The sequence below is a fragment of the Enhydra lutris genome, unplaced genomic scaffold (genome assembly GCF_002288905.1).
Source record: "Enhydra lutris kenyoni isolate GAN:26980312 unplaced genomic scaffold, ASM228890v2 scaffoldscaffold49, whole genome shotgun sequence".
In the NCBI taxonomy this organism is placed as follows: Eukaryota; Metazoa; Chordata; class Mammalia; order Carnivora; family Mustelidae; genus Enhydra; species Enhydra lutris.
The window spans coordinates 8,633,800-8,705,888 of NW_019154133.1; the positions used below are offsets into that span (position 1 = coordinate 8,633,800).

The 72,089-nt window shown below is 35.7% G+C and overlaps 1 protein-coding gene across 1 annotated transcript; it reads right to left on the bottom strand.

The window, feature by feature from the left end:
* Positions 1–30,995: 30,995 nt before the first annotated feature.
* LOC111156847 (peptidase inhibitor 15) lies at positions 30,996–58,404 on the bottom strand. The gene is made up of 5 exons (XM_022517947.1): positions 58,132–58,404; positions 36,378–36,496; positions 35,300–35,432; positions 35,064–35,179; positions 30,996–31,131 (listed from the first exon to the last, which is right to left on the bottom strand). Exons 1-5 carry the CDS (start codon positions 58,402–58,404, stop codon positions 30,996–30,998), a joined length of 777 nt encoding a protein of 258 aa, XP_022373655.1.
* Positions 58,405–72,089: the final 13,685 nt, after the last annotated feature.

Genomic DNA, 72,089 nt, shown 5'->3' on the forward strand with positions numbered 1-72,089 from the left:
ACATCTGGTGGATCCTGAATTTCAAGCATCCTGTATCTTATCAATGACAGCAAATAATAAAAGTATTTGGATAGACTCCAGTAACCTGACTAGCTGATTGGTTTGCCTCCAGTTGCCTAGCTAGTTGGGGACCTGAGTGAAAGCACTGCCTCCCCCATCTCCTCTCCTTTTCCACTCTGAAATTCTTTTTTTCATTCTTAGTCTATATACTTCGTTTAACAAATAAGAAAAAATGGATCTCTAGCTTATATCACAAACTATGTATCTGAGTTTATCTACCATCACGTTGCACATTCTACTATTTTTTTTCAATCATCACCAGCAACGTGTTCCTCTTTCTCCATATATTCAGGTAGTGCTTAGTGCTGTGAAAGAGAGTAAGAAAGAACATATAACCTCAATGATTTTGTAATCAGCTTCCTTCCCATCAGTCTTACACACACACACACACACACACACACACACAATTCGTACATATTCATTTCATTCCATTAATACTTATCAAGCACTTAATAGTGCCAGAGAGTACTCCAGACACTGAGAAAGCAGCAGTGAAAAAAACAAAGAAATCTTTAGGTGGTTCATTCTAGAAAGGGAGGGAAAATAGGAACAAACACAATTATATCATTTGTCTTATGACCATAAGTATGATGAAGAAAAACAAGCCTGAGAAGGTGGGGATGGTTACCATTACATGCTACACTATCACTACACTACACTGCTATTCTTTGTTTACAGGATAATTTTTTGCCTCTATTCCTCTAAAAGCTTTCATTCTGTCCAGAGATAGGACTGTAAAAGATGATACATGAGTGACTCATATTCAAATGTTTTCCTTTTATGAATGATGAAACTGTAGTTCATGATAGCAAATACGTATTTCAGTTCTATTTGAACTCAGGAATATATATATATATATATATTTTTTCTCATGTAATTAAAATGCTCAAGAGTCTTAATTTTAGTGTCCTGAGAGTCTGAAAATTGGCCTCAACACTCCTGAATTTTTTCAGCCAGGTTATGTGAGTGTTTCTATGTAAAGGAAACTCCAACTGACCCACTTGATACCCAGAGTCTCCAAGTTTCAAGGCCGGACTTTCACAAATGTTTGTGATTAAATACAGGAAGGCAGCAAGTGACAAAGGGTCAGTTGGAAGTTGTCAACTTTTCTAGGAGAAAAAAAATCTTATATTAAGGAAGAAGTTACATATATCAAATGATTAACAAAATTGCTTTTTAAATTCTAAGGACATAAATCTAACTGTAAGAAATTTTAACAAAAAATTTACAAAGATTTACCAAAGAAAGGTCCAAGAAGAATTGTATTACTAGCCAGGAGAATTTGTTCTGTAAACTTTGCAAAGTCACTCTTTGTACATGCTGTTTCTTTGGCCTGGAATGCCCTTCCCTTTAATTAATGAAACTCTTACCATTTACAATTCACTTTATGGTCTACCTCTGTTTCTCTGATAGCACGCCCATGTAGATTTCAGTGCAGTGTGTTCCTATCAAACACTAAGATTTCTTCTGTTGCTGATTTTTTCATCAGAAATGTAACAACTCAAATCTGATTCTCATTTCCATTTTTCATGGTTGGTGGAAGTTTGTCCTGAAATCTGTCTGTTTCTCAGTTAATGTGAAAAGGAGAGTCATTCAGGAGTCACTAACGTTTCCAGGCAGATTTGGAAGTTATAGGATCAGAAATTATGATTACCATTGTTGAAATGAGGTGTAGCTTGAAATAGAATATGATTTTCTTTAGGTTAAGATTACACATTGACTATAGAAGCAACGAATCAAATGGAGATTGATGAATTCGTTCATGCATGCTTCAATTGTGCATTCAAGCATGGTATTGAGTAGAATAGAGTTATTATAATTTCTTAAAAATTATCTAAACATATGATATAGGAGAGAGGAATTGCCTGCCATCAAAGATTTTGAGAATTTTGGTCAGAATTCTCATGGAAAGTCTGAGATCATTGAACTGAGATGAGACATCTACAATAAAAACATAAAATAATATTTTAATGGTTTTCTCAAGATGAAAGAGAAGATTGCTCTTCCAGGCTTCTAATAGTTTTGCTCACTGGCAGGATTTTTTACTAAGAAACTTATAAGTCAGTTTCAATACTTGCCCATAAAAAGAAAGGAATTGAAATTCTGACTTAATTTTCATCATTTCCTTCTGAGATACTTGGCTAAAGTTGAACCATATTATAAAGTATTTAGTTATTATTATTATTTTTTAATTAAGGTGGCTATCTATAAAGTATTGAGCTTTAATCAATCAGCTCTGTGACATTGGAGAATCCAACTTGTTGATTTTGCCACTTGTATTTAAGATTAAATTCCTTTTCATCCCTAACTTTGTACAATTACTAAATAAAAATTTGACTTTTTCAAAATAAACTGAAAATGTTTATAAAACATAAGTTCTTCTCTTGATAAAACATGAGCATAAATATCATTGTGAAACTCTGGATTTAAAAACTTCTGATAATAAACCTTTTGGGGGGATCTGGATTTTTTTTTCAGTCAATATTATTTTGAAATTCATCAGTATCTGTTTATCTGTTTATCATGTACAGCATATAATTTCATGTGTAAAACTCTAGTAAAATATATACAGAAAACCAGTTAGAGATGCTTGGGATCAAGGAGAGGGCTAAGGAAGCCAATACAAAAGAGCATGGGAAAGTTTGGGAGTAATGGAGACATTCTGTTCCTTATCTTATTGTGCTAATAGTTTCTTAAGTACACACATATGCCAACACTTATCCAGCTGGATAATTTAAATATGGGGAGTTTGTTGTTATGTTAATTATAGCTCAAAAGAGCTGTTTAAAAACTCATGAAAATAAGCTTTTCACATTCCTTTTTTGTAAGATAAATCACTCTGGTACTTCTTAAATTTCTAGTCTATTAAATTCATTAATTATATCATATTTTCAAAAATTTTGTCTTACAGAGTCTATGAAAAAATTTTGAAAACTTTCACTAAACAATGTATAAACATATACACGTCCAGATGATATAACCTCAGTCTGATTTTTGGCTTATTGTTAAGGACAAAAAAAGTTGAAAATCATGATTTATGCTCTTCAAAAAAAGTATAATAACTAAGTCTGAAATTCATCATTATGTGGTCAAGTTATAGCGGTTGTGATATTTGGGGCCACCTGGCTCTGTTCAAGTCCCTTCTATGAAAGCGCTAGGAAACTCAAAACTGGGAGAGACCAATGGTGAACTAAGAAGGCATCAGAATGTTCTCTGTGAATACCAGCTTTTATGAAATATCAGTTCTCAGACACCATCAAAATTAATCAATAAGTAGCTTAGTTAATCAATAATTAGCTTATAATCCAATAATAACAAAATAAACAAAATCTTAGGTTATCTTGACATGCATTGGTGTTACCATTAAAAATATATCAATTTATATATTAAATTGAAAATTTAAAATATAACTATATCGATTTTTACTAGTAACCCCAATATACTATTGGTAACACCAAGAGTATATTATTGATATTACCAATAATATATTGTGGTAATACTAATATGTCTTATTGAAAAAGTTGTTTTGTGGTCTTAACACATGCAGTTTGGGTTAGTGGATGCTTCCGGCCAGCAGACTTTCTGGATTCTCTGTTTTAAAGTGCCCCTCATCCCTTGGATGCAGCCTATCCTCTCAGCCGCAGCTCCTGCCTCTGTCTCAGGGAACCCTTGTTTCAATCTGCGTGTTGCTACATGCAGTTTCTCAAAAGTACTAGGGACTTTTCTACTTCTGTCTCTTTTCCTGTACTGTCTTCTATCTCAAGCCACAAAGTACATCTGGAAGGGGCAGTTTTCAAGCACCAGATTTAAACGTTGAGTGAAATAATTTAAGTAAAAAAAAGAAGTATCCAGCGGCTCTATGCAAAGTCAATGTGCAACAAATGGTAGTTAAGTAACATTTTTAACTGTACTTTCTCAGCTTTCAAATAGCAACAGAATTAATCATATTATATTTAGTAATGCACTTTATTCTCTTTTCAGTGTATTTAACAATCATATTAGACTCTATCTCTGTGAAGTGGAGGGACAGACAGCATCTTACCTGTATCCTTGACAGCTCATTGAATTATGCCTCCTCCTTGGACACTTAATATAAACTAGCTGAATCCAGATGCCTTGATATTTAAACAAGAGTCTGAAGGTATTCAGTGACTCCTCGGGCATATCATCTTGGTGCAATATAAAGTATTAAGTCGTCTACTCTAGCCTTTCTCTTTTGTTACAAGAAGATAATTAACCCAAGGAAAAGGGCATGAGGAAGCTGAGATGCATTTGCACGCTTGGAGAACAACATGTATGGCTTTTAGTCTGGCCCCATTAAACCCAAGATTTCCTGGTTCTGGTGCGGAATTTGCCAATTGATCATGTTTTAGACAATGCTTTAATTAAGTACATTGCAGTGTGATATCAAGGTTCAATTCAAATTCGCATATAACAAAGTTAGATTTTGGATTTCAAAATGATCAACAAGACTATAAAACACTGAATCACTGTAGGGTCATTTGCGGGGGGTGAGGAGCAGGGGAATGTTAATCTAAGGATTTTCTGAATATATGCAAATTCTCCAATTTTCCTCAAAGAAGAAAATATAACAAGGATGTTCTGTTTTGAAATTTCTTATGGCCTTATCATATTTCAACATTTATTCAATATTAATCCATATCTGCCAACAAATCTGTCATTCTATCTGTATAAAACTTGGTCTCCACCCCACTTTGCTATCCCAGGACCCTGAAATCATAACCTGAGCCCAAGACAGTTGCGTAACTGGCTGAGCTACCCAGGCACCCCTAAAGAGATACTGTTTAAATGGGGTTCTAATGATGAAAGGTAATTCATGTATAAGTCTGGGGAAGAGAGTTCTAGAGAGAGATGAAGAATAGGTCTAGAATTGAGGATGCAAAGTCCTGAAACAACTTGGTGGACTATTGTCAGCTTAGGATGCACTGTGAGATGGGCAAATCCACCCAAGAAATCATTACATTTTCTTCAAAAACAAAGAACATATGAAATAGCCAACACTTCTTGAGAGATGTCTATGGGCCAGACACTGTTTGAAGTCCTTTATATATGATTTCTTAATCATCCCAACAACCTTATGAGGTTGTTTTTACCCCTATTTTATAGAAGACAAACTGAGACACAATAAGCCTAATTTATAAAGACTCAAAGTCAGATTCAAACAAATCTTTTGTCTCCAGAGTCTATACCATTATGCTATAATGCCTCTTTTATGTTCTGTAGCTTTTAGGAAGGTAGTACGGAAATAAAATCAAGCTGGCTTGGACAGTACTGGGATGGGCCAGAAGAGAATATGGTGAGATGAAGTAAAATCTACAAAGGAATCTCTCCCCCACAGACTTGTCTTCCCTTTGCTGTCCCTTTGCTCCAGGACAGAGAGGGGCAAAAATAAATGAATAAATAAATAAAATCAGGCCTCAGGCTTAGTTCATTAGTCCAGAGAATATAAATTTGAAAGGAGATCTAAAGCAGGGATAACAATTAAAAGAGGAAAAGGCACGTGTTAGTAATTGTTTTCACATTCTGGTGCCCAAATATCATTTATGGAGCAGTGGTAGATTGAACCAAAAACTTAGGGTTTCAGGTTTAATTGTATAGGTGAGGTTTCACAGAATTTTTCTAACTGATAATAGCTATGTAATGAGAAGATCACTGGAATTGAGAGATGGAACTTTATTCAATGGGAGAATTAGAAGGACTAATCAAGAGCCCAGTCAGAAGTGAGTTCTAAAGAACTGGGATACCAAGGCCCTAGAATGACCAGTTGTATTATGGACATTAACCTATTACTTATCTAAGTTCCTTTTGGTATTCTTGCTTAGGTAGAAGGTGCCAGACCTTCAGTGCTAGTTTATGTGCTCCTGACCCAGTTTGAGAGTCACGACAATTGAAAATTGAAAAGGCATTTGAAATTGCTGGGTAACAAAGCAGAGGCTATCCAGTCCCCACATCAGTTTTGAGACTCACCTCATGCCCACCAATGGGCTACTCCCTTTGTGGCTATCTACCCAGACAAGCCCGTGGAAAGACAAAGGCACCATCAAGGTCCTTCCCCAAGCTGGATCGTTACAAATAGGAGAATTAAACACAGTAAATACTGTAATTAAAAATAAACTGAAACAATCATACAAAGTGAACTTCTGCCAATTAGATACACTTGAATGGATCAGAGCCAAAATTTTGGAAAAACAGAGCAGTAAAAGATGCAAGCAGTCTAAGAGCATTAGAGATTGCTAGGATGAGAGGATATCACAGTGTCTCACAATATCTTTCTCTTAACTCATCCCAACTCACTTTCCAGAAATCTCCAGTCCACACTTCCATTACCTTGTCCAGTCATAGGTGTTACATATACATGGGAGAATTACCAAGTCTTCAAGAACGTAGCTCTTCCCACCTGTTCTCCTGGACAAAGCAAGGGTGGCAGACTCCACCAGAAAAATGTCTCCAGTTCTCTCTTTTTTTTTTTTTTTTAAGATTTACTTATTTATTTATTTGACACAGAGAGAGAGATCACAGGTAGGCAGAGAGGCAGGCATAGAGAGGGGGGAAAGTGGACCCCCTGCTGAGCAGAGAGCCCAACACAGGATTTGATCCTAGGACCCTGAGACCATGACCTGAGCCGGAGGCAGAGGCTTAACCCACTGAGCCACCCAGGCGCCCCTCCGGCTCTCTTCTTTATCCACAACATTCAAAGCAGCTATTTTTTGTGTTGCTATGAGCGGATACTGCAGAAAGCTCCCCAAGACAGCTGTGTGTGCTTCAAGACAGAATATAAAGATAGGTGTATTCTGTAGTGTGTGGAAGACCTCATGTACTCCTTAGAAAACGGTGCCAATACTGACGATGATATCAAATGAGAAAGGGCAGATGGGATAACTAAAACAATCCTCAGTGCCTGAGCAAGGCCTCAGCTACTTGTATAAACTTAGAAATAGTGCAAATCATTTAGTCACTGAAACGCTTTTCCAATCACTGCTTCAATAAAGTAAATAGCTCCTTAAGAACGTAAGAGCTAACACAACTTTAGAGAACTGAAGCCGGCCAGTTTTCCATTCTATGTGGCGTCGAGAGCACAGAGAGGGGGGCTAGTCTATTAAAATCAGGTGAGCCCATAGACATGTCTGCACTTGGAAGGTGAAGGGCGAATCCCCAGCTGTTTAAATCCTCAAAGAAATAATGGGCTGATATCCCAAATGCAGAGATGTGTTATACGTAGGTCAAGAGAGTGTAAACTTTTTTCCCAAGGTTCCTCTGAGCCAGAAGCTGGTTTTCTACCTTTTGAAACATTATTGTGTACAAGCAGGCACTGAGATCTCTGCTGGGGAGCCAGCCAGACTGCCCGCCGTGGTTAGTAGAAATGCTTATTTGTTCTGGGAAGCAAAACTAGTGGGAGAAAAAAAGGCAACTCTTGAACAAAACTCTAAAAAGAAACAGATCTGAAGTGAAATTGAAATTTTAATCCAAGAAAGATAATAATGACTGAATGGAAAATAATCTTCATAACGCTCATATTTTCATTTCAAACCTTGGAAATTATTTTATGGTCTAGAATTGCTGCCATCACAGTGGATAATTGTTGCTTGATCTGCAGTTGCTTATTAGAGTTATTTCTTCTCTTAACCTCAGGTTAACTGATGGCAGCAAAAGAATTAGTTGGGGAAATTTCTTGAAAGGTAACTATTTCAAGTGGAAGCCCGACAACTAATCCTAGGCTCCTTTGGCTTCCATAGGAAGAGTGATCACACTGTAAACTAAGGAAGATAACTATACACAGGTGTGGTGGCTAGTTTCTAAATGGAGCAGCTGAGCTCTGCTCAACAGGGTCTCTTCCAGGCTCCCATGATCTTACTAATGAACAGATTGGCTTACATTTTAGGGGAAAGATCAGTGTAGATAACTGTCCATTCATATTTCTTGTCCCAATATCAGTGTAGATATTTGTCCATTCATGGTCCATGCCCCAAAGTGCCATGTTGTTCCCCTTCTGGCAGATGCAGGTGGGAAAAAGATGGGTATCATAAATTATTCTTTTTTTTTTTTAAAGATTTTATCTATTTATTTGAGAGAGAGAATGAGAGGAGAGAGTATGAGAGGGGAGAGGTCAGAGGGAGAAGCAGACACCCCCCCACCCCGCCGAGCAGAGAGCCCCATGTGGGACTAGATCCTGGGACTCTAGGATCATGACCTGAGCTGAAGGCAGCTGCTTAACCAACTGAACCACCCAGGTGCCCTCGGGTACCATAAATTAGAACTGGAAAAATACCCTTTCCACCTATTGCTCATATTGAGCAAGGTGCTTCCTATGTTTTTAGTTTAATGGACTCTTCTTCCCCCATTAGATATAATTTCTTGTTTATCTATTGTTAGCAGAAATTTGAATTGTTCTTTAAAGTCCTTTCAATCCAGTTCTCCATGGAAACCTCTTAATTAATTAATTAATTAAATTTAGTCTACATGAAGACTTTAAATGGGAGTGTAGTGAAAATTGTATCCACTTTTTTTTAAAGCAAATTAACTTTTTATAACAAGAACTGATAGCAATAAAGATATTTTATGTTCATTCCTTACATTATTCCTCAAATCATTTGCTCTATCAAAATGTTTGTTTGAATTATTCATCAGTATAAAGTGTGGCATCTTTGAGGCAAGTTTCAAATTCAGTTCTTTCTTCAAGTAACTGTGAACTTGAGAGAGCCAGAAGGAAAATTCTTTTTTTTTTTTTAAGATTCTATTTATTTATTTGACAAGCAGAGATTACAAGTAGGCAGAGAGGCAGGCAGAGAGAGAAGAAGCAGGCTCCCTGCTAAGCAGAGAGCCCGAGGAGGGGCTCGATCCCAGGACCTGAGTTCATGACCTGAGCAGAAGGCAGAGGCTTTAACCCACTGAGCCACCCAGGCGCCCCAGAAGAAAAATTCTATTTCATGATGAAACAAAAGAAGTCTAGAGACAATGAATCTATCTGGCAGAGCAGGAGTTAACATCAGTTTCTTGTTATCATAAAAATATTAACTTTCCATATTCTTTGACTTGAATTTAAAATGCCCAACTCTCAGTCTACCCTTTGTCCAATCCAGATATCCAGTTAGACTTTTGGAATAACAATATAGCATTTAGTCAAACATATAAAGTCACCAAATTGCATTGCACTGTGGTTAAATTACGTATTATTTCTGTTTTTATATTCATGTTGGAATCTGGTTAGTTTCAGCATCTAGAGTTCTGGATTGGGAAAATATTCCCATTCTCTTGAAATTTAGAATGGAAAAAGGTACTCAAAACAACTAAAACCAAGTTTCAGTTAAGTCCCAGAGAGATACAGAGCAAAGAGCACACGCAGGAGGAAGGGTAGAGGAAGAAGGAGAAGCAGACTCCCCACTGAGTAGGAGGTGGGAAATGAGGCTTGATCCCAGGACCCTGAGATCATGACCTGAGCCAAAGGGAGCTGTTAAACCAACTGAGCCACCCAGGCACCCCAAATGCTAAAGCTTTTTAACTATACATTAATGTGAATGTACTTTCATTATCATATTAACATATTACATATTGGAATTGTTTCTCAACCCTCTATGAGAGTTCAAATTACTGAAACATATACTCTTTCATACTTGTAGGGGAAATCTCTGTTTGTCAAGATTGTTAGAAATTTGATGAGCTTTCTAAAAGAGAGAAATTTAAATAGAATCACCTAGCAATATTTCAGAAGAGAATGCGGGCAAAGTGGTATTTTCATAAAATTAAAATTGTAAAAATGAAAGAGTTATTTTGATTTGGGAGGAAGAAAGTCAAAATGTAAAAAATGTTTTATTTTACAAATGATAAGATTACACCAGAAGTTAAATTATAGTGAGCATCATTCCTAACTTCAGGAAAGGATCAAAAACATTCATGAAGAAGTGTTTGATGATTTAGTGTCAAATAGTGGATCCAAAGACTGTATCATTTTTCTTGATGTAATTATGGGTGAACACAGCAACACATTGAGAAGCTTTTTAAGACAGGTGCCTTGTTTTGGTTTACTGCAACACCTTGCACTTCTGTAATCACTTGGGGGTTATCTCTATAACAATAGTCATGATTTATAACCAGTGATTCCCTGTTTAACTAGGGGCAATGTCACTATTCAATATTTATTAACTTTTTAATAATTCACTAGTTATTCTCTCAAGAAATTTACATATGAAATTGACTAAGGTTAAGAACACAGTCTGGAGTTTAAATTGCTTGGGGTCCAATCCTGACTCTGCCACTTACTAGCTGAAGATCCTCTTGCTTTTGTTATACAACTATCTTTCAAACCCTATTTGAAAGGCAAGGAATCCAAAGAATGTGATAACAAAAGAGGAAACAGGTGGGTAGTCTCATAGAAAATAGTCACATAAAGATGGCCTCCATCAGCATAAGACAAGATGAGAAATGAACCCACCACACAAGAGGGGACAGCTGGAAAACTTGCCTGAATGCATCTTGGCAGTAGGTGGTAAGAAAATAAAATTGTCCTTGAGAATTTTCAACCACAAGCCAGCCCTGACATGACAAATGTTTCCAGTCCAACTCGGCTCTGTCTTTGAGGTCTGAAAAATCTGAATCAAGGAACTTAACTTAAAGTAGTTCCAGATTGGTAGCATCCTTATGAGACTAACTGAAACAAAGGAAGCTCCTCTTAGAGTAACTTGGCTTTAACCCAGGCCTCAATCTGGGTCATGGGTGAGGTAGAGGATAAAATTAGCAGATATAGGATATGAAATAACTACATTTAATTTCTGCAAGAAATAAAAGAAGCCTATAAGAATATAAATGGAATAAGATGCTATAAAAAATAACCAAGAAATTTTGAGCAAAAACCTATTGTACCTTTGGAAATAAAATCAAATGTTTTGTCACTTCTTAGAATTATGTCTTTTTTATATTGATTTACTTAATAGTTCTGGATATAAAAACTTTTAGAAGTGCACTATAAACTCTTTCTCCCAGTTCATGCTTTGCCTTTTCATTTTCTTGATGTCATCTTTTGATAAACAGAAGGTCTTAATTTTAATAAAGTTCAATATATCAATCTATTCTTTTAGTTTTAATGCTTATTGTGTCCTGTTAAGAAATGTTTGTCTATCCCCAAATTATGAAGATAGTCTCTGATATGGGAAAAAGAGGCAGATGAGAAATTATTAAATTTCCTTGCTGCCCATAGCCCATTGACAAGTCCTTAAAACAGGCAGAGCGACATTGTTCTAGGGACACAACTGCCTCAATGTTAATACTTTGCTAAGGGCAAAAGCCAACCTTAGCCTGACCCTCAGGATCCTGTAAGTTTACTTTAACATATAAAAATTCCTTTAGAGGGCGCCTGCGTGGCTCAGTGGGTTAAGCCTCTGCCTTCGGCTCGGGTCATGATCTCAGGGTTCTGGGATTGAGTCCCGCATAGGGCTCTCTGCTCGGCAGGGAGCCTGCTTCCTCCTCTCTCTCTCTCTCTCTCTCTCTCTGCTTGCCACTCTGCCTACTTGTGATCTCTCTCTGTCAAATAAATTAAATCTTAAAAAAAAAAAAAAGAAAAATTCCTTTAGAAATTTCCTTTATCTCTAAAACCCCCAAGATATGTGTTGTCAATCACCCCCCAAGCATATGACCTGCAGTTATACATCCGAAGGGTCTCATGACTCATGACTCTCCTGACTTAACTACAGTAGTGAAATTAGTACTGAGATCTGGTAATGTACGTTCTCCAGTTTTACTCCTGCAACTCAAGATTGTCTGGGCTTCTCTAGGTTCTTTGCTTTCTCATGTAAATTTTAGCTTCGACTAATTTAGTTTTCATAGAAGATACAATGGAACTTTAAGAGGGTTTGCACTGAATTTGTAGATTAATTTGGAGGGTATTGGCATCTTAAAAACACTGAGTTTTTCAGGACACCTGGGTGGCTCAGTTGGTTAAGTGTCTGCCTTTCATTCAGGCCATGATTCCAGGGTCATGGAATTGATCACCACATCCAGCTCCTTGTTCATTGAGGAGCCTGCTCTCTGCCTGTTGCCCCCCATGCTTGTGCACATGCTATCTCTCTCTCTCTGTGTCTGACAAATAAAATCTTTTAAAAAAATATTACATTTTCCAATGCATGTGAAAGATACACATTTTAATTGACAAACTGTGAAAATTTCCCTCATTCTTTTTTTGTACTTTTAAAATTGAGGTATAATTATACTTACAGTGTAATAATAGTTTCAGGTGTAAAATGTAATGATTCAGTAATTCTATGCATTTTTCAGTGCTCATCATGATAAGTGTACGCTTAATCCCTTTTGTCTATTTTATCTATCCACCCAATTTTTGTATTTTTTAGTGGTAAAGGCCTTGCATATATTTCATTAAATTTGAAACTAAACATTTTGTATTTTGATACTATTGTAAATGAATTTTTTAAATTTTATTTACTCTTGTTGCTAATAAGATGAAATTCAAACAGACATTTATATATTCAGTGATTTTTAAAAATTAATTCTAGTTATTTGTAAGCTCCTTTGGATTTTCTGTGCATTGTAATCATGTCTTGCATTGATAATGTCAGTCTTAATTTTTCTTTTCTATTCTTTGTATCTTTTATTTCCTTATTATTTTACACTGGGTAAGACAAGTACAATACTGAATGGAAGTGATTGTAATGTACATCATTGTTTTATTCTTATTTCAGTAGAAAATTGTGCAATATTTAGCCAGCTTAAATATGATGGTAGCATAAGACATTTGTCAGTAGCTTTTACCAAATTAAGGCAAGTTCCCTTCTTTTCCAAAATAATGAGAGGCATTTTCATTTTTTCTAAGATAGTGTGGTAATTTTTATCAAATGATCTTTCTGCTTTTATTCAGATGATGTATGAATTTTCTCTTTTATTCTAATAATGGTAAGAATTATATTAATTGATTTCTGAGGGGTAAATAAACTTTAAGTTGCAAAACTAAATACTTATTAGTAATAGCACACATAAAAGCTGCCTTTTATATATATATTTAGATATTTTATTTGGATATTATATTATCTTTTACGTATATATTTGGATATCTATTTGGTTATTTTATTTAGGATTTTAGCATAGAGGTATTGGCTGATAGTTATTCTTTTGTGTAATGTCCTTGCCTCATTGATGTACCAAGGTTATACTGGCCACATAAAACAAACTGGTAACTATCCCTCATTTTACAACTTTTTGGAAGAGTCTTTGGAATTTTACTATTATTTCTTCCTCAACTGTTTAGCATAATTCACTTGGGAAATCATCTGGCCCTGAAGAGTTCTTTGAAATAATGTATTTAATTACAAGCTATTCAACTTTTTCATTCTGTCTTATAATAGTTTTGATTTTTTTTCAACTAATTTTCTAATTCATCAAATTTTTCAAATGCATTGGCATAAAGCCATTTAGAATATGTTTTATTATTATTTTTAATATTTGTAAGTTCTATAATCAGTTTTAGTTTTTTATTCTTGATATATCTTAAGAATGTAATACATTTATTAATCTTTCAAAAAATCTTTTTTGATTTATCTGTTTTCTATTATACATCTGATTTCTTTCATTGATTTCTTCTCTTCAATTTATTTTTTTTCCTTCTACAGTCTTTTAGTTTATTTTGCTGTTTTTGTTAGCTTCTTGTGATAGAAACTCAAGTTGTTAAATCTTAACTTTCCTTCTTTTCTGCTACATGCATTTAGAGCTATAAATATATAGTTAAATACTACTTTTGTTGCAGCACCCAAGTGTTTATGTCATTGTTTCATTATCATTCAGTTAAAAAAATCTTATTATTTCTAGGTTTCATCTTTGGCTCATTGATAAATTCCTTAATTTTTAAACATTTGGGATTGTTTTCTTTATATTTATCTTTTTTTCTAGTTTAATTCCACTGAAATCAAAGAATATACTATTTGTGGTTTGAAATTTGATAAGTCTTGCTTTCTGGCCCAGCATATGGTCCCATTTGGTAAATGGTCCATACAAAACATTATTCTGCCCTTGGATGAAATCTTCTTTATGTATCAAATAAGTCATGTTGGCTGATCAGAACTTCTATGCCTTTTTAAATTTTTGTGTGTGCTGATTCTGTCACTGACTGAGACATGTGTTAAACCCCCCTCTATGATTTTGAGTTATCTACTTTTTCTTTTAATTCTATCAATTCTTGATATTCAAGCGATGTTATTTGGTACACAAACCTTATAATTCTTTTATCTTCCTGTAGAATCAAGAATTAATGAGTCTTTAATGTAAGTAAAAACTGACATAGCTGGATTTTAAACTAACATCCAGCAATTTATCTCCCATTTGTCCACCTCTTCTTTGTTTCTTGATTCCTCCTTTCTTGACTTCTTTCAATTAATCAATTTCTTTCCATTTTTCTGCTCCATTAAGTTCTTATTCTTACAATGTTTAACTATTCCTTAAATGATTACTCTAGAGATAAAAATATGATTTCTTTCTTTCTCTTTTTAAAGATGGATTTATTTGAGAGAGAGAGTGTGAGTATGCACATACAGGGGGGAGGGGCAAAAAGGGAGGGATAAACTTCAGCAGACTTGACACTAAGTACAGATGCCAAAGTGGGGCTCTATCTCAAGACCCTGAGTACATGACCTGAGCTGAAACCAAGAGTCAGACGCTTAACCAACTGAGCCACCTAGGCACCCTCAAGTATGATTAATTAAAGCATTATTTACATTAATACTGCAACCATTTCCTCATCAATGTAACAGTTTAATTCCATTTATCCCTGAAGGGGAGCAGAATATGCCACATCCAAATATGCCATTTTGGCATATTGATTATTTTGAATTAAAGTTACTTGAGAAAAATCCAGGGCAAGACACCGTGACCCTCCTTTGTCTTCCTGAAAGCAATAAATAAATCTCCCATGTACAAGGTACATACCCTTTACTAAGAGGAAGAGAGACACCCTTATAATCAGGGATAGAGAATTTAGGGCTAAGAAAGCTGTATAAACAAAGTTTATTACTTCTTCATTAACTTATTATCCCAAACCCCTTTGTCTTCTCAATTCTTCACAACTTTATTCTTTGTCTAAAAGGTATAAAAGCTGTCTGCTTTGGTCACTTTTTTGAGTTCCATATTTTTATGGGCTTCCATATGTACAAAGTAAGTTTGTTTTTCTATTTTCAATCTGTCTTATGTCAATTTAATTATTAGACCAACCAGAGAACCTAGAATGGAAGAAAGGAAAATTTGTCTTCCCTAAACTATTTGCATTATTGCATTATTGTTACATTATTTAGATTATTGCTGCAAATGTATTATTGCATATTTATTTTATAAACTGTATGAGGCATCATTATTGTTATTTTAAACAGCTAATATTCATTTATATTTATTCCCATAGCCACCTTTCTAATGCTTTTCATTTCTTCCTATAGTTTAATTTTTCCAGGTAGGATCACTTTCTTCTATCTAGGAACTCCCATTAATATTTCTGACAACATAGGTATTTTACAATAATTCTCTCAACTTTGTTTTCTTTTAATCACAGTTATGTTGATTTCATCTTCATTTTTGAAGGATTGTTTCTATAGGTATAGAATTCTGGGTTGGGGGTTCTCTACCTCTAATACAATATTTTAAGGACATTGTTCCTTTGCATTCCATCTTCTGTTGAAAAGTCGCCCACCAGTCTTGTTATTTTATTACTGACAATGGGCTTTTACTTCCTGTTGCTTTTAAGATCTTTCATTGTCTTTGACTTTTAGCAATTTGACTATGATGTGCTTAGGGTAGTTTATATACATATGTATATATATGGTAATTGAGATTGTAGAGCTTTTTTAATCCCTTGGCAAATGTCTCATAGCTCTTGGGGAAAAGTCTCAATAAATCAGAAGAATGTAAAATTTGCATTATAATTATGTATCATAGAGAAGGGGTAGAGGGAGAGAGAACTTAGTTCAGATAGCAAGTCCTTCAGAAAGTCTTGGGAGAGCCATACCTACTCACAAACCCTAGGTTTCTCCTAGGGGTTCTCTCCTAGAACATTGCATTACAGCAAATTTAATAATATACTGTAACTGTAACTGTCTATATTTTTCCCTAGTGAAATGATCAGACCACAAATAATATGGACTCTTTGTTCTCACTATGCACAAATGTGTATGTATGCAAAACATGAAAAATAATTTTTATTAATCATAAAATCATATTAAAAATTATTTTATTATGCCATTATATGTCTTTATTTTTGTTTGTGTATTTTACTTGTTTAAAATTTAAAAAAAGGGGCACCTGGGTGGCTCAGTGGGTTAAAGCCTCTGCCTTCGGCTCAGGTCATGATCCCAGGGTCCTGAGATTGAGCCCCGCATCAGGCTCTCTGCTCCGCAGGGAGCCTGCTTCCTCCTCTCTCTCTGCCTGCCTCTCTGCCTACTTGTGATCTCTGTCAAATAAATAAATAAAATATTTAAAAAAAATAAAAATAAAATTAAAAAAAAAACAAAACTAGACAACTAAATAGGTGCTTTAAATTGTCCTGAATAGTATTTACTTCCTGGAGTCAATTAAGAACGAGTTATTGGAATTATGAAGTTAAATTTCCCCCCCAAATCAGTAGAGTTACTGAATAAGGGGATCAACTCTTAGATTGCATTTGATTTCTAAATTTTTATTAAATATAAAATACCTAGAGTAGATACACCTTTGAAAGTACTTTTAATTAAGCATAAAGTATAACACTAAAAAATTATTTAATATTTACAACCCTTTATCAATTATTCAAGCTCTTAGTCAGTGTTTCTCTTTAACTACAATCTCAGATATCTTCAAGAAAATAACCACCCACCTGTTTGTCCACCCAAAGAATGACTTACATTATTTTGTCAAAGTTTGGGGAACTTAAGATCATTTGCATATTCTTGGTATAGATTTTGTCAGCATGTATGGATTATTGTTTCTATATTTAATATGAGTAATGCAAAAGAAATACTGAATGTCCGGTGACAAAATTCTTTTAAGGCCCTGTGAGTGCTTAACAGAAGTGCTACCACAGATAGTTACAATAGTGGCATCTGTTGGTCACTCATGTATCTGAGGATATGTGGTTAAGGCACAAATAATGCGGCAGGTTGACCAAGGAATGCATTAATTACTTCACTAGATAAAGGCTGTTCTGTGCTAATACTTTGTGATACCAAGAGGACCCTAGCAAAGACCTTGTAGCATATAAAATAAGATTTTTGGAATGTTTTTGAATATGCAATCAGGGAAGCTAAGAGGCAAATGCAATAATTGAGGTGCCATTCAGTGTTAATTGGTGCTTAAAAGAAAAAGAATAAGCTTGTAACATCAAGCTAGAAGCCAAAGATTGCCCGAGGAGGTAAAATAAAGCCATAGGATGTGTGTTCTGGGGAATACACACACACACACACACACACACACACACACACACACACACACACACCACACATACACACAAGCATCCGGACAATGTAAACTACACAAGACCAGACAGAGATGTTGAGACGTTTAGGTTGGTTCATCCGTAGAAAATGTGTGTGAAGCGTAGCCAGAAAAAGCTATCAATAAAAACTCTCACTTCAGCACAGGGGAGGTTAAATATGAGGAAATGTTCCTTGCACTGATTCTGTGTGGGCAAGAAGCAAAGGAAAGTATTTGAGCAGGGAATTTACATGTCAGCGTTGGCCTCAGAGAGACTGATACAGCAATTGGGTGTTTCGCAGTCATATATATATTTTTTATTTTCACAGTCATATGTAAGAATCTATTTATTTCTCACTTGAACCACTGAAATGTCCCAGAGATAATAGACAACAAAGAGAGTACACAACCCAAGGAGAAGAATTAAAAACAAGCAAACAAAACAGAATGAAGATTGCCTTGAATGCAGCAGAAAGACTGAAGAAAATAAGAAGCACTAGTTGTGTTCAATAAATAAATCACATAGATCTTCCCAGGCAGTTTCATTTGATGAAGAACAAACATGAAGTATTTGCTTAAATTTCATCTCCTCAGTGAGACCCTTCTTGACTGCCACCGTATAAAGTAACTTTTATCCACTATCTCCTTCCCCTGTTTTATTGCTTTCATAACAATCACCTCCACTGGGCATTTTATTATGTATTTATTTGTTTCTTTGTTTCTTCCCTCTGCCAATGCAATGTAAGCTTCTGATAAGCAGGTACTTTGTCTGATTTTTGTCTTGACTACTAGCTGATGTGTAAATGTACTCAGAAATATTATGGAATAAACAGATGATTGAAAAGCATCAAAAATGAAAGGGGTAACCAGGATCTGAAATCAGTGACTAGAGGTGGCATGACTAGATGAACAGTGAGGAATTAAAAAGTGTTAAGACAGTGTACACACACAGTTCAAATGCTGCTGGTTCTCAAAGGAAAGAACAAACTGAATAGTGAGAGATTGAAAAGCAGATAAGACAATGACTCTTGTGCTATTCTGGGCTTGGAGGAAGAGTAAAAATGTAAGAGAAAGAAAGAATGATTGACAGACCAAGTCTTAATAAAGCCAGCCTCTCTGACTCTCTACAGGGAGATAGTGGCCAAAGAGATCCTTTTAAAATGTGTCAGGTCATGATGCCTGTCTGCTCAAAACTCTCAATGACTTTCCATTTCATTTAGACCCTTAAATGGTCTACCCCATGCCACCTGGTCTGGAGCCTCCCTGACCTCATTCCAACTTTGTTTTCTTCTCTCAATCCACCACAAGCCTAGTCCATAGTTCACCTCCCTTTCTTCCTCTGCCTGGAAACTTCTTCCCTAGAGGTCTACACTGTTTGTGCCTTGGTATATTTTCCACATAGCTATCTCCCTCAAATCTTTCATATCTTCACTGAAATGTTACTTTAGTTAGGCTTTTCCTGACCCTTCATGCAAAACTGAGTATACTCCCTTCCTGTACTTCCCACTTGTCATCTACCTTATTTTTACTCCATAGCATTTATCACTCTGATATATTCCATATCTCAATTTGTCCTCACCTCTGGAATATACATTCCATGAAGGTATGGATTTTTTATGTTTTGTTCACTGCATAGCTCCCAAACCTGGAATAGAGTCTGACACATAGTTAGAACTAAAAAAAAAAAAAAAAAAAAAAAAAAAAAATTAGAAAAATGAGTGCTTATGTGCATAATTATAATGAAATATAGGAATGAATAACCCATAGAGGAGTTTAATGCATTCACCAGACTAGTTTGGTTTTGATTGCTTACTCATGAATATCTCTATCAGTGGTTCTAAATCAGGGGTATTTACTGCACCCCTCCCCCTCCAGAAGGCCATTTAAAATGTATACAGGTAATTTTGATTGTCACCATTCTGTAGAAACTGAAGAAATTTCTCTAGGGATTTAACATTCAGATAAGCCAGGAATGATAAATGCCTTTCAAGGCAGGGACAGTCTGTCTCAACAAAATATTTCCCCATCCCTCATGTCAACATCATTCTTACTGAGAAACACTACTGAAAAATAATTCTTTCTTATCTATAAAAACACAAAAGGGCTGCCCAATACTGTTACGAGTCTGTTTATTAATAAATAAGAAAGTATTAAAAATAAATGGACATTATGTTTTACTTCAGGAAAGATTTATAATTTATCCAAAAACTTATTAATACAATTATAGGTTTAGATTGTTGTTCTATTATATAGTAAGACTTATCATTTTATTTTCTATCTCCAAAAAGATAGTTCATGTTCTTAGACTTCATTTTTCTTTTTTCCTACTTGAATATGTTTCTCCTTCACATTGATTTGATGGTTTCAGTTCATGAATCCAGTCAAAATAGAATTTTCACTGTCTCAGTGTTCTGGGTACCAGAACTCACTAAGTATAATGGAGAAAGACCCAGGTTGTACACATGACAATTAATTCTGTTATTTCCAGATTGTCCTACTTGATTCACATGGAATTACTGAGCAAATGCAAACCTTGACATACTTCTTTTTACTTATTTCTTCTTTCTCTTTCTCTGTGGCTTACTCACATTTTTAAGTACAAATAGTGCAGGAAAAAGCTGAAGAATTTGGTGCTGTTTTCTCAGAACTAGCATTCTTTGTCTCATTCTTTTCCATATAAGGGTGAAATCAGGGCACAACATAAAAATGTCTCTCTACGCAATCTCTGTCATAAGTTGGTCATTCAGATTACATGGACCTGTTCCCAAAGGGATACTAATTTAATTCTGATTTCAACTACAGATTAAAAAATAAAAGTAACTTAGATGAGAGATAATGGTTTTCTGGAAAAACAGGCTTGGTTTCTGTTTCTGTGGCAAATTAATTCTGTTAGCAGAAACTCTAAGGATATAGATTCCATAAATCCCTGATTATTTTTCAGAACATCATGAAAAAGTAATAGTGATTGTAAAAATTATTTATTTATTTATTTATTTATTTATTCCTTACCAAGAACTGTGTGCAAGAAATTTTTTACATCTATTACCTCATTCATTCATTTATTGATCCATCTCACAAATATTTATTGGACACCTACAAAGTTCTAGGTATATACCAAGGCCCTGAAAATAAGGTAATAAATAAGGTAAAGTGCCTGCCTTCATGAAGCTTATGTTCTTGTGGGAGAGACAGATAGTAGACCGATATATGTAATGCAATTAGCAGCATGCACACATGCAGATCTTAGCTCAGTTATCATATTGGTAGCTCTATGGAGGCAAAAATGCAAAGGAAGAGTTAGAGGGTGATGGGGTGGGCAAATTGTTAGTTGGGGGGCTGGTGGGGCAGATTGAAAGGCTTAGGAAAAATCCTGTGTGACTGTCTGGGAGGAGGATGTCCCAGTCACAATGAAGAACAAGTGAAAAAGTCCAAAGACCAGACGAATTTGCAGAAAGCGAGCATAAGTGGGCTGCCAGAGAGAAGTAGAGGAAGATGGAGAATGAGGAAGAAACCAGTCCAGCAGAAGTAAGATAGTGCACTGGGTGCACTGAGTACCTTGGAATGTCAGCAGAAGGTTTTGGGCAGCAGAGTCATTGAATGTGCTTTACTTTCCAAAAGATCAATCCAGAAGCTGTGGGGTGCTGGATTGTGAAAGAGCAAAAGTAGAAGCAGAGAAATACATAGTGAAGCTGCCAGTGTCTACACTTGTCACCTCCAGACTTTTTGGTGTGTACCCTTACTTGTAGAAAGCTCTGATCTTGCACACTCACTGTATATAATATAAATTATACCATGATGCCATTATACATTAGACATTACACCATGCACTGATGTAGTATGTGTTTATGAAATAGAAATAACAAATAAAAGATTTAGAATAAAATTTTTAAAAACCTTTACAAATGTTATTATTTTATCAGTGTTGTAAAAACATTTGCCTTTTTACCAAAATATTATTTGGTATTTCTGCTATTATTTTAATTTTAAATTTTATTAGTATTTACAATTTCTATCAGAACAATAGGACAACATAGGCTCAATGATTTTGAAAAGTCTTATTTAGTATAAAGCTTCAAGCACAATTTTCATTTATGTTGGTTTAAAAATGTTTGCTAATCATGACAGCTTCACCGTCACTAGCTAGCCTATCAAAACAAATGTCATTAATGAATATTTAAGAGCATGGTCACCATTCCAAATAGTCTTGAAGATTTTTAATTCTTCGACAGTCTGTCACACGTGATTGGATCATTGTTTTTCCTCATAATGTGGTTGACAGAAAGCTTGTTATGATAAGCACAGTAATTATGACTGTTAAAGTTCCTTACGGTTAACTTGTGCTTTCGTTACTAAATTATTTTAAATATTGAGGTTCCAATATTTGTCAAGGTCCAGTAAAAGCTGGATTTCAAAAGTAGTTAATTCTCTTACCTGAGTCACTAAAATGCACTATGTGCAAAAGCCCTAAAAGCAAACAGTCACCTGAGGAGCATAGTAAGGTCGCCTTGTACACTCACCATTCCTTCAGGACGCCCCAATTGCCTCTGGAGACACATGACCCTTACATGTGTGGATCTGGGGGAGAGGGGGCTGTCAACCCATTATCCTATACAAAATCTTAATAACTTTTCTTTTTTCTTTAGATAAAATTAAATAGAAGTAGGAGTTCTTGTGTTTTTTAAGTGCTTTTCTTAATGGTTCTTCTTGTGCATTTTCTGGAGCACAAATTCCTTGTTGGACACCATTAATTTATTTGAGAAACAATGGTGGCTTGGATTAGGCTGTTGGCAGCTGAGGAGATGTCAAGCATTACTTCTAGTGGTGAATGGTATCAGAGATAATAATCTGGGCAATAGATGCACTAATTGTTACTGGATTGCCATAGTCCCTAGGCGTTTTTTACCACTCAAAGCTAAACGTATTGATTTTCATAAAGGAGACAGCTTGAGGTAATAACTCGTATTTAATATTTCAAATTCATAGTTAATGTTTTAGTGTTACTTAACTTTTTTAGAAATTATGCTTCTTTTCTCTTACATTGAAAAACTTGGGTTCCTGAAAAGAGTACCCAAATTACTTATTCGCTTTATTTTTTCTCCTCTTTTCCCCCCTAATACTACTACAGAGAGCCAACTGAATAAAGTTGTTTCTTTGTAGCTCTGTCTTTACAATATATTCCACTAAGGTTATACATTCATTGCATTTCAAAGTTATTTGAAATATTGTTGTCCCCTCCATCCAGTTCCCTCTCTCACAGGTAATTATTTTTATTTTATTTTTATTTATTTTTTCTTAAAGATTTTACTTATTTATTTGACAGATATCACAAGTACACAGAGAGGCAGGCAGAGAGAGAGGAGGGGAGGTAGGCTCCCTGCTGAGCAGAGAGCCTGATGCAGGGCTCAATCCCAAGACCCCAGATCATGACCTGAGCTGAAGGCAGAGGCTTAACCCACTGAGCCACCCAGGTGCCCCCATTTTTATTTTTTTTTTAATTTATGATTCTATGTCTCTTTTTGCAAATAAAAACAGATATATATTATAACTGCATGTGTGTATATGTGTATTATTTCCACTAATATTTCTTACAAGGGGAACATTCTAGTTATATACTTGTGTATCATGCTTTTTCACTTAGTATCATATCCAGGGAGACCACTCCCTACCAGTGTACAGGGATTTTTCTTGTTCTGTTTTTCATCTGCATAGTATTCTCTTATGTGGACATACCATTCAGGCAATTCTCTTTGTAACTTTCAAACATGTGGATAGGGAACTGGAGGCTTGAAAGATGAGGGAGTGAAGTGAAAAGGGAAGACTAGCAGGAGAAAAAGAAGCAGTTGACAGAGAGCCACAGGGCTCCTGGAGAGAGTCTCTGAAAGGATTCAGGTTAGTGAGGCTTGAGTGAAATATGGTACATTGGTTGTGGCAGCAATTCCAGTGTGTGTGTGTGTGTGTGTGTGTGTGTGTGTGTGTGTGTGTGAGACTGAGAGAGAGAGAGAGAGGCTAGGCGACTTCCCACATATCACCAAGCAATTCTCAGACACAGACAGGGTGTCTAGGAATTTTTTTTTTAAAGATTTTTATTTATTTATTTGACAGAGATCACAAGTAGGCAGAGAGGCAGGCAGAGAGAGAGGAAGGTAAGCAGGCTCCCCGCTGAGTGGAGAGCCTGACGTGGGGCTTGATCCCATGACCCTGAGATCATGACCTGAGCCGAAGGCAGAGGCTTTCACCCACTGAGCCACCCAGGCGCCCCGGGTATCTAGGAATTTAACTCAATTCTGACACTATCTACTCAGAGATATATCAGTTCCCACAGGTCAAGATTCAGTCCTACAAGGCTGCTCTCCACCTCAGATGACAGGCACATGCCCAGGTTATTACCTATGCTTACCACCAGCTATGAATTGGGGTTCCCAGGACTTCCTCCTTGGAGTTCAGATGCCAGTCACAGGTCTAGGTTTTACCTGTACTTTGGGGCAACTGGCTATAAATCAGAGATTCCCACTACTTCCTTTGGACTCAATGAATTTGCTAGAGCAGCTCACAGAACTCAGAGAAGCATTTTACTTACTAGATTACCAGTTTATGATAAAAGGATGTATCTCAGGAACAGACAGATGGAAGAGGTGGGTAAAGCAAGGAATGTGGGAAGGACAAGAACTTCCATGCCCCTCCTGGTGCCCTCTCCCTACACTTCCTTGTGTTCACCAACCCCAAAGCTCTCAGAACTCTGTGGTTTTTCTTTATCTATGGAGGCTGCAAAAGATAGGCATGATTGATTATATCATTGATCATTGGCTGTTGATTCAACTTCCAGTCCCTCTTCCCTCCTGGGACATCAGGGGGTGGGACTGAAATTTCCAAGCCTCTAATCACGGAGTTGGTTCCATTGACAACCAGCCCACATTCTTAAGTGCTTTCCAAAAGTCACCTCATTAACATAACACACCTTTCTCACTCTCCGCCAACACTTAGGAATTCCAAGGATTTGGGAAGCTGTGAGTCAGAAATCAGAGGAAGAACAAATATGTATTTCTTATAATAAATCACAATATCACATATAATAAGGAGAATTTTAAAGTCCTAGATTCAGATACTTCTCAGCGCCCTGGCCTGTGAGATGTACATTTCGCCAGAGAGAAAGGAATTACTCTTCTATAAGGTAGAGCCACCCTAGGAATCACTATCCTTGGGCCAACCAGTAGCCTGAGGTGTGCTTCTTCCCCAGGAACATCTACGGTTTCTCTTCAGGCTCTCTATGTGGGGAAGCATAAACATATTTGCGTTCAACTATTACAATTTTCCTTAGCCAGAACTTCTTGATGAACATTGATCTTTTCCTCTTTCTCCATGGAAATGTCTTTTATATTTTTACTTCAAAATATTATTTGGAATTGAGTAGAAAAAGAAGGGAAGAAGGAAAGACGGAGGCAGGGAAGAGAAGAAAGAAAGGGGAAAAAAGGAAAACAGAAGATTATTGGTATATTTCAGTAATGCATTAAAGATAAAATCATTGTTTCTTTAGAGAAGTACCTCATCATACCTTACCAAAATTATCACACCATCTAGTTCTAAGTCTATTTGAAAAATCTTCTGAAAACAAGAAAACAATTAGATATACTTTTAAAACAAAACAATTATAGTATTTTATTGAAAGAAAGAAAATATAGCAGAGTTCAAAAAGCTACACTTGTTATGCTTTATAAGAACAGAGGTTTACACAGGTTTTATGTATGTACACATTCATGACATTATATCACAAAATCAAAGCACCTTTCACTGCCACAGTGTTAGGTAATGAATAAAACTTATCCAAATTAGTCTTTAAAAAAATTTAAACCGATATGGTATATTTTAGGATTATGTACATATTCAAAATGTTTAGATATTTAAAAAACACATTGTTTTCATATGTGCACCACAATTATCTCCAATTCCCAAACTACAATGGTACCAAAATTCTGTTTGTCAAACAACAAAACATGAGATCCTATAAGTTATCTCCAAGCACCAAAGTTAGCATTTGATTCTTCATCACACCAGAAGCTTTTAACATATGTAAAGTGAAGTGAGTATTGAAATAATTTAGTGCCTCAAATTTTTTCTTATTTTAATTACCTGATTGTTTTAGAGAAAAATAGGGGGAACTGGATGTTTTAGATCATGTTTTTCTGTTTAATGGAATCCTTGGGCTCTACGAAAAAACATTCTGCTCACTGGGGAAAGTTTGGAGTTTGAGCAGATCCATTTTGTATGTAATATATGTTAGAGTTTTATATATAATTAAGATCATAAAAAGTGTTCTTTTGCTTTAAAATAAGTTTGAAAATACTACTGTGGAAAACTGCTTCAAAATATATTTCATTCGGTTATGCTAACATAGTAGAAGAAACATTTCTGTCAGAACAGGTTCTCACAATTGTGTGATATCTACACATAATGTCAATGACATACCTCAACTGGAAGTTTACAGAAGACTTTTGTCTTCATTAGTTATATCAAGTGATATAATTCTAAGTTTTTATGTACATTTGTTAGGCTAGAAGGACTTTGAACGGAATAATACAATTTTATCATTGGCTAAATACTATGACCAAAGAACGTTATCAAATTTTAGACCAACAAGTAAAAATAGAGAGGTAATCCTTTTTTATGAAATGAATTATTTTAACATATCTCCTTTTAATCTTACATGTTAAATAAAAATAATCACTTCTGAAAATGAGACATACTTATAATTCTGTTCCCTAACTTTAACTCTAATTGTATTTATGTTGTAAACCAAGTGAAAAACATACTTTAGTAATACTTAGTTAAAAAAAAAACACTTCGATGAGCACCTTAGAACTAAAATATCATTACAAAACATTATTATTTAAGAAAGTGGATGCCAAGACATAGTCTCTCTCTTATCCTCTTCGAAAATTATATCAATACAGTCAAGCATTTTCAAATGCTGTCAGATTTAAAGAGTACCCAAGAGTTCCAATATTGAGGAACTTAAATATTTTTGAACAAAAGAAACTGCTCTTTTTGCAGCCCAACCAGCCACCAAAAATTTATTTTCACAATCACCAGAGGGCGCCAGTGTCCGCAGCACAATTGGTGTAGGTGTACTCTAACCTTCAGGTGATACTTAAATTTGGACTCTGCCAAGCTAAAAATGCCTTGAAAAAAAGGAAATTGATAACTTCTAAAAAAATATATTTACATTCTGTAACACCTAGGTAATGTTGGACTGTTAGATAAATACGAGAGTTCACTGGCCTATTTCTGGGTAACATTAATTTAACAGGATCTTATTGATATTTCTGAATCAGGAATTGAACGGATATCACTTTTAACAATGAATAAAAAGAGCATTACTAAAACTATTAACACTAACAATTCATTTAGCACCATGTATTTAGCACCAGAATCAATATCGATAGTTCACACTTAGTAAAAACTTTAACTGAAAAGAACCTCAAAATAGTAACAAGTATATGGTTGTTGTAATGCATTTTCAGCACCATTAATGAGTGAACTGTTAAACTTTCTAAACCTTTGACTGACCTCTCATAAGTCAAAATTATATCATGGCATAATTTCTAAAAATAATTTTGCATGTGCTTAAATATGTCTCTCCCCACACAAATAATGACAATATTATATATATATATATAAAATATTGTTATATATATATATAACATATATATATATAAACAGTTGTTTATATCAACGATATATATCAAATATACTGTTAGGCACTGATAGAAATCTAACTTTACTCTCCCTAAACACTTTGGTAGGTAAAAGCTTCCATTTATGTCAAAATTGCATCCTTTGATACTGAGGAACACAGGGAATGGTGTTTTACAAAGGGGAGAACACAGAGCACAGGCTGACTGTTACTTTTCCTTCCTGGACACATTCAAATTGTCTGTGTAGCTTATATATTCATTTACTAGCAGGGTATGAAGAGAAAACACTTCAGCTGGTATAAATGTATCAGATTTGCTTTTGTAGATGTTATAAGTTGATTTAACACAAGCATGTATTAATGAGAAAAATGCACACTGTTTCAGTCCAAATAGTCTGAGTAAATCGTACTGGGTCAACTTGCCTTCGTGTTTGGTCAGCTCTGTGCTAGAGCTGCACAGATCTTTTGAAATGAATGTTTCCACAAAGGTTTCAAGTGAACGGTATGGCGCTGCCAAGTGAAGCTGGTAGGGGAAACCCTGAAGGACCACAGAAATCACGACGCTTAGGCTACTGAACAGAAGCAAAAATGGTACTAATAAAAATTGTTTCCACCACATTTTAAAAGCAAACTTATCTGTCATAACCAGCAACATTAAGACTGTGCCTACACGACTTAAATACAATTCTGTAAAGAAGTCCATCGATTTAATAGTTAAAATTGTCATTTTTCCTGATGACATGGAAGCAAAAAAAAAAAAACCACCAAAAAAAAAAAAAGTCCTGCATTGTGACAGAGTGTTTTCTTTTTTACTGTATAAGGGTGATCTGAAAACTCTTTGCCATAGAGAGAGGATCTGTACTGTGGAATATGGAGAATATGGAGAATACTTTCTTTTGAGTGATATGTTTTGAAATGAAAACCTCAACATTGACTATTTAAAGCTGCTCTTGAGAAATATCCGATACCCAGACTCTTTCTGCCCCTGGGAATTACAGCGAGAAGGAGCCATCCTAGCACCATGGTTGAATGCTGTGAAAAACAGAGCACACTGTGGATATCAGCAAATTTTCATTTGCTTTTGCCTGGAAAATGAAACATTTCACATGCCTACCTTACGCTACTCACTTTAAAAAGTACACATAGCATAACAAAAATACCCGTTATATTTTCAGCTAAATTGTTAAGTTACAAATAAATGCATAGCTCTAGTTGTGATTTGGAAAGGACTGTGGTGTAAGTTATTCATGCCTAGATCCTAGGTCTTAATCTGGTATGTTTGATGACTTATCTGGATTTTTGATGCATTCAGAGCTTTATGTTTAAGACATTTTTTGTCTTAATAAAATACAGAAAGGAGGGAATCCCTTAAATTGTTGCAATTCTACACTTTTTAGTTAATTCTAAAAATATATTCATAGACACGTTTATTAAACACGTACTGCATTATAGGCACTCTATAAGAGTTGGGATGAGAATCAGACAGTTTCTGCCAAAGAGAAGCTCATAAAACTTAATTTTTTCCAATAAGTTTCACAACATTAATGATGCTTTTACTATTCATAAATTTGCTATTAATATGGTAACTTTAGTCTCATAGGAACTTCTGTGAAATATGTAGCAGATAACATTATTCTTTTTCAGAACTGAGAAAACAAGCCACACAAGCAATCCAGCAACAGGACTGGAACTGAGAACAGTCATCTTTGTTTAATAGTACTTTTGCTACTTCTAAGAAGAACTCTAGGGAAATGAAAGTTGGAAATACTTTGTAGAGAAAGCATGTAAACATCCCACTAATTAGCTTTCTCTCCAATTGCCCATAGCTAGATAAAAGTTAGACTGGGGCTTGAATCTTACTTACAACTACTTCTGCACTCCAGTTTAGCCTCCAAAAACATTTATTTTTAATACAGTCTATGTATGTGCCCACAAAAACAGAGTAGTATGATATCAAAAACTTTTGGTCACCACATTCAATTTGTAAAAAGGAATCAGACCAATTGTTTGTCATCATGCAAACCTAAAACTCCAGATGGATTTTTCCCTCGTTGACTGGATTTAATTGTCAACTTTCAGTGCCTCCGCCCTAAGAAATTGCAAATGTGTAGAGAATTTTAAACAAGTAGCTTCCTTCTGTTATTTGCACTCTGAAACTAACCCTGTTTGTCTATGCTGTAATTCTATGGAAGCATTACAGAACTTGTGAACACACACACACACACACACACCATAATATAAGATGTCTCAACCCCGATGTTGAATTTTTCTCTCTAATAGCAAATTCCTGAAGGAGGAAACATTGCATTTCCAAAACCACATGAGTGAAATTGTCACAGTGACTTTGATTTGATTTCCTCAATCCAACTTAATGGAGAAATGAAAAGTTATTCTTCTATGTGGACACGGAATTAAGCTTTGCTAAGTAGTCCTTAGCAAATCATCTGAAGAGGGCCACTTTGCCAAACCCTAACCGTGCTGTGCATGCAGGATCTTTATGATGATTGGAGGGATGCTCACCAAACAATGATGTGAAGAGACTCAAGTGTCGTTGGCATCTCACATGTCTCTGGCACCCTTCACCCTCTGCTGACAGGCCTCAGGATATACAAGACTCTCCGGATAAGCCCTTCTGAAGCTCTCACCTGTAATTTTTTTGTGCAGTGACCTGATCTCTGTGACTTTTCATACCTGTCTCCTAAATCTTAATTCTCCTGGGCTTTGTCAGGTTTTTCAGCATCTTGCCTTCTGCCTTCCGAACTCACAACTACTTACTCTGGTACAGTAATCCCTGGGCAGTTCATTATGTTCAGCTTCTTTTAGTTCCAACTGGTGTAGCTACATTTTCATGCTAATCAGAAGCTTTTCATATTACACAGTGTTCTCATCACCTGTTTCACCTATAGGTGACCATGTGGCATCTAGTTCCTCAAACTTACACTGACATCAGTTTGTTAAAAAACTGTAATTTTGCAGCGAAATCTTAAACTGCATTGTTTCCTGAATATTTTTTGTGAGCTTCTTGAAGGCAGGAACTGTATCTCATGATCTTTGCATTATCAGAACATAACTAACAGAGTGCCTTGCACACAGGAAGCACTCAACACATGATTACTAATTCAAGAAAAGAGACTAAGCAAAATGCATGACGGGACCTTACATAAGTTGAGCATATCCTTTGGTGAACCCAAATAAGACAAGATACCTCCAGAATAAAATCCTTGGTTGCTTAATTAAATTATTAAGCCCAGATATCACTGAATGTTACCTCGTAAATTATCACTTTGTAGGTATTACAGGAACGGGTGCTGAAGATGTCCCACCACCTCATATATATTTTTAGAATAGTGTAATTTTAAATTTCCCTCAAGTTAACTACTGAATTACATTATTGCCTGTGTTACATCATCTATTACATGTCTGTTCATGTAAATATACATATACACGCATGTGTATATGTATATCTACATACACACACATGAAGTACAGGTCAAATATATATATTTTATTCCTCACAAATGTAACATCTTTCCTTTGGAAAGTAAGTTTTAGAACTGGATGTCTCAACTATGTCAATACTACATAGACACCATTTTAACTTGGGCTTAGAGGTCAGAAGATAGAAATGGATGTTTTGATTACCTCAAAGATGAAACAAACATACTAGACAAACACTAATTTATACAAGTAATAATAAAAGGAAAACAAGATTATTATAAAATATGTATAATATGTGCAAAACTCAATATATATATATGGCTATTAGTCCCAGAAAACATTCTGTTTCCTGGAGAAAAAGATAAGCTTATTTAAACCAGTATAGGTAGTTTGATGTTACTCCTGGAAAACAAAGATTATCAGTACAAGATCCTCCGTAACTTGGAGGGCAAGCAGAACATGGTACTCCTACTTTATAGGGTGCTTCTCCAATCCAATTGCCCCTAAAAGAAGAAAAAAAAAGGTACAAAGATAACATTAGTGCTATATTAGTGCCCATTTAAAGAAATGTGCTTGTCCTTAAGGATATGTCTGCATGGATTGACATGTAATGATCTTTTTGAGAAGTTTGTCAGTTTAGAAAGGCACTGAAAATTATATCCATTTCTTTCTTTCTTTCTTTCTTTCTTTCTTTCTTTCTTTCTTTCTTTCTTTCTTTCTTTCCTTCTTTCTTTCTTTCTTTCTTTCTTTCCTTTTTTTAAAGATTTCATTTATTTATTTGAGAGAGGGAGAGACTGGGAGTGAGCATGGTGGGGGGAGGTGTGGCACAAAGGGAGAGGGACCAGTAGATTCTCCAGGGAGCAGGGAGCCCCAGGCTGGATCCCAGGACCCTGAGACTATGCCCTGAGCCCAAGGTAGATGCTTAACCCACTGAGCCACCCAGGCATCCCTCCATTTCTTATTTATACAGTAACTTATTTTTCTATATATCTTACTTCTTAAATATTTCTCTCTGCAACACTTAGTATTATCTTAATTTACAGATAAGACGTGAGGCACTACAATGAATGATGACATAATTAGGCATCTGATGCCAGGCTCAATGCTCATTCAGTCACCACATCTGTCTCTGCCCTGTAACTGCCTTCTAGAGCACGTTGGCAGGACACACTCCCATTTCTAAACTCCTGCCAATGCTAAGGATGGTAATATATACATGCACTTACTATTTTCTGGGAGGCTTAGAAATGATGAGATGAGCAAGAATTTGTCATGATAAGAGATTAAGGGCTCAGGGAAGCAATTAAAGGTGATTTCAAAACCTTTACCTATGTGTAAACTCAAAAACTTTTTGTTTTTAGTAATACTATTTGTTTTTTGATAATGTTAAACACTGTGTTGTCAATCTTTTCATCTGTATTGATGGCCATGATCATAATAATACATCAAATTCATCACTTATAATAGTCGGAAATAGCTACAATGTCTTACTGTTCAATTATGAGGGAGGAGGTAATAGATGTATTTTCAATAGCATGGTGATTAGCCCTAAAAAGAGCAACATAGCCGCATTTTTTTTTAATTTATTTGACAGACAGAGATCACAAGTAGGCAGAGAGGCAGGCAGAGAGAGAGGGGAGGAAGCAGGCTCCCTGCTGAGCAGAGAGCCCGATGCGGGGCTCGATCCCAGGACCCTGGGATCATGACCTGAGCCGAAGGCAGAGGCTTTAACCCACTGAGCCACCCAGGCGCCCCAACATAGCCGCATTTTGAAGGAAATGGAATGGTCAGGAGGAAATTTGGTTGTCAGTAGTAAAAAAGTCAGGGTTGAAGATAAGACAACTGTAAGAAAGAGGCTAAAATGTGAAACAGGTGGTTCTCATCTTCTTTACAACCTGAAGAAGCCCAAACAGTGACTCTTAAAGTGAATCTACATAAAATATCTGCTGAAATCAGTCAGTTAAAAATTCAGGATTTGGGATGCCTGAGTGGCTCAGTGGGTGAAGCCTCTGCCTTTGGCTCAGGTCATGATCCCAGGGTCCTGGGACTGAGTCCTGCATCTGGCTCCCTGCTCATCCCTCTCCCTCCACCTGCCCCTCCTGCTGCTTCTGCTCTCCCACACTCACTTTCTGTCCCTCAAATAAATAAATACACACATAAATAAAATCTTTATAAAAATTAAGGCTTTGATCTACAAAATATTTATGGAGGAAAAGTTACCTATAAAAATGAAATACATGCTGATTAGCGATTCATATAACAAAATGTCATCAGATTCCAAGAGCACCCACCTCCATTCAGTTTATTCTATACTCTGCCCTCTAGATAAGATTCCTTGAGTATAATTTGGATAATGACACATGCTTACTCCAAAACACTCGAGGAGGCCCTTTCTGAGTGTAAATCACTCCTTTATCCTAATCTCTCCTATTCTATATTAATAATCTTATTTCCATCTATATCTTTATCCAAAGCCCATAAGTGCATAGGGGCCAGCCTATGCTCTTTTAATTTCATATTTTTCTATTTATTCTACATAACTTTTTGAAATTACACAGCACATATTTTTGGTAACATAAGCTTAGAAATACATTTTATTATGCGTCAAAAGTATTACATATTACGTTACAAACTTTTACATAAATCACAGATTTTTACTGAATAGAGGACAATTACATTCAGAAGTAAATCTGTCAACCAATGAACTTATATTATTTATCCTTCCATTTTTTGTTCTATTCCATCTAATTAAAATTCCCTTCCCTCTCTCCCTCCCTCCCTCCCTCCACCTCTCTCTTTTTTCCCCCTAAAAAACAGACTTGAGATAACTTTATATTGGCATTGAAAAATTCACACTCAAATAACAGTCAAGATTTCAAAACTTTTTTCATTGCCTAGGTTTCAAAATAATGGTTCTTTTTTACAACAAATTAAGCGTTTTAACACAATATCTTAATCTCTCATTGAAAATAATCCGATATCCCATCAATAATAATATTAGAAAAGTCGAATCAATGTTTAAAAACAAAACAGCTAAACAAATGAAATAAAAATCTCTTTCACCATTTAAGTACTACTTGGCCTATTTATGTCAAGAAGAAGGGTAAAGTCTTAATAGGAAAATATAAAGTATGAAACTGAAAATATCAAGCAAATGCACAGTTTCAATGTTTTTTGTAATGCAAACACATTCCACTTTCCAAACCTAATTATTCCAATAATTATGAAGGGGCACCATGGGGAAAATCGCTATTTTTCTAACTTTGCAAAAACACTGCCACTGGCATTTTACCATATAAATGAGTAATGCAGTTATTTGTGAAACATTTTCTCATTCCCTCCCCATATTGGCAAAGCTGGAGAAAATCTTTGTTTGGGACTTACTTTGGAAGACACCAAGAGTGTCATAAATCCTTTTGCACATTTTGCTATTTACTCCAAATGGGAACAGACTCATGTATAAATATTGGAACGTTTTATCGTCTCAAGAGTTATTGTTATCAGGAAGGCATTTTATCAAATGTTAACAAATGCTTATTTATGCTCATCTTATAAAGAATATTTATAAATATGGCTATATTTTATAATCTTTGATCAATTTTCACAATACACTTTTATGTATGCCATAAAATATAACTAATGAAAAAATTGTTTTATTTTTCTTAGATTTATTTATTTGAGATAGAGACAGAGAGAGTGTGCACACATGCATACAGGAGAGGGGGAGGGGCAGAGGTAGAGGGACAGAGCTAATCTCAAGCAGACTCCATGCTGTGTGGAGTCCCACCCTGAGACCATGACCTGACCTGAAATCAAGAGGGGGACTCTAACTCAGCTGAGTCTCCCAGGCACCCCCAATGAGAAAATTCTAAATTTTCAATACTGAAACTTAAATCATGGCAAAGCTTTAATTTAAAAAGAAGTCACAGCATTTAAATTTTCCCTCCTGGCAGTGAATGACTCCTTAGCCATCTATAAAATTAGTAAACTACAATTTTTAGTTTTATTCTTAAAGGAAGAAGGACTCTGTTTTGCTTTCCCAGTGAAAAAAATAAGCCAACATTCTAGTACTGATAGCTGGGAATAGTGCAATATTGATAAATTCCCTAAAAGATTCTTCTCTTTTTCTTTTTATAGAACAGTCAAAAGCCTGAAAGTACAGTATTTATTTAACAATTATTATGACCAAAAATGGGTGAAGGGAATTTAGTGAATTTCCGTATCTCAAATTGTTTTGCCCACAATTTTAGCTGGAAATACCTATCTGTGAAAAATAACTGTTCATTTCATTATTTTTCAGGTATATAAGGTCACTGGAGATTTGAGGATTAGAGGCTATTATAATTAAATCTTATTCACATTAAAATAACTAGCAGACTGGAGATATTTAATATCATTAAAAGTTCCAAGAAGTAGAAGCCAGCCTAGTACTTACTTTGGGGCATAATTGCATACCAGGTAAACTGCACGTCGCCACACAGCTCCCCAGACATTCATGTTTTGACAAGTATGAATTGCACATCCTACCCGATTGGAGGTGGCCCAAACCATCTGCAAAAATAAACCAATACATCATTATTGAAGTTAAAGCTAAGAAAATGCATATTCCCCAAAAGAATAAGAGCATTTTTGAAACTATGAATCAAAAATTAACAAGACAATTGAAATAACCTGTGTATAATGTGTGCACATGGGGCCAAAACATCTCATAGGACATCTGGGGTTGCAATCCTGAGGATATGGAAAAGCATAATCTTTCACCTCATCATACCATGGCTTGACCAACTGGAGAATAGAGCGATATCTAGATACCAAGAAAAAAAAAAAAGAGAGAGAGAGAGAGAACTTAGAGTATAGCAGTCATAATTTATAGTGGACTCATGTTAAGTTGTAAGTTAATAGTTCTTTTTGCAGATTATTCATGATGACTCAGTAGCAAATCCGTACCTCACAATTAACCACTATCACCTATTCCTCCAAGTAGGGCCAAGCTTGAAAAATGCCTAGGACTAAAGCAAGTGAGCCTATATTCGTTTAAGTATATGTCTGGTTGTTTCAAAAAGAAAAATGCAAATTTCAGGAATCTTCATCTTTATCTTGTTTTATATTGTTAAAAATTTCTCCACCAGAATTATATATACAATTAAAAATTAGATAAATAATTTGTAGTTGTGATACTAGAACTAAATGTGTTTTTTCCCTTAAACTTGATTCACTTTTAGTAATAGCACACCTGATTTTTCTCCTTTATATAGAAGAAAACGGGTCTTTGGAATCTTGGATGATGACATTCCTTGGTGGTGGAAAAGTTATCCTATCACTGGGAACAGACTTTCCCATAGTTGCACAGACATATATGAGTATAGATATATGCAACCACGAGAAAGTTTCATAGACACAAGAATGGTTTCTGCCACACTGAAATAATTTTCCTGAGGTGGGAGAGTCAGGGTATAGGCTATAACATATGCCTAATCCTTTCAAAGATTCTATGACGTAAGCAAAGAATACAGGCTAAGAGAGGGTGTTCCAAGGGTGAAAGGGGAAACTGGTCTTATTAGGACCTTTTAACCAATTAAATAATCCTTGAAGACATCTGAAACAGTCCCAGGCCAAGCATCATTGCCTGACACATAGTGAGCACTAAATAAGTATTTGCTGATATTACTTGAAGGTGGTATCATTCCCCCTTGGGGTCCCTAAGTAATAAAATGTGTGGATAAACAGTATCAGTGAAACTGCTTCCTACCTTCCAGTTCGTACAGAAAGGTTTTGGCCCAAAAATCTCAGTAAATAAGAAGGTCCATGGTCCCAGATGCAAGTAGCTGCCCACGCCTCCGCAGATTTTGCAAGATTTTCATCCCAAACCTGTGAAGGGGAAAAAACCTTGAGCTTTACCAGTTTGGCCAGTAACTGACAAAAGTTAAGAGGAAGAAATGGTACTACTGTTTACTAAAGTTTTTTCAATTCTGGTTTCTTAGACTATTCTCACTAAAGAAAGCAAATTCAGACCATTGATATTAAAGGTTCTATAATGTAATATGATTATATCACAGAAAACATTACTGTTCTTACAGTGTCATCCAAATCTGAAGTCCAAAGATCAGTTTTAGTAACGGAGAGGCTAACAAAAATACCACGTCCACCTAGATGTAGCTTGGGGACACATCATACCGACAACTGAATTTTTAATCCACCTGAGTCAACTGAATTTCCTAGAGGTCATCTTCATAACAATGAGGAGTGATGTTATTAATGTATCTTAAAAACTAATATCATCAAATTATTTATTCAAACTGATCTACCAAAATTAATAATGTCTAACATTATACCACAATTTTTAAAGGTCAAACTATATTGTTGTGTAACGATTCCCAAGGAGCCTTCATATTTTACAACATTTGAATCTTTGGTAGTAATAATAATATGAGAACTAAGTTTTAGTGTGTATGAACTAGAAACAAATTATGATCAAGAATAATTTGAACTATGCCACATAGGACTTCTATGAAAATATAGCATATTATAATTCAATTAATAAATTAAGAAAAATAGTAATTGTTCTCAAAAAAGGAAGTTGTTTAAATTGATAAGGGTGTTATTGATGTATAATAACTTTTATTTATTTATTTATTTATTAGGGTTATTTATTTATTTATTATACATTATTTTATTTATTATACATTATATTTATTATATAATATACATTATATATTATAATATTTATTATACATTATAAAAAACTTTGGGACAAAATTTGAATGAGCCTTAGATTTAATAGATATTTATATTAGTTACCATATAGATTGATATTTTCATTTCTAAAGCTGTATGGGGAAATGAAAGCAAGAATTTGTGGACCTGCCAATTATAAATCAACCTAACATGGTAATCTATTTTATAAGATGCTTCTAGGCACAAAAACACAAAATAGATAATATTTATAATTCTTATAAATCAATATACAAAAAATGCATTCAAACATTCTCCCTAGTAAAAATATAATTTAGTAAAATATTTTTCTTCTCTGCGGAATGGTTTTAATTGAAGTTGATAGTTTGTATCATGACATTATTTCCTAAGTTATTTAAATATTTAAATATTATTCTAACTCTCTGAAAAAAATTTGTCTGAATTTTGACTAGATAGTAGCATATGTTAGAAGGTAAGAACTTACAAAAAAAATAAATGTCAATTTTATAAATTGAATATTACTCAAATTCACATGGAGCTCCCCATAGGAAAGTGTATAGATGTTCTTCTACTGATAATTATTTTTCTGTTTTTCATAGTCTCCCTTATTTTATCATTCTTTGATGACTTTCTCCTTCACCAGGTTGTATGGAGTTAAGTAAGACCCACCTACATTAGGCTTGATGGTCATGAGTTCACTTTGAGTTATAAGCTTTCAAGAAACTCATGAGACTGCTTGACTAGGGACACTGAGAGGCTTAATTTTCCACAAGGGTGATGGGATACATATATTTAGTTAAGATAACAATGTATTTAAGGGAAGAGAACTTATTTTAGTGACTTTGAAATAAAACAGGCAAAAATCAAAATAATAGATGAACTTTTCCAGAGATACTTTCATCCCATGAGGCCACCTTCAACAGAAATTTGTTAGTTACTCCGAAGTTGTTTTAAATTAGGAAAGCAATGTCATCTTACATATACTTATCTAGAATTACATTAAGGTAAACATAAGGTTTGTATAAAATGAAAAGTATTTAGAAAGAATCTGGAGCAATTCTATAGTGACAATGGCCACATCTTAAGGAGCTATAACAAGACACACTTTTCTTAGTTACCCAGAATATCATCTTCCAATTTTGAGGATTAAATTAAATGTGGCAAAACATTACATAATGCCATTTTAGTCAGTGAGCAATCAATGTTATATACAGTATCAAAAATTGAAAACACTCTATCATAAGAGATTTTGTACTACAGTTTTCACAGTTACTTAGGTCAGACATAAGTTTTAGGAATTATTATTTCAAACTCCTCCTTTATCTTATCTGTAAAAATTTGGGCAAAGTTTATCAACAGTACGAAATAAATTTATAATTAAAGTCACAATATCTAAGGACTTGAATTAACTTTTAAAAACATTGGTGTGTCTAGGTAGCTCAGTCATTTGAACATAGGACTCTTGATTTCAGCTCAGGTCACGATCTCAGGGTCTTGAGATCAAACTCCAAGTCAGGCTCCACACTCAATGGGGAGTCTGCTTGTTTCTCTCTCTCTCCTGCTCTCCCCTTCTTCCCCACTCTCTTTCTATCCTTCTCTCATAAGTAAATAAATAAATAAACAAACAAACAAACACATAAATAAAGTCTTTATAAAAAAGTATTTGTTTGGCTGATAGTGGATTTATCTACTATTTATTCTTTTGAAGTTTTCTCAATGAAATATGGATTACAGTTCACTGAAATACAAAATAGCATAATTAATTCACAAAGGAATTCCAGATGGCATGGCATCAAAAAATTATGTCCCCTGATGGGCTCTTAATTAATTGTAAACACTTGGGGAAAAATGCATCTAAGTATTATTTACATATTGAACTACAATGTATACTCAGATCAAGAACTGCTAAGAACACTTTCTTATAATCTTATCCTAAAATATAAGCACAGCATGGCACAGATAACACTGACCTGAAAATAAAAATCTCATGTTCTAACCCTAATTATGCTACTAAGATCGACTATGACTGAAGATATGTCAATTATTTTCTCCCACTTACCTCATCTGTAAAATAAGATTGGATGAGGTCATTTCTAGGGTACCTTTTCTCTCCACTTCTCATGATTTAATATTACCTGAGCGGCACCAGCATCAAAGCCAGTAAGATATATGTTATATTGGTCTACAACTTGCTCAATTCTAGTCCTTTCCATTCCACAGAGAGGATAAAACCAGATTCTTTTCAAAATAATTAACAATATTTAAAGCTGTTAAGAATTTAGAAGTAATTTAGCTTGTATAAGTCTATCTTTATACTCATTCATATATTTTAAAACTTAATATTTTAGGGGCACCTGGGTGGCTCAGTCATTAAGCGTCTGTCTTTGGCTCGGGTCATGATCCCAGGGTCCCGGGATCCAGCCCTGCATCGGGTTCCCTGCTCGGCAGGAAGCCTGCTTCTCCCTCTCCCACTCCCTCTCCTTCTGTTTCCTCTCTCAATGTGTCTCTCTCTGTCAAATAGATAAATTAAAAAATCTTTAAAAAAAATAAACTTCATATTTTATATGTCAAAAAGACAAACCATTTGTCATACATATATAAGATATAGATGGATAGATTGATATAGAGTTGTATTTAGATCTCAATCTGTATTTATCTGAAATATTTCCACTCAAAACATCAGTTTGGATATACAGATGAATCCTTTATGTATGGCTAAAAGCATTTTTACTTTATTAAAATGTTGGTCACTATCGGGGGGAAAAAAATAGATGAACCACAAAGTTCATTCCCAAAAAATATCTTACATGTACAAACCTTATTAACCATGATAAGAGATTTTGATTAAGAAGACAATGTATTTAGCATTACTGATGCCTACATTTTTAGGCATGAGTTTCTATGTATCAATATTACAATAAAAATTTTGGGGAAGATGGTTATGGAGGAGAAAGGATAATCACTTTCTTCTCTCTCCATGTTTACTTTTAAGGAACTGATGGGAGGGATTTCTGCCTGTCTCCATGTTCCTGAAGGAAGATGCTAGAGAGACTGATAGGCATGGCTTTGATCCCACCACCCCTCAAAGAGCTGGTCATTTTGACTCCCCTGGGGAGACATGGTCCATTGTCCTTTGATACCCACTGCAGGAGAAGTCAAAGGGGCTATACTTTTTCTTGCCTCTTTGTCCTCAAATAAGACTCACACGCATTCTATAGAGGGGAAGATCCAGCTTGAGTAGGGAGCTCTGAAATTTAGGAATTACATCAATCACGTCAACTGATGAAGTTAAGATCTATGTTTGCTATCTGTCTTTCTTCCTGGGTTACAACTTCCTGGAGAAAATGGGTATATTATTTATCCCCTTAAGATCCAGTGGTATTTAAATTTATTAATATGATGAGAGGTCTTTGAGGTTTGAAAATAGCAAGCAACAATAACTTTATTTAATAAGAGTAGGAGATTTCAACAAAAAATTGTGGCTATAGGGAGTGGTCCAGTGTGATCTTCTTTTTCCTATCCAGAATCTCTAAATTGTAGTGAATGTGGCCAAGTGCAACCATGTGAAAGAATTCTTACAGCTTATGAAATTCAGGAAATGAAGATGTAAATTGCTTAAGCATTTAACTTAGCATATACATTTCTGGATGCTTGATGGGTAATATATCTGCTGAATTTTTCTAAGTATGTGCAGCATTTTTTTGAAATTATTTTATTTTTTAAAAGATTTTATTTATTTATTTGACAGAAAGACAGAGAGAGAGAACAGCAAAGCAGGGAGACCAATGTGGGACTTGATCCCAGCACCTAGGGATCATGACCAGAGCCTAAGGCAGACACCAAACTGACTCAGCCACCCAGGCAATTAGAAATAATTTTAATATTGGATCCTACAAATATAGCAACAGAAAAGGGCACACATGTGCATTCTATGGAATGCCTAGTAAATATGTAACATACTATTTGTTACCTTTTGTTGGAAAAACTAGATATCTGATACTTAGATTTTATTCAAACAGGTTGAACATCCTGTATTTTTGGGTTTTGCCCTTCTAAATAGGTAAGATGAGTTCACAATAAATTAAGTTGTAAACACTTAAAATTTGATCTTGCCTCCTAAAAGTGAGGCAAAAATTAAGAATATTATGCATGGAGGCACCTGGGTGGCTCAGTCGGTTAAGCATCTGTCTTTGGCTCAGGTTATAATCCCAGGGTTTTGGGAATGAGCCCCACATCGCGCTCCCTGCTCAGCGGAGAGCCTGCTTTTCCCTCTACCTCTGCCTGCTGCTCTGCCTACTTATGCTCTCTCTCTATCTCTCTGTTGGAGAAATAAATGAATAAAATCTTTTTAAAAAAGAATATTATGCATGGGTACCCAAAAACATTTACAGGACACACTAGAACTTAGATATTATGATTAAATTACTTCACAAAGTAAAGATGGCTTAAAACAGTGTGAGGTGTGTCCTATTGCTCCAAATGATTTTCTTCCTATCTTTGTTGTTAGAGCCATTTAGTTGGTTGGCTTATAAAAGGACTGATTTACCTTTGTACTAAAATATTCATCATGAACTATTCTACTTGTAAATAAAAGTCAGCATCTTGTCTGTGGCAACCACATAGTTGGACTAAGCCCTGAGAGATATCCCAAATTCAAACTGATGTCATTTAAATATCTGCAAGAGTTGTGGATCCAAGAAATAGGAGGGGTATGAAAAGAATGTAGATTCTCATCAAGTTTAGAAGTCTTTAGAACTTGAGCCAAAGAAATACCAAATCAAATCAAAGAATGTTGCAGTATGGGAGAAGTTTGCTGACTTTCATAAGCAGACAGAAGAATTGAATAGTGATATGATCCAGCCAGGGATAAGGTTGTTTTGCCAGCCATCCGTGAGTTTTGGTATCCACAACACAGTGACAGCCAGAATCGTGAAGCACATTGACATCTGAAGTACCCATCCCAGTCAACATCTTGGACAAGAAGTGTACTCAGACTACAAGGCATCCCTAAAAATTACTGGGGAATACATCCTCACATCTTTGACATTGTTTGAAATGAAATAGTGCTTTTTAAAAAATGGGTAAGATCTTTTAATTCCACACATAAGATTTAAATGTAGGAATGTTTGAAAGAATCAAATTTGAGGTATTAGGAAAGAATTTCTGGCTAAGGAACCTGTGTGACTTGATATTAAAAATCTGTAATGGTTAAGAAAATGTGCCTATTAAAGCAACAGGTTAGCCTTGTAATTTCAACGTAAGTATATCAGTGAGTAATTATTTAACTTGTGATTTTAAGTTGAAAAATACAAGAAAAATCTTAAATTTTTAAAATAGTACTGCACAATTTAAAACTGAAGAGTCACTATATTTCTTAGACTTTTAAGATCCTTTAAGGGGAACCTGGGTGGCTCAGTTGGTTGAATGTCTTCCTCCTGTCAGGCTCCCTACTCAGCAGGAAGCCTGCTTTTCCCTCTTTTCCTGCCCCCCACCCTGCTCATGCTGTTTCTCCCTATCTTTCTCTCTCTCTCAAATAAATAAATATTTTTTTAAAAAGATACTTAAATGTATGAAAATTATTTTCAATAAATTAATTGAAATACTTTTAAAACCCAGATAAATTAAATGTATACATGCAGCTTAGGAAATTTAATTAATTAAATCTGCTGGTAATAAATATTAAATAAATGTATCTGTCAGAATCCTAGATTTATAAATAGGACAAAAGATTAATGAATTGTGGCTAAATTAAGGAAGAACCAGGAATATTAATTTTGGCCTCTTGAAAAAATCTATTCTGCTCATGGATACTATCTTTGAAGACATAAAATGCTAAAAATAAAAATGTCACACTTGAATTTTCAGAGACACATTTCTAAATTGGTTATTGTCATAGATACCATGGTGACAATGCCATTGGAGAGAGTTTGGCATGTCCCATAGTTATGTTGCCATTTCTTGTATATTTTGAAAAAATGTAAAGTTAATTTAGACAGACATGCTTTGAGGTTTTAAAGAAATAACTTATCTAAGACTGTTTGATCTTTTCCTAGGTTAGTCAAATTGGAAAATGGGTACTGGCTTATGAAAGTGAGAAAGAACCATTACAAAGAAGTTAAGTGATGATAAAATTATTTCCTCTGAGGGCAGCCAAAAGCTTTTAAAAAGCTTCACATGCATGATTGTGGTTCTGATTTGAAATTGGTTGGTTTTTCCCTGTTAGGTAGAAATGGTTGTGAAATGGCCCATAAAGGACACTGAAAGTGGAATATAGAGACCCAGTGTTAAACCAGGCAGGAGGGTAGAAATGAGCTTTGGTAAGACTAGAGAGGGATGGGTTGAGGTCTGGTGGGGTGGGGCAGAAAAAGAGAAAATGCCTTCTTATGGCAAATTCTGGGCATTAAACTAATGAAACTGATTCTACTTTATAGAAGTAGGTAGTTAGAGGAACTTGATTAAAAAAAATTCCCTCGGGCTGCCTGGGTGGCTCAGTGGGTTAAGCCTCTGCCTTTAGCTCAGGTCATGATCTCAGGGTCCTGGGATCGAGTCCCGCATCGGGCTCTCTGCCAGGCAGGGAGCCTGCTTCCTCCTCTCTCTCTCTCTCTCTCTCTCTACTTGTGATCTCTCTGTCAAATAAATAAAATCTTTAAAAAAAAAAAAAAATTCCCTCAACCCTCAAAAATAACTACAAAATATGGGAACACATTACATTACAAAATACCAAAGTAAGGTCTGAAGCTTTTTTTTTTTTTTTTTTTTTTTTTTTTTTAATGCTTAAAAGAAGATAGCTTGGGTGGCTCAGTGGGTTAAGGCCTCTGCCTTTGGCTCGGGTCATGATCCCAGTATCCTGGGATCGAGCCCCGCATCGGGCTCTCTGCTCAGTGGGGAGCCTGCTCCCACCCCCCTTTCTCTGCCTACTTGTGATCTCTCTCTCTCTCAAATACATAAATAAAATCTTTTAAAAAAATGCTTAAAAGATGATAATGAAGACTTCCCTCAGGTAAAATGAGAACTACCTTTTAGGTAGGTGGGAGAGGAAAATTTCTATAAAGAGATGATGTAAAGTGGACTCTTTTTTTTTTTTAGAAAGGATCATTGCCAATGACATAAATTTATTAACAAGAAACTAAAAAAGGCCTCTCTTGACCCCTTTTCATCTTCCAATCAATCCATCATCCTCTCCTTTCTCTTGCAATAAAATTCCCTGAGAGTTGTCTTAACTGAGAATTCCCAGTTTCTCCTCCTCCCTTCTCTCCTGAGTCCACACCTGCACACTCCCACCCCACCTCCACTGCACCCAAGCTGCTCTTATCAATGTCATCAGTGGTCATTTTTTGGTCACCATTTTATTTGTTCTAGTGGCAGTGTTTGGAATGCCTGACCACCTACTCTTCCTGGACACACCCCATCTCTTGGTTTCAGGACCCTACACTTGCCTTGATTTCTTCTGGTGACTGCTTCTCCTTATGCATGCTGACTCCTCCTCATTTCTCCAATCTCTGTGTGCTGGAGGGTTCTCAGGACTCAGGCCACATCTATTTCTCTTTTTCTCCCCCTTTGGTTCATCTATATTCAAGGCTTAAGAAATCTCATCCAATCTCACAGATTGAAATACCATTTATATGCTGGTGGTATGGTTCCACATTTTATGTCCAGCAGTCGAATTCCAGACTACTTTAACCACCTTACTACTTTAAGTCTCTACTCAGCATACCATAAACTGAGCTCCAGAGAGTCACAACCCCACACCACTTCCTAGTCCCTCACCAGCTACTCCTGTAGTGTTCCTTCTACCAGTAAATGGCATTGCCCATCTTCTCATTCAGGGATCACCAAATCTGTCCTGTTACATTGTTACATTGTCTACTGCTGCTCTTGTGCTATAAAAGCAGAGCTGAGTGGTTGCAACATATGCCATATTTACTACTTGATCCTTTACCGAAGAAATTTACCAACTGCTGTTGTAGTTGCTCAGGCCAAAAATCTAAGTGGACATCTTTACTCTTTCTTTGCTTCATAATCTTAATCTGTTCCATCAGCAATTCTTGTTGCTCTTCACTTCAAAATACTGTACATTCAGAATACAACCAACTGCTCATCACTGTTATTGCTATCACCTCAGTCAAAGCCAACTTAATTTGTTATCTGGGTTACTGCAAGAAACTCCTAACTGAAGAAGTGCTTCGTATCCTTGAAACCTTAATATATAAATTAATGAGGGTATGGATAAAAGATAATACATTCAGAATTTGAAGTAAGAGTACTTAAATACGACTGGCATTTAGGAAAGAAAGTTCCAGTGCTTTAAATCTATGTATGGCTAAATCTGCACTGTGAAATTGTACTTGATTTAAGTGCTTTGGAAATAGTAGAGCTCTGTATAAATATAGTCGTATTCAAATGACTGTGTTGGGGGGACGGTCTAGTAAGGAAAATGAATAAAGTAGTATTGATTGTAAGATGGCAAAGTTACATGTCCAGAGGACAGTTACATGGGGAAAAAACAGACTCAGAAATGAACAAATCTGCCCCACCCAAAGAGGCTACTCCTCTCTAACCAATTGCTGACAAGTAGGAAGTGGGCTTAATGGCTCTAGAACTTTCCCCTCTTGAGGATAATCTGGAAATACAGATGTATATGTAAAATGTATCAACTTTAACATTTGACAAATGATTTTTACAAATGTAAAATTCTGTACAGTTCAATACCATGCGGAGCAAATTAAATATGCCCACTAATTAGAATGGTTGATGGACCTACAGTTTATGAATTCTTACGTAAGGTATCATTTTCATAATTACATTCACATGGATGTGGCATCTTCCTTCCTAATACCCATGGATGGTGGCAGGAAAGTGTTCCTGGAGCCACATTTGCCCCAAACCTCCTATAGCAGACTTACCACACATGGGCTGCTGCTTTGTCTTCAACAATGGAAAATGCAAGAAACACATATTTTCAGATTAACCAATAGGACCCCAGGTAATGCATTCATCTAGACAGCCAGTAAATGAATATTCATTGGGAGGCATTGGGTACTGTGAATTCAACAGTCAGTTGGGCAAACATGGACTTTATCTTAAAGTTTAGAGAAAAGACAGATAACAAAAAACACTACCAAACAAATAAATGAATAATTGCCAACTGTAATACATCACATAAATACATTATTATATAACAAATTATACATATACACAATGTATGTAATACATTATTACATATTACAATATTAAAAAGCTCCAGAAGAATCATGTGCTACTTAAAAGTTTGCTTCTTTTAAAGTTCCCTTAGCCAATCAAGTATATTCCCAAGTGAGCATGATTTCATGTTGCAGACCCAGAGGGCCCACATGATATTTTGTGAAACCAGGTGTGGAATAATTTCAAGTGAAATTTTGTGATAGTGTAGAATTACCACTGGGATAATTTTTCCTTTGGGTTAACCCATTAATTTGTTCAATGTATAGTCTCTTGACAAACAAGTGGATATTTAAGCCACGTAATATTTTCCTCAGTTCAGTTTTGTGTCCTAAACCATGACTGAAGAAATTTATCACCTGGGAAATTACTCCAGGATCTTCTGGGGAACTTTCAAGAAGATAGATGCTTAGCACAATCCTGGACCTATCAAATCAATGTTAAGACTGGGGATCTTAAATGTGTGCTTACAAAGTAGTTCTGTTCTCTTCTGATTAGAAATAATTATCTAAAGTCTTCTTGGTGGAGAGGCATTTTGATTGCAGAGAACTTTGGGCCTCCCATCTCCTCTCCTATTCCTACTCACCCCTGCCACACCACGTGGAATGCTTAAGAAGAAGGGCACATTTCTGATAGTTAACATCTATTAATTTTCACATATAAGCTCTTATATCAGTGTCCTTCTTCTATACTCTGGTCTGTTATTGACTGAAGTTTAAATAAAAATTAAAAATAACATTTTGTCCTGAATATGCCTCATGGTCACAGATGCTAGATGTTAAACTCCATGAGGATATTTGTAATGTGTATTCAAGGAAGACAGAATTATTGGGGAGAAAGAGAGAAAGAGAGACATCATTGTTTGTGTTGCTATACAAATATACGAACATCATTCAGTCTGAGAGTGACAATTTCAGGAGAAAAGAGCATGTATTCAGTGGTTATCTGGATATGAACACAGAAATAACATGGTATTCACAGTGCTTATTTAGACATCATGGGAAATCTAAGTGGCTTTATTAACTAAGATATTACAAATAACATGGGAAGAAACTTATACAGAACTTTCTGAAAATCTAAAATCTTGAAAAAAAAAAAAGATACAAAATTTAAAAAGATCCTGCCCTAGACAGGTGGGGTGGGTGACTTTTTATGATAATCTCCTATGGCCAGCAAGGAATAACTAACCAGACCCTAAAAAGAAGTAAGCTCAATGGTGATATCAATAGAAATGTTTAAAAGGATTTAAGTACCCTGGTTAGCTTTCTATAAGAGACCAACCCTAAAGGCCCTCACTGGCAACCTTATGGGGTCCCCTTTCATCCGTGAGAGCTTTTTCTGTATCTTCACGTAATAAACTTCTATCGTTTTATTCATTCTCCGTTGTCCGCGAGATTCATTCTTCCACTCCGCGGGACAAGAACCTAGCTCTCTCGCATCGTATCTATCTATCTATCTATCTACCCATATATCATCTATTTGCTTTATTTCTGCAATATTATTTCATAGTTTTTATTGTTGTATCTCTAATTCAGTACTTACTCTTTAGTGAAATACATATTTCAGATATTGCATTTTTATCTCTAGAAAACTGTTTCGGCTATTTATTTATTTATTTATTTTTAAGATTTATGTATTTGAGAGAGAGAAAGAATGAGCAGGAGGAGGAGCAGAGGGAGAAGCAGCAGACTTCCCGCTGAGCAGGGAGCCAGACATGGGGCTCGATCCCAGGACCCTGAGATCATGACCAGAGCCAAAGTCAGAGGCTTAACAGACTGAGCCACCCAGGCGCCCCCTGTTTCGGCTATTTAAAAAATCCTCATTATGTACATGTTTTCCCTGAAATATTTGAACATGTTTATCATAACTTTTTAAACTTTTTTTTTCATGGGGCTCCTGATGGCTCAGTTGTTAGGCATCTGACTTCGGCTCAGGTCATGATCCAGTGGTCCTAGGATGGAGCCCCACAATGGGCTTCCTGCTCGGCAGGAAGCCTGCTTTCCCTCTCCCATTCCCCCTGCTTGTGTTCCTGCTCTGTCTCTCTCTATCAAATAAATACATAAAATCTTTAAAAAAAACCACAACTTTCTCTTCTGCTAATAATCATTTGTGTTTCTATGGTCTGATAGACTATATCTCTGCTACGTATCCTATTTTTCTCCTTCCTTATATGTCTGATACTTTTGATGTCAAACATCACAAATTTTATGTTGTTAAAAAAATAAAATAAAATAAAAAGGTAATCACTTTCCACTATAATGACACTGAACCTGAATTTAAAACACATATTTGACCAATTTGCAATACATGAGAATACAAGAATATGATTCAAATCAGCAGAAAGTGCCCGCCAATTCTGCAAACTTAACTTTAGGATGCATTCACAGAAATAGAATAAATGGAGAACGATTTGTCATTGCTACTCTGCACTTGTCATATCACATAAATTCTAGGCACCTTACTGGAAGAAGAGCATATATGTATTGGTACCCAACTGGGATGACAACAGGATGAAAGGCCTTCCTTGCTCAGAGCCACTCTGCTTCCATTTCCCAAAACAATTTAATGGGCACCATTTATGTGTGTATGTAAAACAGTGTGGGGTAAAAAGGGTGGGGGGAGTACACTGATTTTCTATTTATTTAATAGTACAATTCTTACCTTTTCCAGTATTTTCAGAAGGCAAATATCTCTTTGCAACCTTTCCTGATAGGCTACTTTGGCCATACTCTGCATGCAAGAGGAGTCATATATAGATACTTAACACAAAGGGGCTAACGGCTAAGAAAAAGCTGGGTGACTTGAGGTCAAAGGTCCGAGACATCAATGTTCACAGTTCTCAAAGACTTGAAGCACTATCACAATGCAGAGTTTTCCTATATGGTTACCAAGGGTAGAAAGAATACTGGGAATGAGATTTGATTCATGTGCAGAAATACTTTCTAATATTCAATGAGGTCCTCAGATCAAATACATGTAAAGAAATACCTTAGCCAGTGGTCTCAAGAGCAGGAGATGCACACAGGAAGGGGAGCATATAACATATGGCCTTTCAAAGCATGGGCTTTTTTGTCCTATAGAACTCCTTCTCATCATTTCGGTTTACCTGCTGTGTGATGTTGGGAAAGTTATTTATGCTCTCCAAGTTCCAAGTTTCCTGTTTCTAAATGAGAAAAATTGTCTTCATATTTCAAGACTTCTTTGACGGTTAGACAAGATCATGACTGAAGACTATTAACACAGCCCTAGGAGGACAATGGTGTAGTTAATGGCAGACATTATTATCACTGGGGATGCAGGCACTGGAATGGTGGTGATGACAAGTGAACTAGAAGGCCACCTAAAATGGGAAACAGTGTAAAGTGCACTTTTGATCATGTTATCTGGCAGCCTAAAGTTTAAGAGACTCCAAGCTTTAATCTCAACAAAGCAGGCATCAAATAAAGTGAAAACAGATAAACCCTGAAGCAACTAAATAATCAGAAACAGAATTGCATATAGATAATAAGGAGTTTGCTTTCAGAGGAAATAACATCAGACAGTGAAAGATAAAAATTAGAGAATATTTTAGATGTCTTAAAACTTATTAATTCCCCTCCTTAAATCCCTCTTTAATATATATTTTATCTTTAAATTTTAAGACCATTTGTTGATGGATTCTAGTAAGAATTCTCCTTCCCAGGGAAATATAATAGCCATCACCTACTACTTAATATTGGAAATATGAGCCAGGAAGACATTTTCATGTGTGGCTAATTTTTTTCACCAACTCAATGTTGCAATAATGTAAAAACTGATTTCTTGATTGTTAAACTATCCTGTGATACATAGGCATAGCCCAAATCTTGCCAGTGACCACGTGGTCAGAAGAATTCAAATGCCTTTCCGCCTACCTACTGCCTGCAGAAAACATGATCTCGCTGGAATGCAGAGAGAGAGATTTGGTAGAATGTTCACATTTAATGAAATTATGAGACATGAATTTGATGCACTTTTTAGGAGAGAAAAATAATTGTGTCCTGAAGCAACATTTCTCAACTGTTTCAATTTGGAGTATGTGGTGTGAAATTTTAAGAGTCATGAAAAGTTTATTCTAAAAACACAACTTGTTGGGCATTATTCCATATTCACCTAAAAAAAAAAAATGCTTGGTACCTGATTTAGACACTGTGGGTAACAGGCTGGAAACTTTTGAACCCCATCCATGCTTCCAAACCTCAGTCTGTAATGTAGTTTATGCCAAGCATTTTCCTTGACCAGTTTAAGCTGTTAGTCTTGATTTTTCTCTAACCCCTAACTACATCATCCTTCAGAAATTCTCATAGACTATTAAACAGCACAAGTTCATAACTATTTAATGGCCACTGACTAGTACATGCTTTTTAGATATGTTAAGTTCAGGACACCAGCCCAGAGCCAGATAGTCAACCCCTATTATTCTGAAGTCCTCTGATTAGTTTCCAAAAAACCTTATCCTGAGCATGTCAGAAGAACAAGGTGGGCTTGGTTCTACCCAGGCCCCTGAAACAGATTTGGATTTGTGTGGATTTAAGCCTCAGCACTTATTTAAAAAAAAAAAAAAGGTACTTTTTTTTTTTACTTTTTACTTTTTTTACTTTCTTATAAAAATTTTTGTGTAAATTCCCAGACATAAAATCATCCATCCATACTGTCTCTGTGACACTACCCTACCCCTATTATGCAAAGTGATTCATGTTGATTACCAAAGTATACTCCTATCCAAAAATGTTTATAGTAGAATGTTCCCTCCCTCCCACATACTAGCTACTTTTCCCAACCTTTGTAGATGTGTACCCTGGATAATAAACCTGCAGCCACTGAATGACTACCTGAAACCTGCTCCTGATTTTGTTCTTCAACTCTGAGAAACCCAGCTGTCCTTCACCTTGTAGCCAGAACAACCTCTCTGAAATGCAAATTAATTATATAACTTTCCTGCTTAAAACCTTCAATAACTTCCCTTGATTTATAATAAAGCTAAACAAGTTTTTGCCTGCCTTCTCCAGTCTCATCAAACATCATTTTTTTCTCTTATACATGATATCCAAGTCATACTGAATTTTTACCCTTGCCTTCAATGTACCATTCACCTTCTTGGAGCACCCTACCACACCTACTACACCTTCCCTACTTCTATACCTTAAGTTCAAGTCTGGGCTAAATATGTTTCTTGTAACCCCAGAACACCCTGTATTTTTTCCTACTTTAGCACCCAACTCACAGCATTTGCACTTACTTATCTGCTCACAGTTTTTCCTAAAAAGAGTGTCTTTCCCCTCCCCATTGAATGCCCCAGCACAGTGCCAGGCACAAGAGTAAATATTGTGGAATGAATGATGGAATAATGAATGACTCTTGCCCATCAGACCACTATAGCCATGTGTTCTTTACACGTGGCTATAGTGGTCTGAATGCCCAGAAAATGTTAGAAGACTTCATTCAGGTGTTCCACAAATATTTATTGAGTCTTCTCTGTGGAACAGATATGAAGCTAGGTTCTACAAATACTCAGCAGGAATACAATAGATTTATTTTTCTACACTGTTGTATGTAGTCAAATATCATTTGCCCTCAAAAAAGCAGTGTTTTAATACTAGGAAATATAGTCACCATATATGTATGGGCTTCATGAGATTCATGGCTTTTCTGTCTACCACCTAATGGTAAGGTTCTGAATCATACTGTGTTAATGTTTCCACTTGCACTTTAGAGATTGAATTCAGAATGGTCACAAAGAAAATGTTCTCAACCTTCAGCTGGCTCCATACATGAAGAGTTGAACATTTATATATAAGTAACAGTAAGTACGTAATATTAAGCAACATGCACCTTGGAAGAAAATTCCTACAAAATGTGCCCAGTCTCTGTTAGAAGCCAAGACACTTAAAAGGCTCTACATCTATGAGAACAGAAATGTGGAGTTCCAAAAGCTCTGGAGAAATGCCTTCCTGTCAGCAGTCTTTCTCAGTTCACCGCTGGCTGGCAAACGGGTCTCAGGAGGCTTTCTAGTAGTCATAAAAGCATTCATCGAAAAGATTTAGGTTAGACACATCAAATTTCTCATGTTTATAACAAGAAAATTGAGTTAATCTTCCCAAATGAGAGGAAAACGTGCCATCTGGGACAATATAGGGTTTCATTAAAAAAAAAAAAAAAAAAGACAAGGATAGAAATCACAAGTGTTTGGTCAACTACTGAATAAAGAAAAAAAAGGAGTTTAACATCATCAACATTATCTTCCACATAAGGCCCAAATGAACAAAATCAGCATTTTCATTATTCCTGCCTGAGTCATAAATTATTTTAAGCAAATAGTTTTTTGGCTATTTCCAAGGATGGATTAATCTATTCTCCATTCATTCATTGGAGTCATGCTTTCTGTTACTTTACTACCTGCCATGACTTGATAACTAGTACTTTTCTCTTTTCCAGAAAAGTCTAGGAAGCCTTAAATCCTTTTAGCTCTGCAAATAATACTTGCAGACACCAAACAAATGAAATGGACCACATTATCAACATAGTCAAATTATATTACATTTTCTCAGCTTTAAGTCGCTTGGTTCATATCCGTCATTATCTTTTCACTGTCCTTCACCTCTTTTTCCATTTTGTACACCAACTACAAAGACTGTGATTTCATACACCATGCTTCAGTTAGCTGTTCATACCTGTTGTTGTGTAGGGGCAGGTGTCTGACTCTTTCTTACCTAAAGAAGTGGCACTATTAACTCAGTGATTGCCATTTCCCCAGTCAACTTCATTGACAATTCGAACTCCATCAACTGCTAGGGCCATCTTTCCAAAATGCAGCTCTGACGCTACTCTAAAACTTCTATAGTTTCCTTAATCACTTTTGTATGAAGTGATTCTCAGTATTTTCTCAGACTCCTCAAAAATATGGCTAATACATTATACTCTTCCTCTCCTGGTGATTTTGTGCATGCATTGCTTTATCTGGTATCAGTCAACCCTTCCCCTTCCTGGACATCTATCTCAAATGTCCCTCCTCCAAAGAACCTTTCTTGATTTTGCCAATAAGAAATTATCACTTCTTTCTTTGATTTCTCCATGATATTTATCTGTACCTCACTGATTACATCAATCTTACACAGCAGTGTATTAATTCAGTATAATACTGAATTATATGCTTAGTGTTTTCTTTCTTTTTTTTTTTTTGTTTTTCATGGTTTTGTTTATTACTCTAAAGACAAAGATCTCTGTTATCAATGGATCTCATCCTCTTATGGAAGGAATTCAACATTTTTAAGATCAATTTATTCAATTGACCTGTATTCAAGGAATATCTTACAAATTCTACTCTATGTGTGAGTCTTGCAATTTCATTCTTTGGGAGATAATTCTTATTCTAAGAAACTAGTGTGGTTTGTGGTTTAGAGTCATGGTTTAAGCTGCCCTTAGAAGAATGAAAAACAGCTGGTGTCCAAGGAGCTCTGGAAATTTGTCAATAAACTAATTGTGGAACAGAAGCCAAGAGTAAAGAAGTTCGACTTGCATATCTTAAGCCCTATCTATTGTATTACTATTTTTTTAAAGATACTGTGTTTAGAAAATTAGATATTTTAAATATGTATTTTTTACTAAAATCATGGACAAAATATGCAAAGATATATTATATAACTGTAACATAAATGTCAACACTCTGTTTAAATTGCTTCTACTTTATTTAGTCAAGGGTACACTGACATAACCAAGTACTTAAAAGGAGATAAAATCATTTAATTTTGAGGGACTATTTTAGAATTTAGGAAAATTTTTTGTTTTAAACTTTAGGTGAATGTGATAAAATATCATTATACATGATAATAAAATTTCCATTAAAATATATATCAAAATTGATGCTACTTGTAAACATATAACGATTCATAGGGAATTCAACTAAATCATCAAATAAATGTTGATCACTGTCTATACTCAAGAACTCGCTCAAAACAAATAGAGATACAAAGGCAAATAAAAATAGATTCAGCACCTAAAAAGCTTGCAAGAACTATACAAATAAGTACAGATTTTGATATTGATAAGAGCAAAATAACAGACATGAATGGTTATTTATAGCAGTTAAAAGAATGAGAAATTGATGGGGTGCCTGTGTGGCTCAGTTAGTTAAGTGACGGACTCTTGATTTTGGCTCAGGTCATGATCTCAGGGTCCTGAGATTTAGCCTCCAATAGGGCTCCCTGTTTGGAGTGTGGAGCCTGTTTAAGATTCTCTCTCCCTCTGCCCCACCCCTGCTTAAAAAAAAAAAAAAAAGGAAAAATTGAATATGGTCGTGAGGGTAAAAAAAAAATCAATAAAGGACATAGCATTCTGATAAAACTTGAAGGTCAGGGTCGTAAATCATGAAATAAGTTAAGGAAGAGAAAGATGAAGAGAGACAGCCTGGAAAGAAGGTTCAGAGAGAAAAGTTGCGGGTGAAAGGGACCCCCATCTTGCCAGCACGTTTAACAAAAGCCCTGAGCTGAAGACCATCTTCAAGGAGGTTCCTGCAGCTACTATCACACACTGATGAGGACTTGAACAAGTGGCTAGTGGTCCTGGTGAGCTAAGGGTCCTAAGTGTTTAATTACATAGTAAGTGTTAGGAATGGAGCTCACTTTCAGACTGCTCACAGTCCAAATCAAAGCTGAACAGGTATGTGGTAAATTGAGATCTATATTTTTCACCAGGCCTAGAGATTAGTCATTTACAGTTTGTGCTCCAACCTCCAAGTAGCCTCTTACATTGTAGTGCCCTCAATGTTTCTCTGAGTCTTCATGAAGGATCCATGTGACTTATTTCAATGACTTCATTTACTCAAACAGTCTTTCTAACTTACAATTTCATTAAATTGAACACATTTTTCTAGCCAAACTAATCAGTTTTGTCCTTCCCCAGGGCCTTTTCCCATTGCTCTTCCCTCCACCTGGGAAGTTCTTCCCTCATCTATCAGGGTGGTGGACTCCCTCACCTCTCTCCAGGACATTCTTAGCGAGGCCTTCCCTGGCCATCCTATTAAATTTCACAATCTCACCACAACCTGCTTTATTTTTCTTAACAACCTTATCACCTTCTAATGTACTATGTACTTTTTAAATTTATCTTATTTATTGTCTGGTTTTCTACCCAGGAAGTCAAGGACTGTCTATTTTATTCATGAATGTAACCCAGTGTTTAGAATAGTGCCTGACATATAGTAAGTGCTCAATAAATAATAAACGAGTAAGTACATGGGCAAATGAATTATATGCAGTATTTACATGACAATTTGATACAGTTATATTTAATTTTATAGAACTTACTGTTCCAATTACTAGTTCTCATTAACTGACTGAAGGAGGATTTATAAAACATCTACTGACATAACCAGTACTGTATCTGGTTCTTACAAAATAAATCATATCTTAGCTCCTATATTGAGAAATAAGAATAGAATAGAATATGAATACTACAGGATTTCAGCTGGCATTTTAAAGGAGGAACAAAGATACCCTGACACCTCCAGGGGTTCCCCTCAGTGGAGCATTTAATAAACCTAGCCAATGGAAAGATGCTTTCCAACACAAGCATTGGCTTTGAAATTCCATAGATCTAAATTCTAACTCCATTAATACCATTCACTGTCCATGCCACCTTGGCCTACTCATTAACTTTTCTAGGTCTACATGATTTCAATTGTAAAATGAAGTTCACAGTCTCAGCATCATAGGGAGAATGTGAGCTATCAAATGAGATCATCTATGGAAACAATTAGCCAAGTCATTGACACATAGAAAAAAATTAAATAAATGCATGTGGAATGAATGAATACTTGATCAGTAGGGGAAAATATAACCAGAAAGGATGTGGCTGTTTCAACCATTTATACTGTGTTGTACCCCACATTTACTCATGATGATCCCTCTGCCTTCAATATCATTAAAACAGTGAATTGCATTATATGTAGGTTGGTTATTATCTATATTATTATTCCCATTTTAAAGATAAGGAAATGGAGTCTCACACACATTAAATAACTTGTCCAAAGTCACAAAGTAAGCAGCAGTGTTAGGGTTTGAACGCAGAAGAGCTCACCTCTATAACACTTCAGCTATCTTCACCCTACTTTTGTCTGCATAGTGTTGTGATTGGCACCGGCAATTATTTCCTAAACCCACAGTCTATATATTATACTTTTCTGATCTCATTTAGAATCTTATGTATATTTCTCTCCTAATTTATGGTAACTAAAAAACTTATTTGTTCTTTTTTCTATATCAATATATCACCTTCTTGAAAGTGCTGTTTATCAGAGGTCTATTTTGTTAGGCTCTGATCTACTTGCTCAATCCCTCAACTCATACTTTGCTGATTACAACCCTATATGGCAGGTACTACGTTTATCCTCATATAAAAGATGATGAAAATGAAATGAAACATTCATGCAGGTTGTATTTCAGGACTGAGGTTTGAACCCAAGCATTTAGATTCCAAAGCCCATTTCTTAACCATGAGGGTATAATGCGATTCCTAAACCAGGACTGATTATATCTCCTCTTCCAATTTCTTTACAGAAAACTCCTAGGAAAGTGCATTTTCATAGAATCTAAATTGTACTTCTATGAACTATGACTCTCTTACATTTGGCAAGTCTATTTTCCCTGTAACTCTGACATCTCCCATTAGTCAAACTTAAAAAGCTTATTTAAGTAGAAGAGATAAATTGAGAAACTGAGAGAAATACCAAATTTTAGGTCACTTATAAGAAGTTGTTAGTGGTACCACCTCCTCACCCCAACTTAGAAAAACCAAGCTGGTGATCGTCATTGCCTTAAAGGAGCATCAAGCTGTGCTCTTAGAAGGTACTGGACTCTAAACCATAAGCTTACATAAACACAAAACACAAAATAAAGCAACTTTAAAAAGCACAGCTATCCTTTCAGTACCAACTCAAGGGTTTTGTTTTATTTTTTACTTCCTAAGTAGAGTGATTTAAACATAGAGTGCCTATTTTTAAAAGAGCAAAGAATGTGTTCATGGCAAGTTGGAACAGTGTGCAAGTGTGCTGGCTTCACTGTTATCTGAACGACAAAGCATTAAATCACATCGAGGAAAAAGTCAGCATGTTCTCTGAGAACACAAATAGATTAGCATCAGGAAGAGCTTTGTCCCAGAAAGGGAAGAGACACCTACCCAAAGATAAATTATGTACACAAAACCTATAATTTAAAAAAATTATTTTCAAGAAATGTTTTAGCCGATAAATATGACTATTAGATACACGAACACAGAAATATTTCCATGTGAATATTTTTTAAAAAGTGTGTCTTTCAAATGTGGTCAGTCAACACACCCCATTCTTTATCTCTGTTTCTTATATAAGACCAGATTCATCAGTGGTTACAGAACTCACAAAACAAAATGAGAACCTCCCCTCCCTTTAATTCTATGATGCAACAAAATTTAAGCTTACTAGGCATATAAGAACCTTCCTAAGTTAAAATGTATAGCAGAGCTCCATATCCCTTAATATATAAACACTCTTTAGGTTCTTCAATGAACAATTTAAATCCAGCGTCCTCACTCCGAACTCAAAGAAAACAAATTCCTCTTACCATATATTCCATGTTTGCTGCCGGTGGGAACACCTTGCCCCGAACTTGATTATGGTAATCAAGAATGGCGATCATGTCATTCTGCGAAATGTAGCGCTTCCGCCTGGCTTTGGGGATATCCGCAGAATCTAGTTGTACTTTTAGTGCTGCTTCAATATCAGTGAAATTATTGGTTGGCGGGGATGAGTCAGTGGAATTGAGTAAGACCACGGCACTTGCTTCACAGAGAAGGGAGAAGAGGAGTGCACTGCTGACTGTAGAGACTGCTATCATTTTGAGGGATGGAGGAGAGGCCACCAAGTGTACTTTGCTTTAAAGCAGAAAGGTAGAGTTAGTATCTATGAGAAAAGAAAAAACAATGGGGGGTGGCAGTGAGTATGAATTTACAAAGTTATCATTTGGGAGCATCGCTTGATTTGATTTTCTCTGAAAAATTCAAACTGTTCAACTCAAGTCTAGGAAACAACCTACAGTAGTTGTTATACATTTCCCTGGGTGTTATGAGGCAGATTCCTAAAAGAAACTTCCTATAGCTAGAGAAAAATAAACAACATGACTACTAACCCTAAAATTAATATGGGCCATTTGCCCCAAATGCCTGAACCATGTAATGCATTACTGCATATTTTCAGAGGGAAAACTTTAGGAATTGAAATTAATCTTGAGAGTGAGAAGGAAAAATGCATCACAAGTAACAACAGAGAATGTGCTGATAATGTGTCCCAGACATATATGGACACCAAGGGATAGAATACAAACAAACAAAAAAAAGTTATATTAAAGTCAATCTCATTTCTTAAAAAAAAAAAACCGAAAATGTGAGCTAGTATAAAATCAATGCATGCAAAATAAACTTGTTGAGCTAAAGAGCTTACCTCTGCAGAATGCCAAAATGAATATATTGTTCTTCCAAAAATTTAAAGTTCTTTGCTAGGTTGTAGCATGAACTCTTATAAGAGTGTGTCTTATTACAAGCTCTCAGAGAGCAAAACTCTGCAAGGTTTAAATGCTGCTGGCTGCAGGAGCAGCTAACAGCTTTTATATGTCACAGTCTGCAACTTCCAGAAAGGGCAGTCTTTCTTAGGGTCTCTCTCAGCCAACATCAAAGGGGAGGGGTTTGGATAGAAAAAACAGTGATTGGGTGGCAACCTTTTTATGTGGGTGGTGAGGAAATTGAGTCACACCCACAGCTTACGAAGTACAAACCATAAAAGACAAAAACCCCTTTTCTCTGGGCTTCCACCTTTTCTGTGAGTGGTTAATTTTCCTTATTTAAAGCTTTCTAGTTCTTGGTTCCCATACAAAAAGGAGGAAAAAAAAAAAAAGAAGAAGATTGAGTTCTTGAAAACACAGACGGCTGAGTAACAAGCAGTACGTTTTTTTACAAGACAGCAAATGACATGGGAGCTGAAAAGAGCAAGCTGATATTAAATCAAGAGATCAGCTCACATCATTAATCTGGGTGGCCACAAATATGACTCAAGAGGGATGCCAGGCAGATCAGTAGTAGCCAAACTATAGCATATGATATTAGGATAATAGATGTTCAAGTGGTTGTACTTTCTGTCTCCATGTGGCTTTATTCTTCTAGTTTATGTATTTATTCTCTCCCTTTGTTTTGTTTCACCATCTCTCCATTTTTTTTTCTTTCTCCACAGAGGGAGGCAGCAAATTACCTGCCTTGTATACAATGCAAATAGAGAAGCTCATGACAAATGACAGTAGCCAAAACATCTGTTTCAGGTTTAAAAGCATATAGTTGAAATCTAAGCAGAGAAGGGTTCAGACTCTCAGGAAGCATTCTGAAGGGCATAGCATAGAGGCCATGAAGAATTTAACAGCAGCAGGGGCGCCTGGGTGGCTCAATGGTTAAAACCTCTGCCTTCGGCTCAGGTCATGATCTCAGGGTCCTGGGATCGAGTCCCGCATCGGGCTCTCTGCTAAGCAGGGAGCCTGCCTCCTCCTCCTCTCTCTCTCTGCCTGCCTCTCTGCCTACTTGTGATCTGTCTGTCAAATTAAAAAAAAAAAATGTTTAAAAAAAAAATTAACAGCAGCAGCCAGCTGCCAACAGTTAAAAGTGCCTTCTCAGAAAGATGGCATTGGAGCAAAATCCGTGTCCAGCAAGAACAAGAGCCAAGAATACGAATGTCAGGGCAATCTACAACGAAAGGACCCTCAAAAATGCCATGTGTCATGATATCACTAGTAAAATGTGGACCATTCTCAGTCAGTGGCAACAGGAATCCTGGAGAATACACACTATTCAGTTTAAGAACTTACTTAACATGCACTAACTTGTCTAGTTTACCAATGTGATTGTCTCCTGCATATTTCAGCAGGAAGAGTACTATGTGAATTTACAGTCATCAGAAATGATGGTCATGTGGTTAGAAATACACCAGACTGGGAGCCAAGTTTCCTGGGCTATATTCCCAGTTGGGTCTTCAGCATTATGTGTGGCCTGATGCGTACTGTTTAACTCTTCATTGGTGCAGCCAAAACTGGGAGGAAAAAGGTACATATCTTATGGTGAGATCTACAACATCCAATTCCTTAAGAGAGCTGTAAGGTATTTGAAACGAGAAGTTTCTCTGAATTTCAAAATACAGTGATGAGATGCAGTCTTAGATGTTAACAAGTGCCAAGTGTCACCCTATTTTAATGAGATTTAAGCTCCTAACTAAAGTCAAGTCATTTTAGGAGAGCTTACCGTATAATACTTCAAGTTGTAAACAGGAATTAATTAGCACTGGAGAACTGGAAAGACAAGAACACAAAAGCACAGGAAGTGAACAGGAAGAGTATAAAACATTAGAGCAGCTTGAGAAAATGCACATGGCTGTCCACAGTTACAGATGTTTAACAACTGGAGCTGTCCAGCTAGGGTCTCACCTCTTCAGAAGGTACTCATGGCACCTTGAATGAATCTCAAGGACACAGTGTTAAGGATTACTGAATTGAATAGGAAGTTAGGCAACATCCTGTCTGTGGCCATCCAGTTCAAAGATCCCAGGACATTTGAGAATTTAGTGCTAGCACTGATTAGCCTTTATCTTTCAATATATCTCACATAGCTTTCCAGCATAAATGGGACTAAAGGACTTTTATTACCTAAACAGCAGAGATGAGCTTTTCTTTCTCTAGGTGGCTGAGCTCTTGCTTAGAGTATCATAAAAATCAACCACTACTTCCAAGGTTACCTCTTTGTCATGTCCACTAAGAGATATTGTCCATCTCTTGAGGTTCGAACTAAGGGACTTCTATGGGGATAAAAATGCATTCCTTAAGAAATGTGTCTGGACCACAAATGAGTTTCCTCTAAAAGGAAATAGAGGGCTAGAGGAGGAGAAAGAGAAGGAAGGAATTTCTGAGTTGGACCTAAATGGGAGATTACTTCTTTGAGTCCAAATACATGAGGACAGAGCTGATAGTTGCTTAATCCTGAGACCCTGAGGCATGTCAATGATTTCAGATGTCTTTCAACACACATGGATTATATTGTGGAATTTCAGACTATTAAGGAAACCCACAAGGCTATGGAATCATAAAAGGAAAGACCTGTGGGAGGAGAATTAAAAATTCTGCCTCCAAGCAGACGTTATTGCCAGGAGTATTTGAAATGCTTTGGAAGTAATTTTAATTTTAAAATACTTGCAAAATTAAGGGGCATACATCCAAGTTGCCAGTAAGAGAACTATTAATGAACAACTAACAATGAGGTGGTTCTTTATAAGATATCTTCTTGAAAAAGACCACTAACATGTTTAGAAACCTTAGGGGAATGCTTGCCAACAGTGACAGAAATTAAATATAGCTACCATACTGAAAAAAAAAAAAAGAAAGAAAGAAAGAAAAGAAAACACACATATAACATATACAATTGGTAACAATTATTTTCTACCTTGAAACCTGTGAGAAAATGATTACAATTTTTAAAATGAAATAAAATATAAATATCCCAGAAAATGCTTAGTAAATTGTGATGTGCTATATAAATAGAAACTATAATTGTATTCTCTCACCTCTAGGACAGAAGCCCCAATCATCCTTTGCTCCTCACTCTTTCTCTTCTTGTTTCATATATCCACTAGTTTTGTAAAACATGTGGATTTATTTTGTTTATATTTGAGCATTGTTGACACACAATGTTACATTAGTTTCATGTGTACAACTTGATTTGACAAATTTATACATTTTTCTATGTTCAATACAAGTGTAGCTACCATCTGTCCCATTATATAATCCCTCTTACAATATCACTTACTATATTCCTTATGCTGTAACTTTTATTCTCATGACTTATTCATTTCATAGCTGGAAGCCTGTATCTTCCACTCCCCTTCAATTTTACCCAAACTCCCACCCCATTTCCCATAGCAACCATCAGTTGTGTATTTTATCTCTGAGATGTCTCACCAAACTAGCCTTTTTTTAATAGCATTATTATGTCTTTTTTTTTTAAATTTCTCTACTTATTTATTTATTTATTTATTTATTTAGTTTTATTTAGTTTTTACTTAGCTTTATTTGTTTGTTTATTTATTCAGTTAGTTTTTACTTTAATTCCAGCTAGTTAATATACAATATTATAGTAGTTTCAGGTGTACAAAATAGTGATTCAACAGTTCCATACATCACCCAGTGCTCATTATGATAAGTGCACTCCTTAATTCCCATCATCTATTTCATGCATCTCCTATCCACTTCCCCTCTGGTAACCAACAGTTTGTTCTCTACAGCTAAGAGTCTGTTTCTTGGTTCCTCTCTCTCTCTCTCTCTCTAAATCATTATTATGACTTCTTAAATTTAATCCCATTATCTTTTTCTAGGATTACTCTAGTGTCTCTCCTCTCATTCACTAGTCACATTGCTTTTCATTACCTTCTTGAAAAGGAAACAGAATAATTTCACTCATCTACATGTAACACTTTTGGCTGCCCATTGCCCATAAGATCAAGGCCAAGTGCCTTGAACTTAACAGGGGGCTTGAGAGTATAAATCAATTATATGTTATTATAAAAAAAAGCTCAGTAAACTATAAGATAACTGCATAAATGGTGTATTAACTTCTCTTTATTAAAATATTTTCTTACTCAATTACAAGTCTCAATAGCATTCTAAAGCTATCAGTATTTACAGATGTCTAAGTGAGGTTTGCAAACTTTTTCACCAGATTAACCATTAATAATTACTAATCAATTTATGATATTTCAGATAAAGGGCTGATATCCAAGATCTGTAAAAAACTTACCATACTCAGCACCAAAAAAACAAATAACCCAGTCAAGAATGGGCAGAAGACATGAAGACACTTCTCCAAAGAACACCTACAAATGCCTAACAGACACATGAAAATATGTTCAACATCACTAGTCATCAGGGAAATACAAATCAAAACCACAATGAAATACCACCTTACCACAATGAAATACCAACTTACACCAGTTAGAATGGCAAAAATTAACAAGAAAGGAAACAAGTGTTGGTGAGGTGTGGAGAAAGGGGAATCTTTCTACACTGTTGGTGGGAATGCATGTTGTACAGACACTCTGGAAAATAGTAGGAAGTTTTCTCAAGATGTTAAAAATAGAGCTACCCCAGATACATATGCAGTAAAAGGAAGGGGCACAGGCACCCCAACGTTCATAGCAGCCATGTCCACAGTAGCTAAACTGTGGAAGGTGCCACAATGCCCTTCAACAGATGAATGGATAAAGAAGATGTGGTCCGAATATATAATGCAATGTTACTCAGCCATTGGAGAGGATGAATATCCACCATTTGCATTGACATGGATGGAAATGGAGGGTATAATGTTAAGAGATAAGTCAAGCAGAGAAACACAATTATTATATGGTTTCACTCATATGTGGAACATAAGGAATAGAGTGAAGAACCATGGGGGAAGGAGGGAAAACTGAATGGGAAGAAATCAGAGAGGGAGAAAAACCATGAGAGACTCTGGACTCCAGGAACGAAACTAAGGGTTACAGAAGGGAGAGTGGTAGGGGGATGGGGTAACTGGGTGATGGGTATTAAGGAGGGCATGTGCTGTGATGAGCACTGGGTGTTATGTGCAACTAATAAATCGTTGAACACTACAACAAAAACTTATGGTTTATTATATGCCGGCTAACTGAACACAATTTTATATATATATATATATATATATATATATATATATATAGCAGGTAACTGATGAAGGGTAGAGGACTCGTAAGAATGATAGAGTTTCGGGGTGCCTGGGAGACTCAGTAGTTAAGTATCTGCTTTTAGCTCGGGTCATGATCCCAGGGTCCTAGGATCGAACCCTGCATCAAGCCCTGCATCGTGCTCCCTGCTCAGTGGGAAGCCTGCTTCTCCCTCTACCACTCCCTCTGCTTGTGTTCCTTCCCTCGCTGTCAAATAAATAAATAAAATCTTTCAGAAAAAAAAAATGACAGGGTTTTGGTGTCTAATATGTACTTCCATTTATAATGTAGAGGATCATGAATTTATTGGTTCAGAAAATGTGCAGAACAAACATACAAAATATTCTCAATTTTTGAGCTCTTTGTCTAATATTATATATATAAAATATGTAGTTTATATGTCATATACTTACATAAATTTTACATATTATATAATAATATATATAATTATGATGCATAATACAAAAATACTGCATTTTCAAAGTATTTGATAAATTTTGTAAAATATACATAATACTATCTATATATAGTATCATTTATTTTACTGTATTATTCAGTACTGTGAAACCAGATTCAAGGTTTTGCATTTTAATTTACCATTCTCTCTTTTTTAAAAAAATTCTTTTATCTTTTTTTTAATCTTTCTAACAAAAAGTAATTAGGAACTAAATGTAACATAATGATATTTGAATGATTATTCCAACACTTCTGTGTGTTTATTTTTCTTCAAGGAAAAAAAAAACTTTTAGGTTTTCTGTATTAAAATACAGAAAAAAAAGTAAAAATTAACAATTTTAAGTGTAACCAAACCTGAGGTTTCCCATTGGAAATAGTTGTGAAAATCATAGCTTCTGGGGAGAACAAATGTAGGTGAAAATGAAGGACATAGGACTATTGTATTTTTTATTTTAATTTTATGGAATTAGAATAAAATACATTAAACAGCACAGATCAAAGTATGTTCACTGAACTAATAAACATGAAAAACTGGGAATGTAGATAAAAGGGAAACCACATTTGAGTTTGCTTAGGATCTCTCTCATTGGGTTTGATTCTGTTATAGGAACTTCTAACAGACTAGAGCCTCTTATCTTAAAAATTTAATAGCTACACTCCTAGAAAAACCCTACTGTTTTAAAGGCTCCTTGTCTACCTATTTTGTCCTACTGAATTTAAGGCTATGCTTTCATCTTTCTATAATTCATGGAAGAAATGGTGTCCTGAATGAAATGTATGTAGTAGTTGCTACTGTGGATATTTCATGGCCCTGGAATAAGAGAGGTTAGATTTCACTCATCTCAGGGATTGTCTTAATGCTTTAAAACAAAATGTATGAACACCATGTCCTATGGTTTCTTCAAGGTCTATAAAAGACAAAGGCACTCTTTCAGTTTTCTAATCAATCTTTAAAACAGGCACATACTTTTCCCTGCCTCCCCTAGACATCCTTCAGAAATCTTGGGTAATAATCTCAAGGCTTTTAAGACCAATGTGTCTGGTGGATAAAGAAAAATCTCATAGCTTAACTAGACATCATAAATTTATGGACTTTGACAGCCTTGACGGAGGACAGGCATTGAAGGAGCTCTTCAAACAGCCAGTATGTTTGTTTTGGTATCTGCAAAACAACCAACTGGAGAGCTGGGTCATTCTCCACTAAGAGGCTTCTAGATACATTAGACTTTAATGGGTATGAAGGATGGTAAAATCGAACTTGTAACTATTTGGCTCCAGGAGGTATATAAAAAACATTCATGGTGAGTAGATAAAAGATATAGTTACAGTGGTAAATTCTGACATGAAATATTGGTTATATCTGGTAAAACACATGAAGAATCCAAAGTACTTAAAGGCAGATAGTTGGAGTTGGGGTGTGGGTGTTAGTTATTTTGTGAAAGGAAAAAGGAGTCAGGTATTAGGATCATATAGAAATTGTATGGTTATCCTACATATCCTACAGAGATGAAAATCCCTGAAGTTCTATTCTAATATATATATTTGATATATATGTGTACACACACATACAGGTACATATACATACATATACAATATATATTATAACCTTTAATATATAAATATTACATATATATATATATATATATATATATATATATATATTTCCATTCCCTAATATTTAGGAACTTGTTGCTAGAAAAGAACAACAGCACAATGACCCAAAGATAAGATATTTATTTTCCACGTGCCAAGAATATATCAAAATAAAACCCAAGAGGTTCATGTTGTGGTCAAGTAGACTGAGAGATTTTAACGCACTTTTTCATGGCATGATTTCAGACTTCGCCTATAGTGGGTATTCAAAAGATGTTTGTTGAATTTGATAAATAAACAAATGCTATATCAGCATGGCCTTTTCCTAATCCAAGACCTCAGCACACAGCCAGAAAAAACTTGGGCTTTCCAACAGTCATCTGCACTCCAGCCAGAGTCATCAATTCTCCTTGGTCCTTTCACTCACTATGAAGAAGGTCTGGATAAACTTTGTGGGAAAGTCTTGTTAGCTGCCCAGTAAAAATTCAGAAATGAACATATGGGATGGTTATATTAGGCTGTGTGGAGCCATTAGTCAGATTATATATCACAAAGTCCATCATTTGTCATTCACATAGAGACCATGATTAGAGGTGTGCAATAGGGCAGCTTGAATGAAGAGTAACAGAAAGAGAATTAAATATGTGCCATTCCAAACATTTGATAATAATCTCAGACTATCTGGTAATCAACAGTTTTGGAAAATTCTTCTGAGTAAAATTATACATAATGGGTTAATATTCCAAAAATGATAAGCTGCAGGAATGATTATTCCTCCCTTAAATCATGTTCCCACAAAGCCTGCCTGCCTGCCACTATGGTCCCAAGGAAGGGAATGGGTTCATGATATTTCAAGGATAAGGAAGCTTTCATATAATAGAAGTCTTTTCTATACAGAAAGGAATAAAATGAAAGTATTTCTTGTTCCAGGGAACATAAGAAGAAAACTAGGAAGATAAATGCTACAGTTATAATTTCAGGTTGCATTCCTAGGAGATGAAGCGTGGATGGCAAAAAGTAGATATTTCATATACACAGAGCAGAAGGCCAACAGTAGAAAGACTGACTCACTTTTAATTTGAGCTTTTAGGAAGAAAGCACATTGCAGGGTGCCCCCATACCAGTATGAAATTCCCACTGGATGGAGTAGTGTCATTGAGAGCATGGCATAATTGAGCAGAGAGGAGAGAAAATGTGATCTATGCCAAATCTCTCTCTGATCATAGATATCACAGAAAGGAATTTTCAGCATGCTCTAGTGGTAGAGAGTTTGGAGGACAGAAGAGGGACAACAATACAGAATGAGGTAACCTTGTATCAGAGGCTGCAAGCAGAGGTGGAGAAGCCAAACCAAGAGTGACAAAGAACAACCTGACTGAAATTCTGAAGACCTGTAATACCAGGAGAGCTGATAAAATCTAGTAAAAACAAAAAGCTCTATCATCATGAAATTATCTAAGATTTCCTCCATCCCTCATGTCCTCATGGTCAGGATGGAGGAGAAACCCTAAACTACTGAGTATTTACTCAAAAGAGATTGAGTTAACCTGTGAGAATGTGAAATTCCCTCTTTTAGCAAACTGGAGGATATATTTGCCCCCAAATGCAACTACCTAGCAATGAGGGCTTTTGGAGATAAAGGAAAAGAAAAGAGCTAAACTACTTTTGGAACCGTCTTGAATTGTGACACATAAACTTTGAAATACACTGTAGATGTTTACATCAGATTGTTTGGAAGATCTATCTAGACTGTCCAGATGTTATCTCTGGATTAAGCCAACTGTCAACAGAGAGCCACAATTTTGGACCACATTCCTTTGAACCTGCCGCAATAATGCTTTGCTTGTCTTAAACATTGATACTGAGCCTCAGGTGTAAGAGTGCTAACTGAAAGGGGAATGGTGCTATCTTAGTAATATCTAGGGATATGTAACATCTAGGGATGTTAAACATGTTGTCAACCACATCTAGTGTTTCCATCAGAAGTCTTAGTATGAAAAGTCTGTTTCTTATAGATAATAGGAAAAAATTATTTCTCCACCAGAATTAGTATGTTTTTCCTTTGGACAGTTTCAAACCTTGTAATTCATTGTTTTTCCTTTTCTGCTTAGGTTAACAGAACCTGACAGTCTATTTCAGTGTCTGCTGTTGACTCTAGGATTGCATACCTACATATCCATCTGTTTTTATATTCCTGGTCTATTTGTATTTTTGCCAGCCATGATTTTAAATTATTACCTTTATTTTAACTTTCTTCTTCTCTATTTTTAAAGATTTAGTTATTTATTTGACAGAGAGATCACAAGTAGGCAGAGAGGCAGGCAGAGAGAAAGGGGGAAGCAGGCTCCCTGCTGAGCTGAGAGCCCGATGTGGGGCTCGATCCCAGAACCCTGGGATCATGACCTGAGCCAAAGGCAGAGGCTTTAACCCACTGAGCCACCCAGGCACCCCCTTCTTATCTATTTTTAAATGAATAAATATTAGATTAGATTAAATTAAGTTAGATTAGATTAAATATTCTTTCATAATAGCAAATAATAATTGCCATGACATATTAAGACTTCTTATAGTAGGAACTCTTAAAAGATACAGTTTAATCCTCACAAAATCTATAACCTATGGAAAAATTCCCACACATCTTTATTTTACTGCTGAGAAAATGGTTTAATGAAACTAGGCAATTTACTCAAGTTCACAAAGCTAGAAAATGCTTGAGCTGGTCCCATTTAAAAAGAAAAGAAAGTGTTCAAGCTAAGATACAAACCTATATCTTTCTGAGGGCAGAGGCTGATCTCTTAGTTGCTATAGTATGCCACCATTTTGGAGGAAAATGAGATTTATACAAATGAATTATCAATTATTAAACAACTATGAATTATTTACTCAATTTTCAAGCTTCTGTTGGGCACTAAAGATCACAATAGAAATAAAATAGTAAGTCACCCTGCATTCCTAGGGTCTTATGTATAAGTTACAGAAAAAAATTGTAGAAGGGAATTTGTAACTAAATTTGTTCACAAACTATGTAATAAAAGAAAGTCATCTGGAAATGTTTAAATGGAGGAAAAAGAGCCAATATTAAGTTAATTGGGGATTTCTTATCAAGAAATGAAAATAACCATATAAAGTATGGTTAAGAATAAAATTGATGGAGGTGAAGACAGAGCCTTCCACAGAAGGGAATAGGTAAAAATTAGGCACATGGACAAAACTAACAAGAACAATTTTATGACATAAAGTGATTAGATTGTAGTCAAGGAATAAGGTTTCATAAGTGAATCACTAATAAGGTTTACATGTCTAGAAAATTCTAAGCCTAGAAGCTTGGGGAAAAAGGCTGACTAACAATTTGGGAAGAAAATCCCATTTGAGGAATAAATGGGAGGTTAGTTTGCATGTGTTGAGTCTGAAATGATATCCACTTGGAAATATCAAGCTGTGGGGAATTGGTAATGGTAAGGATGTATCACACTGGGATAGATGAGTACTGGACACAGAATATACTGCAGGCCAGGTTCTGCCCCAAAACCAATCAACACTAGAGAATTAGTTAATATGAGAATAAGTAACTCATCTTAGTCCAGGCAAGGGAGCAGGTGTAAAGTTTGAGAAGGCTATATAAATGAGAAAAAAAGGTGGAAAAGATCTTGGTGGTGGTAGGGGGGGAACCAGAACATACACTCTCTCATTTGAAGCCTAAGCTGTATGTTGTTAGGATAGATGGGTGATTAGATAAGAGTGTATACATCTGGAAGTAAACAAAGACTAAATTCCATAAAATTTAGTAGACTGTGATTACAAAAACAGCACTAGACTTTCAAAAATACTCTGAGAAGACTAGAAATAAATACAATCTTGAAAATAGAGATGCAAGTGAGATCCTTGAAATTGTACTAGTTACTTAAAGTAGGGTTGGTTCAGAGAAAAACGTCAGCGAATAGTCTTTGGATAACGATATGTGTTAAAAGTAAAAAGAATAAAAATCAAAGGAAAGAGATGAAAGAATGATTAAGATGAGCAGAAGAAGAAGGAATTACTCTGGCTTTCTTCCAACTATGATCATACACATCATGTTTTACCCTAATTTATCTGCATTTAAAGATTATATAAAAATAAGTAAATACAAGCCACACAATGTAGTATTATAGAAAATAAAGGCCTTGATTAATTTGAAGGTGTCATTGTGTAGAGCTGGTGTTCCATGTACATGTAAACTACTGATTATAACATGTGTTTTGAAAAAATTTGAAGCATCTACTTACCACTTGATATTTACCACTATCTAGTATGGTGGAACCCCATATGCCTTCTCTGATGTGGTTGCCCACATTAGAGTCTCTAATGAAATGGGCAACAAATGCAAGACAAATGTATACAAAATGTCAATGGTAACATTGATTTGTGATACGTAAAAGCAACTTTTTAATCTTTTATCCCTATCAGTACACTGATATCATAAGTTGATTTTGCCATATTCCCCTTGAAAGGCATAGATGGCCTACACCAACGACCTCCCAAACCCCACCCGACCCACTCATAGCTTCTCTTTCACCTTACCTTCCTAATTCTCTTAAAGCGGAGCTTCTCAAACTTTAGCATTATCAGAATCATCTGGAGAACAAGTTAAACACAGACGGCTGGGCTAGGATGAGAGCAGGATCAAGAATTTGCTTTTCTAGGGGCACCTGGGTGGCTCAGTGGGTTAAACCCTCTGCCTTTGGTTCAGGTCATGATCCCAGGGTCCTGGGATCGAGCCCCACATCAGGCTCTCTGCTCAGCAGGGAGCCTGCTTCCCTTCCTCTCTCTCTCTGCCTGCCTCTCTGCCTACTTGTGATCTCTATCTGTCAAATAAATAAAATATTAAAAAAAAAGAATTTGCTTTTCTAATATATTCTCAGGTCATGGTAATACTGCTGGCCAAGGAACTACAAGCACTATGACTTAGAAGACTGTAGTCACTTGTATTGTTAAAAAGTTGTTAATTTCTTACTTATCTCCTTCAAAAAGTAATAAGGTAAAGAGAAGACTGTCTCTTGTTTATCTCTGAACTCCCACTGGGAAGGGATACTATCCAGTACAATAATAAACATGGACAGAATGGACAGATTAATCCTCATTTCTATCTCTCAAGGTTTTTTTTTTTAATGTGTATGCCTATTTTCTAATTTAGTATTCCCCACACACTCATACTTAGAATAAGAACTACCTCTTCTCTCAAAATTTAAATCTTCAAACTTGTGAACTTTATTTCCTCCATTACTGGAAGGGATAAATGTAGAAATAAGACATTTCTGCAATTATTCCTTCCCTTTCCAGGATCTCAGTATTTTGTCTCTACTTATTTACCATTCCCTGATTCAAAATTTATACATGCCCTGCTTATTCTAGAACAGTTTTTGAATATTATTTTCTAATGCTCTAGTCCACTCATCTTCCCCCCGCATTTACCTTGTAACTTTGGTATGTCTTCAGTCCCCGGCCCCAGGTCCTTTATCACTTCACAGTACCTCATCAAGAAGGCTGTGCAGAGGTCTTTGCCTTCAAGCTGCACCTCTTACTTAAATCACAACTTCATACTCTCCACTGTTTTCTATTAGATAACTCAAAACTCAACAATACCAGAATGATTATTATGTACTTCACAAAATATTTTCTGTCAACCTCTCAGTCTCTATTCATGTCACCACTGAATGCCTATTCCTAGTATGTAATGTAGCC

Coding starts and splice junctions, on each gene's coding strand:
- LOC111156847 (XM_022517947.1), bottom strand. CDS start 58,404: ATGATAGCAGTCTCTACAGTCAGCAGTGCACTCCTCTTCTCCCTTCTC. Junction 35,180..35,299: donor TGTGCACACATTATACACAG/GTTATTTCAATT, acceptor TTATTTTTGCAG/ATGGTTTGGGCCACCTCCAA. Junction 31,132..35,063: donor GTATGCAATTATGCCCCAAA/GTAAGTACTAGG, acceptor TTCTTCTTTTAG/GGGCAATTGGATTGGAGAAG.